Source organism: Aquarana catesbeiana, linkage group LG04 (assembly GCF_042186555.1).
Source record: "Aquarana catesbeiana isolate 2022-GZ linkage group LG04, ASM4218655v1, whole genome shotgun sequence".
NCBI lineage: Eukaryota > Metazoa > Chordata > Amphibia > Anura > Ranidae > Aquarana > Aquarana catesbeiana.
Genome location: NC_133327.1, coordinates 153,728,896 through 153,800,984, shown reverse-complemented (window position 1 = coordinate 153,800,984; position 72,089 = coordinate 153,728,896).

Here is a 72,089-nt window from a genome sequence, read left to right as displayed (position 1 = left end):
ACACTGCTCACACACCACTGCAATGCAGAAATATGAACTGGGCACAGGAAACAAGACATTTTCCTTGTCATGTTGTGAGACCGCACTGGAATAGCCATCCAATGCAGCCCCACTGCATCTGCTGTGAATGACCCTCAACCAGTTGTCGACCGGGCCATAGCCGAATGATGGCTACAGCGAGGTCGGATAACTCTGGGAGGCCGTCATATGACATCTTCCCAGAATCGCGCTCCCGGGAATGTCCATGACCGTCAGGTCTTCCAGACCCGGCACTTCCGTCCAATGATGGTATGATCACTTGTCAACAAACCGGCGCATTTCCAGTTCAGCTCTTCCCTCTACTCGCACCTATTGGTACAGTGTGCGAAGAGAGGAGGGAGCCGGGTGCAGCAGCGCTTGTGGGATGGATGTGAAGTGCCCACAGCACTGATCTGTACCCCTTCTGGCTCATCCATCCAACCATGGCCCGGCCATGCTCATCTGTGCCCAGTCATGCTCATCCGTGCCCAGCCATGCTTATCCATGCTCAGCCATGCCCAGCCATGCTCATGTGTCCAGCCATGCTCATCCCTGCCCAGCCATGTTTAGCCATGCTCATCCGTGCTCATCCATGCCCATCAGTGCTCAGCAGTGCCCAGCCCTGCTCAGCCATGCTCATCCATGCTCAACCATGCTCAACCATGCTCATCCATGCCCAGCCATGCCTCATCCATGCCCAGCCATGCTTCATTGATGCTCATCCATGCCCAGCCATGCCACATCAGTGCTCTTCTGTTTCACATCAGTACACATCCGTGCCACATCAGTACACATCTGTGCCACATCAGTGCTCATTCATGCCACATCAGTTCTCATCCATGCCACATCCATGCCACATCAGTTCTCATCCATGCCACATCCATGCCACATCAGTGCTCATATGTGCCACATCCATGCCACATAAGTGCTCATCCATGTCACACACATCCACACCACTACAGTGCCCATCAGCGCCTCACAAAAGTGTAATAGGTAGTCAAATTAGATTTTAAATTTATGTCCCTAGAATGCCTGATGGTGCTCCCTGCATGTTGGGCCTCTATGTGGCCTGGCTGTGGAAAAGTCTCACACATGTGGCATCGCCATACTCAAGAGGAGTAGCATAATATATTTTGGTGTGTAATTTTTACTATGTACATGCTATGTGTTAGAAATATCTTATACATGGACAACTTTGTGTAAAAAATGCATTTTCATTTTCTTTCCAAAAACTTGTGGAAAAAAAATACAGGTTCAAAAGACTCATTATGCCTGATTATAGGTTGGGGTGTTTACTTTCCAAAATGGGGTAATTTTTTGGGCGTTTCCATTGTCCTGGTGCTCCAGGGCCTTTCAAAAGTGTAAGAGGTAGTCAAGAAATTAAATGTGTAATTTATGCTCCTAGAACGTCAGATGGTGCTCCCTGTATGTTGGGCCTCTGTATGTGGCCAGGCTGTGAAAAAGTCTCACACATGTGGTATCACCATACTCAGGAGGTATGTATATGTTGTGTGTGAGAAATAACTTGTTATGACCATTTAGTGAAAAAAAATAAAATAAAAAAGAATCTTAATTTTGCAAAGAATTGCGGGGAAAAAAATACAAACTTAAAAAAACTCACCATGCCTCTTACTAAATACCTTAGAATGTCTACTTTCCAAAAAGGGGTGATTTGGGGGGTATTTTTACTGTCCTGACATTTCAAGGCCTCAAGAAATGAAATGAGGCCGTCAGTACATCAGGTGTGATCAATTCTCAGTGATTGGCACCATAGCTTGTAAACTCTATAACTTTTACATGAACCAAATAATATATACTGATTTAGGTTGATTTTACCAAAGATATGTAGCAGTATAAATTTTGGGCAAAATTTATGAAGAAAAATTGCTAATTTGCTAAATTTTATAACAGAAACAAAGAAACTGCATTTTTTTACAAAGTTATAAGGTCTTTCTTCATTTATAACGCAAAAAATAAAAAAACTCAGTGCTGATTAAATACCACCAAAAGAAAGCTCTATTTGTGTGAAAAAAAGACAAACATTTCGTATGGGTACAGTGTTCTATGACTGAGTAATTGTCATTCAAAATGTGAGTGCACTGAAAGCTAAAAATTGGTCTGGTTAGGAAAGGGGTTTAAGTGCCCAGTGGGCAAGTGGTTAAGCATCAACATTTTTGTTTATATGAATGATTGTAACAAATTTTCTTTCACTGCTCTCAATATGAGGTATTATGGCAACTAAATATAAATGTTTAAAATGCCACAGAAAGATTATATAGGTCTAATATTGCATGCAGGTACAAATGAATGTCATGCAAAGAATACAGCACACTACATCCAAAACAGCCTTTCTTTAAAGGTCAGTTCTTTCTTACAGTTCATGATAATCAGAATGATCTTCACCCAAAGAAGCCTCTTTGACCTTCTCATTCTACATTGATTTCATACTATAGTATCATGGTGAGAAAAGAATATCATCCAATTACATCCGAGAAAAAAAATAAACCAGAAACTTGTTAAGACATAAAAAATCTTTATTGGGCTCCTGCTGCATTTGATCAATTAATTTGCACAATGTTATTTCCTAACATCTTTCATGTCAAACTTTTTCTAAAAGATATTTTAGTAAATTCTCCGTATAGATGGCCAATGCAGTATTATAATTACTAGTGATGAGAAAATATATCCATGTGACTAATAGTTTTAAGTAAATTTCTTAAACTCATATCTGAGTTTCGTAATTTATTATAATTCTTCTGTATTTTTAGTATTATTTTTTATAGACAGTTCTTTACAGTGAACATGGGGCTATCTTGGTCCATATCAGCATATCCAATAAGTAATACCTAGAAGTACTTTAAAGCTACAATGGTTTTCAACATCATCAGGTTCTCCTTTTAATAATTAAATGATTTGATCTACAATGCAAAAAATCCCTGATGTAACTTAACAGGACAGTGGTTCTTCAAAACCATTCTCCCTAATCCCTAATAAAAAAATGTCCCTAACTATGATTACATTAAGAAAGGAAAACACATTGGGAATGGGATCTCATCACTTCCTTTTGACAAGCCCAAAAGGAAAGAATCCTTCACTTCTCCCACAAGGTCTGCCTGGCAAGCAAATACCAGGAAGGTGGATATAAGATCCTTGCACAGAGGTACAGAACTCGTTAGTTCCCCCAGATACCGAACATCTGCTGGCACCAACAGGAATCTGAAGGGACTCTTATTCACATCTTCTGGGAATGCCCGAAATTCAAAGACTTTTGGGATGAACTAGAAAACATGATCAAGACCTCAACAGGAGTGACCCTTAACAAAAACCCAGCTGCTTACCTCTTGAATTAACTCCATTATCCAACAAGAAATGTAAAAGTTCCTTATTCAAACATTTGCTCACAGCAGCAAAGGCTTGTATTCCAACATTATGGAAAAGTACAAGCCCCCCAACAATAGCTCATTGTTGGGCGAGGAAGGAGGAAATCCAGGAAAAGGAAAAGTCTAACCATGATTCTGAAGGAACAGGACAAATATTGGAAGATTTGGTCTCCCTATTTCTTTTATAGAGACTAGACTCCTCTTACTTCTCAGTCATAATTTGTTCTTTTGGCAAATAACCAGTTCCTTTCACCTTGGGAATGGAATTATCCAAGAGGGAGAGGGGGAGTCTTTTTAATCTAACCACCCTGCTCCTTTCCCACCCTTTTCTTCTCTTCTCCCCTTCCTACTCTGCCTACCCTACCTCCTACCTTCCTATCTCCCCCTTCCCCTCATTATCCCCCACTTTCTTTTTCCTCTTCTAGTTCTTATCTTACTGTTACTCTTTATATGTAGCTCGCTGCTGATTACCTACTATAGTGATTATCTCTCTGTTTGAAAAATGTATCAAATTCAACCTTTATTGTTAACTGCTGACAGCTTATTGACATGTCACGCAGCTTATGTATGTGCTGTGAAACATGCTCTCCTTATATTTGTATGTTCTGCATTGCTAGTTTAACTGTACATAACTTTATTGTCTGTCTGTCCATCTGGGCATTGTCATAATGTGCTGTTATGTATCTATCCTGTCTGTATTGCATTGCCAAATTCCCTGAAAAATAAAATAAATAATAATTAAAAAAAGGAAACAAAACCCATTAAAATCAAGTATGTGGGCATTTGCTGGAAGTTAAACCTGGGATATAGCACTTTGAGGTGTATTGTTTTGCTTCTGCACTGGGTAGGCAGCCTGGAAGCTTGTTATTTGTTTAGTATTTTCTCTTGCTTGTTTAACAATTTGTACTGATCTCCTTCACACCCGATCACAGCACTCTCCTCCCTACTTCAACTCCTTCCTTCTTCCAGTTCCAGCCCAAGCCTGGCGTTGTATCAATGCTTTCTGTTGATTTTATTTATCTGTGTACTGACTTTGGCCTGTGACCTTGATCCTGAACATTTTCTGTCCATCCTGACCTTGACCCTCAACCTCAAGGCAAGACACTGTTTCACCTTCATTCTCAGTCCCTGTGTCTACTTCCTGTTTTTTAAGGTTTTGCTACACAGACAAATTATTAGTCTATGCACTCACTGCTTGTGGGGAAGGAAGGCAAAATGATCTAGTGATAGAAAATGAAAGTGAAGGTTTTTTCTTAGACATTTAAGGATGAATTACTTCATGGTGCCTTCACCTAGACAGGCAAGTAAGGGCTTATTTTTTAAACAATTCTACTGCATGTTCACATTACATAAGTAGGTGAATATCCATATCCTGGCTGCAACGAGTTTAATAATTTTTTGGAGCATCAGTTATTTACAGTAAAAAAATTATTAATGGCACCTTTAACTCCGTCCACCAGATGCATCTATGAAAAGCCTCATTTCCCATGCCCATTGATCTTAAATCATTTGCTTCAATTTTCTAATAAAGGTTTAGAAAAATGAAGAGGATTATTTTAAAAAATGTGTTTCTTTGCACTTCTTAACCTTTTCATAGCAGATATCTCAGCATTTTATATCACATAGGCCATAACACACACCTATAATTTTATATGAAATGGGCTTGAGAAAATCTGAATCTTATATTAGGTGCGGAAGTTACAAGTAATTTGAGTATCCTCCATGGGTGCAATGTGTGTATGGCACATAGGTTCCAAGGAGGGTGGTTATCGTTACAAATAAACATGACTATTGTGTTCATGTAAAAGTTCAAAATGCAGCAGTCTCTGAAAAGCAATCCACATGAAGTGTGGCTAAGCAACAACTTTCCCATTATTCAGGGGGTGGCCCTGCTGCCTCTTGAATGACCTAATGTTTTGCCTAATGTTGTCTTTAAATGGAATAAAACATTTGGTCCTTGGATGCAGTGGGATCTTATCGACTTGAATTGGCAAGTTTAATGAATGGCATAACCAAAAAACACTACAGCACTGACACTGTGCCCATCCTATAGTGGTAAAATGTCATATACCAGGTAAAAAAGAGGTAATGACAGATACTTATTCCTGGAGGTATAGGAATAAAAATGGCAATTAGTAGAAAATGGCTGACACTGTGGTGCTGGCAAGCCTGCTTTCATTTGTGGGCTGGAAATCCACAATCTGTAAAATAGGAACACATCAGACTGATGAAGGAGGCGAGGTTAAGCTTCTGAAATGCATCATGATTGGCTCACACAGGGGTTGGACTGACAGCTCCTCTCACTACTCAAGCTGGACACACACATCGTCTTTGGGTGGACATCCGAATTCTGGATATACCATCACGACCACAAAGGGCAGCGCTGGTCTTCCTGCACGGACTCCAGGCTCTTCTTGCTCCCCACCACAACCGGCTTTCTTCTCCACCAAGGACTACCACACAGCTCCCAGCTCATTACAATCCACTGTGGACTGTCATCCTCTCTCTCCCCCTCACCCGCTTGAGAGCTCTGTTTGTTTTATATGATATTTTACTTAATAAATTGTGCTACACTATGCCAGTTTGGCGCTTTTTTCTCTTCCCTTCCGAGTTTAATGGATGGCGCTTAGAAGTAAGTGTAATGTGAAAAAATTAGATGCACAACCCAAACAAAGGAAAGAAAATCAATTGTGTGCAAAAGCAAGGGAACACACATTGGTGCAATAAATGCCCGGGGCGTAGCTAGAAGATCTGACGTCACTGCGTACCAGCCAACTGGCGTGAGCCGCGGCTGTGTTGTCCTTTCGCTTTGAAGTGTCTGCTTGTTTTGTGCATGTCAGTATTTTTAAAAAATCCCTAATTTAAACGGACTGCACTATGAAGCCCTCTTCTTTGTTCCTATGACACATCTTTTGGAAGCCCATTCCCACTCACTAACGTGGGTCCCACGGAGGTTAGGTCAGGTCTTACCGTTGGAGGAGAGGAGTCGGACGGACGTTTGAATCTATCGCCCTCGTCTGAGTGTTTCCTCCTGCCTGTGCCCATTAGACCTCCGTAACAGAGGTCCTTCGGTTCCGGTAAGCGGCCATCTTTTATTGGACTTTATAGAACACTTTATGGACTTTTTTCCGTGTTTTTGCTAGTACATATATTTTTTATTTATCTTTATTTTAATTCAGATCATTCCTTTTGATATTAGTTTGCTGGTGTATGTTCTTATTTGGTTGATTTGTTTTAATGGGACATTTATTGCACCAATGTGTGTTCCCTTGTTTATGCAAACAATTGATTTTCTTTCCTTTGTTTGGGGTGCACATCTAATCTTTTCACATTACACTTACTTCTAAGCTGAATATTCCAGTTTTTTTAGATTGCAGCACCATCACATAATACTAACACCTACTGCATTTTTATATATATAATATTGTTTTTTTCATTAATATCCACTGGGGGTAGCGCGGATTGCCTATGTTACACATAATGGATGGCGCTGCCTGTCAATTCAACAAGGCATATTAAATTTGCTTTAGCTGGGACTCAAAATATCATGGCCACGGCATTTGTACAAATGTGTTAAGCATGTTAGTTTTTTTTTTTTTTTAACAGAGACGTTTATCAGGTTTTCAGATAGAGAAAACAATACAGAACATTAACAATGATTTACCCACAAACATGCTGGCAACAAATGGGAGTACAGAGGGGATGTCACAGTAAAATAGACAGCAAAATACAAGCAGTATGTGTCAGTATAATATGAATCACAGATCATACTGTGCAAAATCTAAGCAATCATTAGCGCAACCAGAGAGTGTATTTACTGGAGTTACATGATACACACATTACAGTCATATCGCAGAAATAACTAAGGCATCTTTGAAGCTATTGCAACTTTACATATGGACTGATACATGACAGGTCATTACTTCAGGAACCACCAGGTCCTTAGTGTGGAACAGGAGATGGGGGGAGTATTCAAATTGTAAGGTATGTGCCCTAACCCATGCAGCCCAGATTTTATTAAATGTTTTGTGACAGTCGCGGCTAAGGCAAGTAAGTTTATATAATGGAAGGATAAGTGGATCCATAGGTATTGTCACTTCACTCTCATTTCCCACTTCAAAAGCCACCCCATTCCAGAAATCCTGAAGGGAGCAAGACCAAACCATGTGAATGAATGTACCCACAGAAGCCCAGCATTCAGGACCGGTAGGATCAGTGGTGGCATATATACACAATAATCCTTGGGGAGAGTAAGAAACCCTGTGTAGGAATTTCAGTTGGCTTCATTTATCTCTAGCTAATATCATGAGAGGGAGATACTGCTGGATACCTTCCTCCCAGTCCCCATCAGTCAAGGTAGGTAGATCCCCATGCCAAGTCTCATATAAGCGGGACACTTTGGATGTATCAAGCTGAGCAATACATTGATAGAGGGATGAATGATGGTTTGTCTAGCTGTTCTGTCAACAAGAACGACTCCACTGGGTGGGACGCCAGTCTTAGGGGAAATTCAAATTGAGACCGAGCAGCATGCCTAAGTTGAAGATACCTAAAAACATTTTGTTAGGCAAACGGTAGGTGGCTTTAAGGTTGTCAAAGCACCATAAACATACATTTGAGATAATATTTTTCAGGGTTAATACCCTGTATTTTGCCCACAGAACAGGGTACAGTGTAAATTGGAAATGTGATAATTTGGGGTTACCGCAAAGGGGAGTATGTGTAGACTAATTGTCCGTAGCCCCCAGTGAGACCTCCAGTTGGTTCCATACCTTTAAAGTAGTTTTCATGGGTATAGTAACATTGGGGTTGGAGCGGGGGCCCCTGAAGATTAGGTTACTCAACTCAGAGTAAGAGCCAAAAAACATACTAGTTTTAGGTGAGTGGTTGGGAGCATGTAAAACTGAGCCTCAGCCAACTGTTTCTACTGCCTCCTGGCCATCCATGTGAAAGAAGCATAACTGGTGGTTAATTTCGCTATCAGTTATACATGCCCACAATAGGTATGTTTATATAGCCATCAATAAGGCTCCAGTCACACCTTGCGATCCCCGCTATTTTAAATGGCATCAAATTGCAGAGGGATTTTGCCGTGATTGTCGCCCAACGAGTTCTTTTGGGCGTCGGGAGTTCCGCGATTCTGCTTGCACACTTGTACCGTGATTTTACTGCGATCCGTTAGGCGCAATTATGGCAAAAGTGCGCCGCGATTTGGTGCCATTCAAAATAGCAGGGATCGCAAGGCGTCCCACGATTTACGGCGTTTATGAATCGCGGGCAAAATCGCAACGATTCCACCCGCAAAATGGGACGCTAAGGGCATGAAGGGAGGCTAAGGGTGGTTCACACTGCTGCGTGGTGCTAGATCACATGTGATTCGCACCGCATTGCAGTGCAAGTCACATGCGATGTTCGTGTGATGCGAATTCAGCCATACAAATAGTATTCAGACCAAACTCGCACAGGACCCTTTCTTGGTCCGCAACAGAATCGCATCGCATGGGTGTTCACACCCATGCGATCCGATTCCTGTCTGAATTTGCAGATCCTACTGCGATATACAAACTGATTTGGGAGTGTCATTAACTTTTAATTGACACTCCCAGCAGTTTGCATAGGGCAGTGTGAACTGCCACTGGGAGACATGCGATCCAGAAACCAGCAGTGGATTCGCAGGGATCCCGCATCGCAGCAGTGTGAACCGGCCCTAAAAATTTATTCATGAAGACTCTGTATGGTGCATAAACCATTTAACATTATTGGTCAGACCACTCTGCACAATGCACTCCTTGTACCACCCCTTATTATCCCGTACAATCGCCTTTTCCCACTGCCTAATCCTGTACACTGTGTTGTACATTCCCTAGTCCATACTGCCAATTCCATACACTGTGCTGTACATTCTCTATTCCACACTGTAACATTCTATACTATGCAAATTGTCTCGGACTCTATTAATCAAACCCCGTAAAGCCATGTCCCAATATTTAGTGCAAGGCAGCCAATGCTGACTTTTTGCTGCATTTCCTATTTCTGGATGAAGAGGGCCCAAATAATGATCTTGGACACAGGCCCACTGCATTCAGAAGATGCCCCTAAGACAGGAAAAAAATATGAATTTGCTGTGGAATTGGAAATGAGCAAAACTATTTAGATATTGGAAAGAGATGGTGGCTAAGCTAAGTAGAATTTTTCAGCCTAATGATCAGTATGGTCCAAAAAATGTATTACATAGGATAAGGAGTGTACACAACTGACACTTGTTTGAACATCTGTTTTGCTAAAAAAAACAAAAAACTAATGCCCACTATAGTAAATGACTGGGTTTAAAATGTAAACTATATGTTAAGACTGGAATAAGCAATATATTTATAAACGGACTATTCATAAAAATTTGGAAAAATTAAGAGCAAAAAGCTAAATACTCCTGAGTTTGTTCTGTTGAATATCCAGCTGTCTGTGTGATCTTCAGCAAGAAGCAAGCATAACTGTCTGAAGCGCGATATGCTTTCAGATCGCTTTTCTGACAGCAATAGACTGTTTTATCCCCCTTATTACCAGACAACTGTGCCGCACCACACACATTGGACGCGGTTGTGGAACAGTTGCAGCCAGGTCCCATTTACTTGAATGCACGACACAGAGAATAATTCCTGACCCAGGGATGAACCAAGGTATTGTGGGTGCAGCAACAGGGGGAGTGGTTAAGGAACAGTAAAAGCACACCTGAACCGCTGGGTTTTACCACCCCCTCAACGCAAATGTAGACGAGGCCTATGATAGTGTTCCCTAACCGCACTTGCAGCTGTTGAGGGGCACTTATTCAACATTAGCTGTGCTTTGGGTTCACATCCAGACTGATGTGTTTAGTGTGGGACAGAAGGAAAATGAGCTAGGACCAAAGCAAAGAACAAGCAGGGAACTGAGTGCCAGATAATGTAGAGTGGGAGATGAGATCAGCAGAGCAGGAGATGAGCAGAATGGAGGATCAGCAAGTTGGGGGTAGGTAGTTTGGGCAGGGGGATTACAGCTGAATTAGGGAGACATGTTACTACCTAGCGAGGAAGAAGGTGCTACTGAAAGGGGGTAAATATACTACTGAGTGGGGATTCTACTGAGCAGGGGGGCGGCATGAAATGTACTATTATTCACTTGCCACCAAATCACGTACCTGTACTTCATTGGCTTCAAGTGGTTGTACCGGGGTGATGCCTGCAGCGGCAGGCATCACCCTGGTAGTGTTTTTTAGAGCCACCGGTCAGCTTTCTTGTAATGACAACTGATGCAGCTAAGCAGCCACTCGGCTTCCTCCCTCCACCTTCTGCGGCTTGCCTGGGCTCTGTCGTCCCACCGGAAGACTCAAGCCACCAGTCGGCACGTCCGTCACAACGTCATTTCCAGTTTACTCAGCAGCCAACAGCAACATTTTTTAAAAATCCAAAGTATTTAAAAATGCCAATCTTGGCATTTTGAATACTTTCAAGTGCAGAGGAGGGCTTTGGGGTCTTTTAGACCCCAGATCCCTCCATAAAGAGTACCTGTCACTGCCTATTACTGTCACATGGGATGTTTATATTCCTTGAGACAGCAAAAAATGTGATAAAAAAAATACATTTTAACCACTTTCCGCCCGCCCACCGTCATATGACAGCTGGGCAGTGTGGCTCTCATTCTGGGTGGATGTCATACGATGGCCCCCCAGAACGACCACTCTCACGCACCCCCAGGGCCACGCAGCACGGCGATTGTGGCCGCGCCATGTCACTAGGACATGGAGCGACCCCGATCCAATCACAGCCGGTCACATGTTAACACAGAAATGCTGGTAATCGGCGCTCCTCACCTCACACTGATAGAGTGTGAAGAGAGGAGAGCAGATCATCAGTGCCCTGATTACAATTAAGTGCCCACCAGTGCCAGCAATCAGTGCCAACCAGTGTCCACAATTGCCACCAATCTGTGCCCACAAGTGCCAGCAATCAGTGTCCACAAGTGCCAGCAATCAGTGGCCATTAGTGATGCCAGTCAGTGCTGGCTATCAGTGTTGCCCATCAACGCCCATCACTGCTGCCCATCATTGCTCATCACTGCTGCCCATTAATGCTCATCACTGCTGCCCATAAATGCCGCCCATCAGTGCCGCCTATCCATGCTGCCTACCTGTGCCCACCAGTGCTGCCTATCTGTGCCCACCAGTGCCGCATATCTGTGCCCACCAATGCCGTCTATCTGTTCCCAATGCCCACCAGTGCCACCCATCAGTGCCGCCTATCAGTGCTCATCGGTGCCACCTATTAGTGCCCATAAGTGCTGTATATCCGTGCCTCCTTATCAGTGCCACCTAATTAGTGCCCATAAGTGCCGCCTCATCAGTGCCCATAAGTGCCACCTCATCAGTGCCCATGAGTGCAGCCTATCAGTGCCCATCAGTGCTGCCTCACCAGCGTCCATCAGCAAAGGAGAAAAATTACTTATTTACAAAATTTAATGACAGAAACTAAGAAAAACTCTTATTTTTTTCAAAATTTTTGGCCCTTTTTTTTTTTTTTTTAGGAAAAAATAAAAAACCCAGGAGTGATTAAATACCATCAAAAGAAAGCTCTATTTGTGTGAAGAAAATGATAAAAAAAAATGTCACATGGTTACAGTATAGCATGACCACGCAATTCTCATTCAAAGTGTGACAGCGCTGAAAGCTGAAAAATGGCCTGGGCAGGAAGGGGGAGTAAGTGCCCTGTATTTAAGTGGTTAAAGGGACAGTGTAAAAATAAATAAATAAATAAATTAATTAATTAATAAATAAAAGAAGTTTAAAGCTCCCCATTGCTCCATGCTCGTGCGCCAAAGCAAGCGCATATGTAAGTCGCGCCTGCAAATGTAAACGGTGTTTAAACCACACATGTGAGGTATCACAAGATCGTGAGAAAAATTTCTAGTGCATGATCTCCTCTGTAACTCTAAACAAGTAACCGTTAACATTTTTTATATAAAGTAATAAACCACAAGGAGAAAAAATTAAATTCTCCAAATTGTTGCCAACATCCCAAATTATATTATATTTGTGGAAGGAACCTTCACAGAGAAAAAAGACACTTGTACCCCCCCGGTACATAGGGACTTTAAGGGCGAACAGTCACGATATTATAAAAACATATTTATTTAGAAAAATTGCTTAAAAAGCATAATGCTAAAAACATAATGATAATCTGTACAAAACATTAATATACATCACAATTTACCTAACATGTTTCAGGACGAAGTCCCTTCTTCAGAGGCGTTTTATAGGAGAAGGAGATGGATGTATTCAGTATTGATGTTTACAGATGTATGTAATATAGCAGTATGCAGGGCCGGTACAAGGGGTGGGCGAGAGGGGGCGGGTGCCCTGGGCGGAGTGTGAGAGTGTCATTGTCAGGGAGGAGAGCGACTTCAGAGGGATTGAACCAGCAGGGGGAGAGGTGGACAAGCCTCCCATTATCTTGGTAACTGTGAGGAAACAGACTGATTTCTCCCATCCGTAGGATAGGAGAATCAGTCTGTAATATTGTGAGACTGGTGGCTGCAGCTGTGTAAGAGTGTCTGACTGTGACACTTACACAGCCCAGTGAACACATCACCTCCCCCCCATAACTGACGGGAGATCAGGGAGGAATACAGCTCTCCTTCTCCTCCTCCCACCTCTGCTCCTTCAGTGACTTCCCGCCCCGCCCACACTATTCCCGACGTGCAGATGTATCTGAAGAGAGGGGATGTGTGGGCGGGAGATATGAAAACAGCAGCTGCAGATCCTGTGTGCCAAAGATGCCTGAGCTTCCAGCCTGGACCAGGGTGAGTGAGCAACTGTGTACACTACAGTGCAATGTGTTCACTGAACTGTCCTTATCTCCATCTGTCTCCCCCCCCCTCATGTTCTTTCAAGATATTCACTAACTTTCACTTTCAGTTAGACAATAGATGGTACAAATTTCTTTCCAGTAACCACAGATTGCAGGAAAGAAATTTACATGATTCCCCTGTCAGCACAGTCAGTGCTGACAGGGGAATCCCTTCTGCTGAGCAATTGTATTGTCCCCACAAACAGTGATTATCACTAGCAGATATAGCAAGCGCTAGTGATAATCAGAAGAATCCGGCAGGCTGGTTGTACCCAATTTGATCGATCAACTTGGTACATTCAGCCTGCCCAAACAAACAGCCGAGATTTAACCACTTGCTTACTGAGCACTTAAACCCCCCTCCTATCCAGACCAATTCTCAGCTTTCAGCGCTGATGCACTTTGAATGACAATTAGGCGGTCATACAACACTGTACGCAAATGAAATTTTTATAATGTTTTCCCCACAAATAGAGCTTTCTTTTGGTGGTATTTGATCACCTCTGCGGTTTTTATTTATTGTTAAAAAAAAATGGAAAAAGACCGAATGAAAAAAAAAAAGAAATGTTATTATATTTTGTTATAAAATTTTAAAACAGGTAACTTTTCTCCTTCATTGATGTACGCTGATGAGGCGGCACTGATGGGCACTGATCAGTTACACTGATAGGTGGCATTGATAGGTGGCACTTGTGGGCATTGATAGGTGGCACTCATGGGCATAGGTAGGTGGCAATGGCAAGTGACACAGATGAGGCATAATTGCCTCTTCCTCTTCAGGACCAATGTCCCTTGCAGATGAGCCAGTGATCAGCTTTTTTTCTCCTCGCGCTGTCAGCGTGAGGAGAAAAAAAAAAACGATCACAGAGCTTTTGTTTTGATCATGTGATCAGCTGTTATTGGCTGACAGCTGATCACATTGTAAGGGGCCGGGACTCAGTGACTCGGTGATCACAGCGCGCACAGGGCACGTGCACTCCCGGAAATTCAGGTCCGCGCTATGGCCGTCATTCAGCTATAGCGTGGATGTCAAGAGGTTAAACTATCTTAGTCTTCGCTCTTGGGCAGCCCATACATTGATCACTTTTTTCATTCAACTATTAGGTTGAATGAAAAAATAAAAGAATGTTCCAATTCCCCCATCTACACATTCCAGGTGGAAGGGGGAATCCTCCCACTGTGGACCAGTGGTGGAATCCATTGTGGTGGTGTATAGAGCCAAAAAGATTAGAATTGTGTCAATGTCCCAATATTTATGGACCTGACTGTACATATAATTAAAAGGTGTGAGTGAACTCTGTTTCTATCACATTAAACCTAATTGAATTTGTATTGTTTTAAGTATATCCTTGTTTTGAAATGACATTGATTCTTTCTTAAAAATGGGGGGGGGGGGCACAGTTTGCCATCTTTGCCCTGGGCACCAAATGGCCTTGTCCCAGCACTGGCAGTATGTGTACAAAAATATATTTTTTCTTTACAAACCTGGAGTAGACCTCTGCCGTCTCATGTCCATCAAAAAGATGATGGATCCCATCTGTACCCAGGGAAACCCAAACAAAGGTCCCATAGAAGGACGACCACCACGGCAAGACCAAGGGAAACCTTTTAAGATGAATCAGTGTGGTAAGGGCATTGCTCCTTAGGTTGGGCGTCAATCTGCCAGATAATGCCCTTACCACACTGATTCATCTTAAAAGGTTTCCCTTGGTCTGCCCTTTGTCCTCTGACTCTCGTACAGCCCCTCTGCCTGTGTGCACTCAAAGCTGCAACTGGATGCAAGAGACCTGCCCTCTCTGCCTTCCTGGATTCAGGAGTCGCCTCTGTCACTTCTGGCCCTTCACCTGTTCCTGGATGCTCCCTGAAGTCACCAATGTGAGTAGTCTTCTCTGATGCTCTGTATTCCCTGCCCTGTGATTGTGAACCATGTGCCTTAAATTGCTGACTTGTGAATGGCTGCCCGGTGACTGTTTTTTGTTGCTTACTGCCCTGTAGATTATCACACCCTGCTGTGTCATGCTGCCCTGTGGACTATATCTTCTTGATGTGCCAGATTACTGCCCTTTTGCCTATTTCTCCTTGATATGCCATAATGCTACCCTGCTTGCTGTGCTCTATTGCTGCCCCCTCCTGTATATACAGGTTCCCCAACAAGCACCTACACATTGGGTTCAGTGTGATTTGCCTACATGTGCTCTTTCTCTGTGCTCCTAGTTTGTCACAGAAGGTATTAATAAGCTACTAAACTGATGAGTGGGAGTACTAATGAGCCAGCAAAAACACCAAAATAAAAAATAAAAAAAACATCAAATACCACACCAATACCTAACCTTGTCTCAAATCTGGTCACTTCTTCATCACCACTTATCATTTGACATCACTTCCCCTTTAAGACAAATAGAAAACAAACACACAGAGGGCATTTGCCAAGCTTCATTGAAGCTTCAAAAAAGCATCACAAAAACATTAAAAACACATCAAAAATGCATGTAAAAATCATGCCCCAGTTGAAGGCTTTTCAGTCGAAACGCGTAGGGCGTTTGCTTCCCACGTTGCCATTATTTTATGTAGTGATCACTTTTTTATCTTGTAAGGTTTTTTTATACAATAAAACCCTTTTACTTTTTGACCTATGCCATGTGGAGCCCCCTTTTTTCTTTTTTCTCCATGATTCCACATACGATCTGATTGCCTCTGACCTTTTTGAATCCATCCGATGTGGGAGAGTGTGACGGTGAGGGGATAGTTGCCATCTGGGACCATCCGGGCTGTCGGTGACTGCGACCCTAAGGACACATCCTGCCCATCCAAGACCAGGATCGAAGGGATAATCTGCTGGATACCACGGGAGACCATCTCCACAGGCTTTGTCAGACGTACTGCCATATGGCAGATATGTCCCACTACATCTGGTAAGAGTGTCCAACTTTAGATGTTTATGACGCATTACCTGTGGTTCCTGTGTGGTTCGGGTTCAAGTCAACATCCTTGTGTCCAAAGAACTCTCATTGTTCAAGGAGACTCTTTTCATCTTTATTTATGGACTCTGATTACAGAGTTTAACATATGCTATTACAGACACTTATACTCACTTCAGTAATCTCTGTGACATTTCACTTTATTATTATTATATCACGTATGTTGATTCACTTTACTGTTAATTACCATATCACGCACAATTTCATATGTGTTTTTTTTTTTTTTTTGGTTTTTATATGGTCTATGGTTGTGGTTTAGCGCTGCACTTATTTTATATATGTAAAAGCGGTAGACTTTTTAATGAATGTTATTAATCAACGCAAGTGTAAATGAGGCCTCAAAGTACATTTAAAGGGTAACTCCACTTTCATGGGGATAAAAAAACAGCAAATAAAGAAAATATAATATAGCTTATACAGTTGTGGCGTCATCACACATGTGACTTCACTTGGGACTGCAGCCCGCGGGCATTTGCAGATGGTGAGGTGATGGCTGTCTGCTATCCAAAGCAGGGACACTGACATTGGACGGTGAAGCGAGACGTGGGGCACGGAGTGACATTGTACACCCAACAAAGTGGGAGCGGTAGAGCTACAGCAGTGGTGGGATTCCCCAATGCACTATTGTCATGTCTATACCAGCACTCCAGTCTTGAGTGTGACATATCCCCCTATTCTGCACCCAGAGGCCAATTGGCCAGTTATCAGCCTTAACACAAATCCCAATTACATGAGCATCAGCCCTTGTCTTACTATAACGAAAACATTACCAGTGATGGACTGAAGTCTAAATCCTGCAAATCGACTAAATTATAGGGCTGCTCGGAAAATCCCTGTCATCTGCCTGCCTGCAACTGACACATTGTTTTACCGCACACTTGATTTCTGCTTGGACACAGGATCATCATGTTTGAAGTTTGCTGAGGATGGACCACTCAAGGTCTTACTGTCCCTTCTCAGTCTAGGACTTGTGCAACTTCATTCTCTGCAAATCCCATATTTTTGAGTGTGATTGGCAATGTGTATGGGTGAATGCGCAGCTGCTTATCCCCATTTTAGACAAAGTTGTCATTTTAATATTGGTTGGGGAAGGTCATTCACTGGTATTATTTGTATAGTGCTATTTTCTACAATAAAGCTGTTTTTCATTATAACCGTAGTGTTCCACTTATGTGACTTGCTTGGAAGGTCCTCTCCCCTCCCCTTTTTTCATATACCTGCTTCGGTCATGTGGACAGCACCAGATACGTTTATGTATTATACAGTGAAAAGGTTACACAGCGAGGACAGCATCAGTAAATAACTACCTGTCATTTATCTAAGCGGTTAATCCAGGTTGTGCATATACCTTTCATTTTTTCATGTCTAAAGGGATGCAGGCCCAGCAGCTTTCCTCATTAGTGCCCTGCAGCTGCTACAGCTGGTTGATAATTAGATCCATTAGATTCACATGGGCACAGAGGAACAAACAGTGATTTCTTCAGAATAACTAAAGGTAGGAATCTTCAACAAAGTTTGTTAAAAGTCTTGCAGTGTACATTGATCACCCAGAGGGGAATGTTTTTTTTTCTCAACAAAAGTGGAGTTAGGCTTTAAAACCAAAATCTTTTTTGTCACTTGGATTGAGCCTGGAGGGGTTATATGTGTGCCTATGGATGTGTTTGTATCTGTTAAAATATAATAAAACATGAATCAGAATATAATACAAATCTAATCATTAAATAGCAGAGGAAAGGGAAATTCAGGATACATTAAACTTCGATTTTTTCCATTTTATTTAACATGTCCTGCTGGCTTTTCATCTGCAGAATCTTTTTCCAAATAAACCAAACATCAGTCCCTGCTTTCTTACAATTTAAATTCAAAATGGACCTAAAATGTCAGCAATCATCAGGTCGTCCTATTCAGGAAATGGGTGAAGGCTCTGTTATCTGTGTATCTCCAAGTCTCTATTCATCTGTTTCTTAGCAATTCAAAGGAGGATTTCCATCTCCCTCCAAACAACTTCAAGCAGTAAACTGAGAATTCAAGTGTCTGGAAATTGGCTGCTGTTTTCTGACAAGTCTAAGCTAGCATGGGCTGAATTTAAATTATAACTCTTGTTTTTATTGTAATTTGATAAATCGCTAGTCAGAGGAAAACCACAAATCAGCTACTAGTGCTGTTATATTTCAGTTTGCCAGGTTCTAGAGTCCAGAAGGCACATAAAACCTCTCCTTTATTGTAGAAGACTCGCAGTACAGGCTTGCTTCACTGCCAAATAAAAGGATGGTTTAACCCTCACCCATGCATGACATGGCAATGCAAATAGAATTTCATTCAAATGTCCTTCTAAACTTATAGTTTATTAAAACTCCAGAAAATGTGTGTGTATATACAGGGGTTGATTTACTAAAACTGGAGAGTGCAAAATCTACTGTAGCGCTGCATAGAGACCAATCAGCTTTCAGGTTTTTTGTCAAAGCCTAATTAAACAAGCTGAAGTTAGAAGCTGATTAGCTACCGTTCAGAGCTGCACCAGATTTTGCACTCTCTGTTCCTTCCCTATTGGCCATAACTGAGGGCCAATCAAAGGAGTCTAGGAGAGGAGAGCATCATGGGACGTGTAGTCCCAAAGATTGGCGGCCCCATTTTCCACAGGGAGAAGGCTACCGCTCGATCAAGAGAGGCATTGAGAGACTGCAGCCTGGAAAAAAGCTGAGGGAGAGAGTGCTACAGGACAAAGAACAAGGAGTGTGCTGGGCAGAGAGCCACGCTGCCCAGCGCCACCAGAGAGAGAGCCACGCTGCCCAGCACCACCAGAGAGAGCCACGCTGCCCAACCCCACCAGTGAGAGAAAGACTGAGCCACTACCAGGGTACAGACATGCTACACTACTGACCAGAGTCACCCCCGGGGAACCCAGAGTGAGCAATCATCAAGCCAGAGGGATCACTGCTGTAGTTTCTCTGGGTCTGGTAAGAGGGCCTGTTGGCCATTATCCATTACTTATCCTAGGGACTGTACTGCGTCTGCAGTCTCTGACCATGCTAATGTGATAATGACATTGTCGAAAAGGGGCGGTGCATGGGTGACCCTAAAATGATGCCCCCTCTGAAAAAAGTTCTGCGGGCGCCCATGTACACATGCCCTTTAAGTGTGTCTGAAGCCAGAATAGTTAAAATGGTTTTAAAGGCACAAGGCATTTTATGCATGAAAGTAAAAAACCCTCTGTGTGCAGCAGCCCCCCTAATATTTACCCAAGCCCCTTCTCAAGCCAGCAATGTCCATGAAAGCCTTGTCTCTCCGGGAACTCGCATTCCTGATTGGCTACTGGCAGCAGCGGGAACCATTGTCAATCACAGCCAGTGAGCCAATCAGGAAACAGAGGGGGTGGGGCCGGACCGCCGCTCCGTGCGTGAATGGACACACAGAGCAAAGGCTCAGCTTGGGTGTCCCCATAGCCAACTGCTTGCTGTGGGGGCACCCGGCAGGAGGGAGGAGCCAGGAGCGCTGGCGTGGGACCCAAGAAGAGGAGGATCCAGGCCACTCTGTGCAAAACCACTGCACATAGCAGGTAAGTACAACATGTTTATTACTTTAATAAAAAAAAATTTAAGCTTATAACCACTTTAAATGCTCTGTCAGGTTTTTGTGCTATAATATTATTATTATTATTATAATACAGGATTTATATAGCGCCAACAGTTTACGCAGCGCTTTACAATATAAAAGGGAGACAATACACTTATAATACAATAAAATACAAGAGGATTAAGAGGGCCCTGCTCAGAAGAGCTTACAATCTTATACTGTATGTCCCATTTGGGAGATTTTCCATCACTTTCTGTCCACTCTACGTTCTGTAGCAGGAAATGAGAGAAAAATTCTTCAAAGTAAGGTAAATTCTTTTCTAAACAGTTACCACCAGAACAAACGTCCTCATATAAAAGTAGTGAAGCCGCACACCTCTAATCCCTTTATTCCAGCAATAACTGAGACTCTCCACACACACTCAGTCTAATGCATTTTTTCCCCTAATAGTATGAAGGCAAAGTGCATCAGAGGGAGAACATTGGTAAAGTGTGTCTGTTACTGATGGAATAATAAAGTTCTATATGTAAGGAATCAGTGATGTGCAGCTTTACTAGACAGTCTAGGGAGGTGACAGAAACCAGAGATTGCTAGCACCTGGGGTTGGAGAGAGGGGCATGGAATCTGAGAGCAATGAAGATATGTGAGGAACAAACATCAGCATTGCAAGATTAACCTTCTCTTTCTGTTTGATGAGACATTAAAATTTACGATTTTCCCTCACTTTCATTATTGGTGACTAGGCATGAGCCGAACACCCCCCGGTTCCGTTCACACCAGAACCTGCAAACGGACTGAAAATTCGCACGAACGTTAGAACCCCATTGACGTCTATGGGACTCGAACGTTCAAAATCAAAAGTGCTCATTTTAAAGGCTAATTTGCATGGTATTGTCCTAAAATGGTTTGGGGACCTGGGTCCTGCCCCAAGGGACATGTATCAATGCAAAAAAAAGTTTTAAAAATGGGCATTTTTTCGGGAGCAGTGATTTTAATGATGCTTAAAGTAAAAAAAAAAAAAAAAAAAAGTGATATATTCCTTTAAATATCGTACCTGGGGGGTGTCTATAGTATGCCTGTAAAGTGGCGCGTGTTTCCCGTGCTTAGAACAGTCCCTGCACCAAATGTCATTTTTAACCACTTGCCGACCACCTCACGCATATATACGTGAGCAGAATGGCACGGGCGGGCAAAATCACGTACCTGGTACGTGATTGCCTTCCCGCGGGTGGGGGGTCCGATCGGACCCCCCCCGGTGCCAGCGGCGGTCGGCATTTGTCTGGGAGCGTTTAGAGATGAGGGGGAGGCCATCCGATCGTGGCCCCCCCCTCGCGATCGCTCCCAGCCAATGTTAAACATCCCCTGTCTCTGTATAGTACACAGAGGCAGAGGATGTGATGTCATCTCTCCTCGGCTCGGCAGTTTCCGTTCACACACACGTACACGTACACGTACACACACACACAGTAGAACATGCCAGGCATACTTTACACCCCCGATCCCCCCCAATCACCCCTCCCCCTCCCTGTCACACTGACACCAAGCAGTGTTTTTTTTTTTTTCTGATTACTGCATGGTGTCAGTTTGTGACAGTTAGAAGTGGTAGGGCAGTTACTGTTAGCCCCCGTAGGTCTAGGGTACCCCCCTAACCCCCCCTAATAAAGTTTTAACCCCTTGATCACCCCCTGTCGCCAGTGTCACTAAGCGATCATTTTTCTGATCGCTGTATTAGTGTCACTGGTTCCGCTAGATAGGGACGTAAATATTTAGGTTCGCTGTCAGCGTTTTATAGCGCCAGGGACCCCCATATACTAGCTAATAAATGTTTTAACCCCTTGATTGCCCCCTAGTTAACCCTTTCACCACTGATCACCGTATAACCGTTACGGGTGACGCTGGTTAGTTTGTTTATTTTTTATAGTGTCAGGGCACCCGCCTGACACTATACCGAATTAATATTACCGAATAAAGGTTTAGCCCCCTGATTGCCCGGCGGTGATATGCGTCGCCCCAGGCAGCGTCAGATTAGCGCCAGTACCTCTAAAACCCACGCACGCAGCATACGCCTACCTTAGTGGTATAGTATCTGAACGCATCAATATCTGATCCGATCAGATCTATACTAGTGTCCCCAGCAGTTTAGGGTTCCCAAAAACGCAGTGTTAGCGGGATCAGCCCAGATACCTGCTAGCACCTGCGTTTTGCCCCTCTGCCTGGCCCAGCCCAGCCCACCCAAGTGCAGTATCGATCAATCACTGTCACTTACAAAACACTAAACGCATAACTGCAGCGTTCGCAGAGTCAGGCCTGATCCCTGCGATTGCTAACAGTTTTTTTGGTAGCGTTTTGTTGAACTGGCAAGCACCAGCCCCAGGCAGCGTCAGGTTAGTGCCAGTACCGCTAACACCCACGCACGCACCGTACACCTCCCTTAGTGGTATAGTATCTGAACGGATCAATATCTGATCAGATCTATACTGGTGTCCCCAGCAGTTTAGGGTTCCCAAAAACGCAGTGTTAGCGGGATCAGCCCAGATACCTGCTAGCACCTGCGTTTTGCCCCTCCACCCGGCCCAGCCCAGCCCACCCAAGTGCAGTATCGATCGATCACTGTCACTTACAAAACACTAAACGCATAACTGCAGTGTTCGCAGAGTCAGGCCTAATCCCTGCGATCGCTAACAGTTTTTTTGGTAGCGTTTTGGTGAACTGGCAAGCACCAGCGGCCTAGTACACCCCGGTCGTAGTCAAACCAGCACTGCAGTAACACTTGGTGACGTGGCGAGTCCCATAAGTGCAGTTCAAGCTGGTGAGGTGGCAAGCACAAGTAGTGTCCCACTGCCACCAAGAAGAAGGCAAACAGGCCCGTCGTGCCCATAGTGCCCTTCCTGCTGCATTCGCCAATCCTAATAATTGGGAACCCGCCACTTCTGCAGCGCCCGTACTTCCCCCATTCACATCCCCAACCAAATGCAGTCGGCTGCATGAGAGGCATTTTCTTTATGTCCTCCCGAGTACCCCTACCCAACAAACCCCCCCAAAAAAGATGTTGTGTCTGCAGCAAGCGCGGATATAGGCGTGACACCCGCTATTATTGTCCCTCCTGTCCTGACAATCCTGGTCTTTGCATTGGTGAATGTTTTGAACGCTACCATTCACTAATTGAGTATTAGCGTAGGGTACAGCATTGCACAGACTAGGCACACTTTCACAGGGTCTCCCAAGATGCCATCGCATTTTGGGAGACCTGAACCTGGAACTGGTTACAGTTATAAAAGTTACAGTTACAAAAAAAAGTGTAAAAAAAAAAAACACAAAAAAATATATAAAATAAAAAAAAATAGTTGTAGTTTTATTGTTCTCTCTCTCTCTATTCTCTATTGTTCTACTCTTTTTTACTGTATTCTATTCTGCAATGTTTTATTGTTATTATGTTTTATCATGTTTGCTTTTCAGGTATGCAATTTTTTATACTTTACCGTTTACTGTGCTTTATTGTTAACCATTTTTTTGTCTTCAGGTACGCCATTCACGACTTTGAGTGGTTATACCAGAATGATGCCTGCAGGTTTAGGTATCATCTTGGTATCATTCTTTTCAGCCAGCGGTTGGCTTTCATGTAAAAGCAATCCTAGCGGCTAATTAGCCTCTAGACTGCTTTTACAAGCAGTGGGAGGGAATGCCCCCCCCCCACCGTCTTCCGTGTTTTTCTCTGGCTCTCCTGTCTCAACAGGGAACCTGAGAATGCAGCCGGTGATTCAGCCAGCTGACCATAGAGCTGATCAGAGACCAGAGTGGCTCCAAACATCTCTATGGCCTAAGAAACCGGAAGCTACGAGCATTTTATGACTTAGATTTCGCCGGATGTAAACAGCGCCATCGGGAAATTGGGAAAGCATTTTATCACACTGATCTTGGTGTGGTCAGATGCTTTGAGGGCAGAGGAGAAATCTAGGGTCTAATAGACCCCAATTTTTTCAAAAAAGAGTACCTGTCACTACCTATTGCTATCATAGGGGATATTTACATTCCCTGAGATAACAATAAAAATGATTTTAAAAAAAAAATGAAAGGAACAGTTTAAAAATAAGATAAAAAAGTAAAAAAATAATAAAGAAAAAAAAAAAAAAAAAAAAAAAGCACCCCTGTCCCCCCTGCTCTTGCGCTAAGGCGAACGCAAGCGTCGGTCTGGCGTCAAATGTAAACAGCAATTGCACCATGCATGTGAGGCATCACCGCGAAGGTCAGATCGAGAGCAGTAATTTTAGCAGTAGACCTCCTCTGTAAATCTAAAGTGGTAACCTGTAAAGGCTTTTAAAGGCTTTTAAAAATGTATTAATTTGTTGCCACTGCACGTTTGTGCGCAATTTTAAAGCATGTCATGTTTGGTATCCATGTACTCGGCCTAAGATCATCTTTTTTATTTCATCAAACATTTGGGCAATATAGTGTGTTTTAGTGCATTAAAATTTTAAAAAGTGTGTTTTTTCCCCAAAAAATGCGTTTGAAAAATCGCTGCACAAATACAGTGTAAAAAAAAAAAATGAAACACCCACCATTTTAATCTGTAGGGCATTTGCTTTAAAAAAATATATAATGTGTGGGGGTTCAAAGTAATTTTCTTGCAAAAAAAAATATTTTTTTCATGTAATCAAAAAGTGTCAGAAAGGGCTTTGTCTTCAAGTGGTTAGAAGAGTGGGTGATGTGTGACATAAGCTTCTAAATGTTGTGCATAAAATGCCAGGACAGTTCAAACCCCCCCCAAATTACCCCATTTTGGAAAGTAGACACCCCAAGCTATTTGCTGAGAGACATGTCGAGTCTATGGAATATTTTATATTGTGACACAAGTTGCGGGAAAGAGACAATTTTTTTTTTTTTTTTGCACAAAGTTGTCACTAAATGATATATTGCTCAAACATGCCATGGGAATATGTGAAATGACACCCCAAAATACATTCTGTTGCTTCTCCTGAGTTAGGGGATACCACATGTGTGAGAATTTTTGGGAGCCTAGCCGCGTACGGGACCCCGAAAACCAAGCACCGCCTTCAGGCTTTCTAAGGGCGTAAATTTTTGATTTCACTCTTCACTGCCTATCACAGTTTCGGAGGCCATTGGAATGCCCAGGTGGCAAAAAACCCCCCCAAATGACCCCATTTTGGAAAGTAGACACCCCAAGCTATTTGCTGAGCGGTATAGTGAGTATTTTGCAGACCTCACTTTTTGTCACAAAGTTTTGAAAATTTAAAAAAAATTGAAAATTGTCTTTCTTCATTTTCAAAAACAAATGAGAGCTGCAAAATACTCACCATGCCTCTCAGCAAATAGCTTGGGGTGTCTACTTTCCAAAATGGGGTCATTTGGGGGGGTTTGTGCCACCTGGGCATTCCATGGCCTCCGAAACTGTGATAGGCAGTGAAGCGTGAAATCAAAAATTTACACCCTTAGAAATCCTGAAGGCAGTGATTGGTTTTCGGGGTCCCGTACGCGGCAAGGCTCCTAGAAAGTCCCACACATGTGGTATCCCCATACTCAGGAGAAGCAGCTAAATGTATTTTGGGGTGCAATTCCACATATGCCCATGGCCTGTGTGAGCAATATATCATTTAGTGACAACTTTGTGCAAAAAAAAAAATGTCACTTTCCCGCAACTTGTGTCAAAATATAAAATATTCCATGGACTCAACATGCCTCAAAGCAAATAGCTTTGGGTGTCTACTTTCCAAAATGGGGTCATTTGGGGGGGTTTTATGCCATCTGGGCATTTTATGGCCTTCAAAACTGTGATAGGTAGTGAGGAGTAAAATCAAAAATTTACGCCCTTAGAAATCCTGAAGGCAGTGATTGGTTTTCGGGGCCCTGTACGCGGCTAGGCTCCCAAAAAGTCCCACACATGTGGTATCCCCATACTCAGGAGAAGCAGCTAAATGTATTTTGGGGTGCAATTCCACATATGCCCATGGCCTGTGTGAACAATATATCATTTAGTGACAACTTTTTGTAATTTTTTTTTTTTTTTTTGTCATTATTCAATCACTTGGGACAAAAAAAATTAATATTCAATGGGCTCAACATGCCTCTCAGCAATTTCCTTAGGGTGTCTACTTTCCAAAATGGGGTCACTTGTGGGGGTTTTGTACTGCCCTGCCATTTTAGCACCTCAAGAAACGACATAGGCAGTCATAAATTAAAGGCTGTGTAAATTCCAGAAAATGTACCCTAGTTTGTAGGCGCTATAACTTTTGCTCAAACCAATAAATATACACTTATTGACATTTTTTTTACCAAAGACATGTGGCCAAATACATTTTGGCCTAAATGTATGACTAAAATTGAGTTTATTGGATTTTTTTTTAGAACAAAGTAGAAAATATCATTTTTTTTCAAAATTTTCGGTCTTTTTCCGTGTATAGCGCAAAAAATAAAAACGGCAGAGGTGATCAAATACCATCAAAAGAAAGCTCTATTTGTGGGAAGAAAAGGACGCAAATTTTGTTTGGGTACAGCATTGCATGACCGCGCAATTAGCAGTTAAAGCGACGCAGTGCCAAATTGTAAAAAGTGCTCTGGTCAGGAAGGGGGTAAATCCTTCTGGGGCTGAAGTGGTTAAAGGAATAACAGTCATTTAAAACTGCTTGCGGCTTTAATGTAATGTCGGGTCCTGGCAATATGGATGAAAATCAGTGAGACAAACGGCAGGGGTACCCCCCAGTCCATTACCAGGTCCTTTGGGTCTTGTATGGATATTAAGGGGAACCCCGCACCCAAATTAAAAAAGGAAAGGTGCGGGGCCCCCGGGCCCTATATACTCTGAACAGCAGTAAACAGGCGGTGCAAACAAGACAGGGACTGTAGGTTTGTTGTTAAGTAGAATCTGTTTGTAATTTTGAACTGGTACATTTTTACCGTGTTTAGCTCCAGCCAAAAAATCTATTTTAAGCTTTTTGGAATCACTCCTGTGACATTTGTTTTGCAGTCTGTGCTCCTCTTCAGAAGATTTCACCTCACTTTTTGTCCCAATGACAAATGTTTTTTGAAAATTTGGGGTTTTTAGTGAAACAAGGATTGGTGATAAAGCATCAGTGTAAAGGAGAAAAGTTTTTCTCATATTAACTCTTACAGGAGAGAATTTCCCTTCCTAGGGGTAGATTTCATCTCACTTCCTGTTGTCTCCTTCCGTTTGCAAGTAGGAGTCGTTTGTAAGTTGGATGTTTGAAAGTAGGGGCCTGCCCTATATACTCAGCAGAAATGTGGGCCTTAGGTGTTGTTGTGGTCACAACACTGCAAAACCTCACAGGGCCCTGCTGTCAAATATTAAACAGCAGTATAAAAATTGGGCCTTAGACACTGGTGCTGGTGCCACAACACTGCAACCCCTCACAGATACTCTAGTTGGAGCGCAGGAACTAGCCCTGCTGCAAAGAATTGCATCAAAAACTGTAATTACACGCCACTGTTAAACAGGGGCTGATAAATTGGCCCTTAGGCACTGGTGCTGGTGCCACAACACTGCAACCCCTCACAGATACTCTAGTTGGAGCACAGGAACTAGCCCTGCTGCAAAGAATTGCATCAAAAATTGTAATTACACTCCCCTGTTAAACAGGGACTGAAAAATTGGGCCTTAGGCACTGGTGCTGGTGCCACAACACTGCAACCCCTCACAGATACTCTAGTTGGAGCGCAGGAACTAGCCCTGCTGCAAAGAATTGCATCAAAAATTGTAATTACAAGCCCCTGTAAAACAGAGGCTGAAAAATTGGGCCTTAGGCACTGGTGGCGGCGCCCAGAACCAAAAATGTTCTTACAAGCTATCAGCATGATCATTGAGGAGGAAGAGGATAATTACTCAGCATAACAGGATAGTCACTCAGCATCAGCATAGGCAGTCTTTGAAGGGATCTGATATTTCAAAAAAAATTATTTGGTTACATCAGCATCAGGTGCTTGGTAGCTGGCGGTGATCCAAGACTGATTCATTTTTATGAAGGTCAGTCGATCGACCGAGTAGGTGGACAGACGCACCCTGTGATCGGTTACAAAGCCTCCAGCAGCAATGAATGTGCATTCCGAAAGAACGCTGGATGCAGGACAGGCCAGGAGCTCAATTGCATACTGTGCAAGCTCTGGCCAGTGATCCATCCTCAAGACTCAGTAACGCAGAGGATTTTCGGTGGGAAAGGTGTTCAAGTCAGATCTTGCCCCTAGGTATTCCTGCACCATGTAAAACAGATGCTGGCGATGGTTGCTGCTCCTTCTTTGACTGACTGAAGCCTCAGCAACACGTTGTCCAGAAACAGGAGTTTGTAACCTCCCAGTCTCTGGGAACGCGTTGCACAGACCTTTCTGCAAGGCCTCCCGAAGATATTTCATCCTCTGCTCCCTCTGCGATGGCAAGATAAGGTCCGCAACCTTACCCTTGTAACGTGGATCAAGGAGGGTTGCCAGCCAGTATTGTTCCTTCTCCTTGATACCACGAATACGAGGATCCTTCCGCAGGCTTTGCAGGATCAGGGAGGCCATGTAGTGTAGGTTTGCTAAGGCATTCGGTCCAGAGTCCTCTGGGTCACTAAGGACGACATGATCTGCAGCCACTTCCTCCCAGCCACGTACAAGTCCATGTGTTTCTTGGGACTGTAAATGATCCCTTAAAGACTGCTGCTGATGATGAGTGCCAGGCTCCACCTCCATACTGACACAATCCTCCTCCTCCTCGTCCTCTTCCTGTGTGATCGGCGGGCACGCAGGAACACTGTCTGGATAAAGGGGCATTGAGAGCTAAGGAAGTCCTCCTCTTCCTGCCTCTGTTCTGCCTCAAGTGCCCTGTCCATTATTCCACGCAGCGTGTGCTCCAACAGGTGGACAAGAGGGACAGTGTCACTGATGCATGCACTGTCACTGCACACCATCCTTGTGGCCTCCTCAAATGGTGACAGGACAGTGCATGCTTCCCTGATCATGGCCCACTGGCGTGGGGAAAAAAAAAAGCTCCCCTGACCCTGTCCTGGTGCCATAGTCGCACAGGTACTCATTGATGGCCCTCTGCTGCATGTGCAGCCACTGCAGCATGGCCAACATTGAGTTCCACCTGGTGGGCATGTCACAGATTAGGCGGTTCTTGGGCAGAAATGCACACAGACTTTCCTGGCCTGCCTCAGGACATCCTGTAAGCACGGGTACCTGCCCAAGAACTGCTGCACCACCAAGTTAAGGACGTGAGCCAAACGGGGCACATGGGTCATTTGTCCCTGTCGGAGGGCAGAGAGGAGGTTGGTGCCATTGTCGCAAACCACCATTCCTGCCTTAAGTTGGCGTGGTGTCAACCACTTCTGAACGTGCCCTTGCAGAGCTGACAGAACCTCTGCCCCAGTGTGGCTCCTGTCCCCCAAGCATACCAGCTCAAGCACCGCATGGCATCTTTTGGCCTGCGTACTTGCGTAGCCCCTTGAATGCCTACGGAGCACCGCCGGTTCCGAGGACAAAGCACAGGAAGAGGCCATGGAGGAAGAAGAAGAGGAGGGGGTGGAGGAGAGAGGTGTGTCAGAATCACTAGTAGTGGCATTTTGGAGGCGTGGTGGCGGAACAACCTCCAACACTACTGCACCTTGTCCTGCATCCTTCCCAGCTGCCAGAAGAGTCACCCAATGCGCCATGAAACTTAGGTAACGTCCCTGTCCATGCCTGCTGGACCATGAGTCAGCGGTAATATGCACCTTACCGCTGACCGCTCTGTCCAGCGAGGCATGGACATTGCCTTCCACATGCCGGTAGAGAGCCAGAATCGCCTTCCATGAGAAAAAGTGGCGTTTGGTAACCTGCCACTGAGGAACCGCACATTCCACAAACTCACGGAAAGGGGCAGAGTCTACCAACTGAAAAGGTAGCAGTTGAAGTGCTAGCAATTTTGCCAAGCTAGCATTCAACCGCTGGTCATGTGGATGGCTGGGAGCGAACTTCTTTTTGCGGTGCAGCAGCTGGGGCAGGGAAATTTGCCTGGTACAATCTGACGTCGGTGTACTAATAGCAGATTGCCCGCAAGTACTTGGCTGAGACACATCTAATTCTACACCTTCATTCCTCTCAGTGCAGGTCTCAGAGAGGACTGAAGGTATAGTGGGGTAGGAGATCCCAGCTGATGAGGAGTAAGGAGAGGTCCTCTTTGTTTTTTGGTGTGGGTCTTTTAGGTATGCTTGCCAACGAACTGCATGGCAGGTCAACATATGTCTGGTCAAGCATGTGGTGCCCAAGCGGGAGATGTTTTGGCCACGCGAGATACGCTTGAGACATATGTTGCAAATAGCAGCGGTGCCATCTGATGCACTCGTCTCAAAAAAGGCCCACAGCAAAGAACTTTTGGAATAACATGCAGAGACAGCAGCGCCCTGCACATGCAGAGCTCTGAGGTGTAATGCAGTCAGTGTGCTGCCCTTAGGCTGGCCCCTGGAGGGCATCCTGCCTCGTCGGTGATGTGCCTCCTCCTCCTCTTCCTCTCTCCTATCAGGCACCCACGTTGAGTCAGTGACCTCATCATCCCCTCCCTCCTCATCACTGGAGCAAACCTGGCAGTATGCTGCAGCAGGGGGAGCATGACTGCCAGATTGCTCTCCTTCTTGGGCACCCCCTCTGTCCGTGCTCACGTTACTGCCTTCATCTAGCTCAGTATCATCATCAGAGCCTTCTAAACGCTGGGTATCCTCCTGGAGCATGTACCCAACACTGTGGTCAAACAGTTCGAGGGACTCCTCAGGAGGACATGGTGGGGCTAGGGAAGGAGTTACTGATGCCATTGAGCCGAGGGAAGAGGCCGCGTTGGCAGCTGCTTTGCCAGAAAAAGTACCCTGAGCATGGGTGAGAGAGGATGAGGAAGATGATGACGGCTTGGTCATCCACTCGACCAAGTCTTCCACATGTTGCGGCTCAACATGGCCAGCTGCCGAAAAAAAGGCCAAGCAAGTCCCATGGCCACGTGCTGATGAGGATGCACCGTGTCCACGACCAGCACTATTGCCTCTAGACACAGAGCCTGCTTGCTCTTGTAGCTTTAGCTGAACACTGTGCAGAGGTCACACTACACTAACTTGCAGCTTTATCTGAACACTGTGCAGAGGTCGCACTACACTAACTTGGAGCTTTAGCTGAACACTGTGCAGAGGTCGCACTACACTAACTTGTAGCTTTAGCTAAACACTGTGCAGAGGTCGCACTACACTAACTTGTAGCTTTAGCTGAACACTGTGCAAAGGTCGCACTACACTAACTTGGAGCTTTAGCTGAACACTGTGCAGAGGTCGCACTACACTAACATGGAGCTTTAGCTGAACACTGTGCAGAGGTCGCACTACACTAACTTGGAGCTTTAGCTGAACACTGTGCAGAGGTTGCACTACACTAACTTGTAGCTTTAGCCGAACACTGTGCAGAGGTCGCACTACACTAACTTGTAGCTTTAGCTGAACACTGTGCAGAGGTCGCACTACACTAACTTGTAGCTTTAGCTGAACACTGTGCAGAGGTCCTACTACACTAACTTGTAGCTTTAGCTGAACACTGTGCAGAGGTCGCACTACACTAACTTGTAGCTTTAGCTGAACACTGTGCAGAGGTCACACTACACTAACTTGTAGCTTTAGCTGAACACTGTGCAGAGGTCGCACTACACTAACTTGTAGCTTTAGCTGAACACTGTGCAGAGGTTGCACTACACTAAAAAATAATGTAGCTGCCTGCGGTAGTGATAGGTTCAGAAAAAAACACCCAATCTTCTACAGGTAGCATTAGGTGCACACTGTGCAGAGGACGCACTACACTAACTGTAAATACTGTAGCTAATAGGACTAATAGGATCAGAAGAACACCAGCAATTTTCTTCACATACTGTAACAACATCTGCCTGCCTGTCAGTAGGAAGATAATAACAGGAACGGATCTAGCTAAACTGAATACAGTGTATGTATATATATATATATATATTTATATATATATATATATATATATATATATATATATATATATACATACAACACCTGGGATGCATATATATATACACAATACACTGTAAGTGCAGCTAAATGATTGACTGTCCTGCCTAATCTATCTAACTTAAATCAAATGACACTGTCTCTCTGTCTCTGTCTCTCAAAGCCGGAACACACTACACAGGGACGACGTGTAGGCGGCCTTATATAGTGTGGGGCGTGTACTAAACCCCCTGAGCCATAATTGGCCAAAGCCACCCTGGCTTTGGCCAATTACATCTCTCTGTACAGACGGCGCTGTGATTGGCCAAGCATGCGGGTCATAGTGCATGCTTGGCCAATCATCAGCTAGCAATGCACTGCGATGCCCCAGTGAATTATGGGCCATGACGCGCCACTCGAATTTGGCTCGAGCAGCCCATATCGTTCGCAATTTGGCGAACGATCGAACAGACGATGTTCGAGTCGAACATGGGTTCAACTCGAACACGAAGCTCATCCCTATTGGTGACAAGGCTCACAAAGATAAATACAGAGGTTGTTTTACTAAAACTGGAAAGTGCAAAATCTGGTGCAGCTGTGCATAGTAGGCAATAGATTTCTAATAAAAGCTTGTTCCATTAAACTTTGACAAAAAAAGCTTTTGCACTCTCCAGTTGTATTAAATCAACTCCAATGTGTATCTTCCATAGGAGGACACAAACAGAAATAGTGTTATGACCCTTCTCTTCTCTAAACTTTAGATGTAGGTTAAAGAAGTGTTATTCAGTTATGTTTGAAATTGTGTTACATCACATTATATTATGCTTTATAAAAAGAATCCATTGGCACCAACCCAAACCAGATATAGGTCTCTGTAACATTCCCCAGTGTATAGACCTGGGGTCTCATGCAATGCTTTTTATTACTAGCATAGCTTTGAAACCTTTGAGGAACACATCTTTAAGAATTTGTGGGTCACCTTTAGCAGAAGTTCAAATAACAGTATAATACATGGTCCATCTGACCTACTTCAATTTCCATCAAAACACCCAGGATTTTCCTTTTTATAGTTTAAAAGAATACAATTTAGATAATTCTAAGTAATCAGTCCTTGTTACCTTTATGAATGAAATGCCTAATAAAGTCAAAAGTGAAAATCAACCACTGAATACACAAGCCAATCTATCTTAGCCTACCTAAACCTAGCCCACCCTACTTTATGTAAAGAGGAAATACATCATTATGAGGTAATCTTCTCCCATAAAGAAATACTGATCCTAAAGGAAGTGGGCAATGTGATAGCACTTTCTGTAGGAACTGTAACGTTGCTCCATTTTCCCAATGTATCATCCACAGTGTTGTGATGTAGAATAATACATTATTTTCTTATTTACCACTTATCGCAAAAGTACATAATACTACTGCATTCAAAAATAGTGTCTGATACAGTTGCACATTGTGGCCCATCAGAACTGTTTGTTTAATGATTCCCAAAAAAAAAATAAGACAGAACCTGATTGGTTGCAACTGACAATTACAAATCTGTACTTGTAATTTCAGTAAATCGGTTCTTGTGGTATTTTTGTTTACTAGTAGCAATTAGCAATTCTCAAGAGTTTATGCAATCAGTAATATCAAGCTCTTCTCCGGTTATCCTCTTCATGAAAGCCTGTGATGTCCCGGTAGTTCACAATAGTCTTGTTTTGTTAAAACACACAAATATATATAAAAAAAACAAAAACACACACATATCTATCTATCTATCTATCTATCTATCTATCTATCTATCTATCTATCTATCTATCTATCTATCTATCTATCTATCTATCTATCTATCTATCTATCTATCTATCTATCTATCTATCTATATATATACACAGTGTATATGTTTAAAATATTAATCTTTTTTTTTTTAAATCTCTTGCAATCAATTTCTCAGTCTTTAATAAGCAAAATCTTGAACAATGAATTCCTGGGGTAAGCATGTAAACAACAGAAAAAAATGACTCATTGGCCTGGCCTTCGACACTTCCAAGAGACACAGGTAACATCCCCATGCCTCGTCACTGTCTCCTGGCATAGTTGGGTGCTTGAAGTCTCTGGACTATAGTGGATTTTTGATGGATTTAAAGCTGCCAGCTCTACAGGAAGGCACAGTAAAACCACCCATGTCTCCAGGAAGCATTATAGGCCAGGGCCAAGCTAAGCATATTATTTTTCAGGCAATCTGTTTAATTACAATTTATTTTTTTAAGCCATTTGTGTTAGAGAGGCAGGGAACCTGCAAAAAAGAGAACCTTCCATTTGGCATGATTTTAGGAATGTATTACTGAAAATAATGTTTTTATCTGGGCATACATCTAAGGTTGTCTAGCACCCTCTACTTAGGTAGGTGCTAGAGTTGAGATTTTTGTCAGTGCAGGTAAATTTAGCTGAAAGCTAGGCCTGTTTGTTTTGATCTGTGGCTGGGAGTGGCTTAAAGTGGGCTGGTGACTCACAGCTAATTTAATCTTTGGGTTAACGGAGCTGTACAAGAACCCCATACCCCAAGGGGTGTCCTGAACAGGCGCAGGAGAGGACAGCGGGGAATACTGCTGGTCAAGTCTTCAGTAGGGATCCATCAGGTGTCGGTGAGTGGCAGGCACAGTCAGGAGAGCTAGGAAAGGCATGCCAGAGAGGACTGGGAATGTGCAGTCAGAGATGAATGTAGAGCCAACGGGAGAGACTGTGATGTTACTGGCAAAGTCGGGCTGCTGCAGCTTGCAGAGCTGCCAGGGTCTGCAAAGGGGTGACTGGGATCAGTAGTCCACCAAAAAGGTCAGCTAGCACTGAGGACTTTTCCTATTTTTGTTGCTACACTAAAGGGGCCCGCGGTCCCTGCCTGTAATAAGGAACTTTGATAAGCTCTGGCTGAAACCAGAGTTAGGCATAACCATGTGCTAGCTGAGCCTGAAGAACTTGACTGGAGGAAGAAGGAGAGGTAGTCTGCAGCAAGTTTTCTGCAGAAGGGGGATATCTGAATTGTCCCAAGCTATGCAAGAATCATTTTCTGTGCACCCCGTGAATTCCTTAACCCCATCCAAGTTCGAATCTCTCAATAAAATACAATAAAAAAAAGCTAATGGACTTGCTCCTTGTCTCAGAGTGTCTGGAAGTGAATGCCGGGCTGGGCAGGGTGACAGGCGGGCCACATCACTCAGCAGCCCCTACGGGGGTACCGCTACAGTTGCATTCACACCTAGACGTTCCAGGAATGTGGACAGAAATGCTCGCTTCTGCCCACATTTCTGGAAATGTGTGAAAAATGCTGCAGACTGTGCAGCACACTTGCACTGCCACTATTTCCTAATGGCAACCCAAACACGGGTAGCAGTTCCATGTTTCTTGTGCATTTGTTGCACGAAAATTGCATGAAAAACATGTAAAGTCACGCATCACAAAATGTTCTTCTCAAAAAAAGGTACATGAGCTACTTTGATGCATTTGTCCTGAGTAGGGAAGCCCATTCAAGTGAATGAGCTGCCCTATGCTGTCGCATGACAAACGCACCAAGAAATGCAGCAGAAAAAATGTAATGCATCATGTCGTTTAGGTGTGAACGCGGCCTTAATATAATTGCATCCTTTATTTAAATCTTGGAAAATGTTTCAGAAAGCCACACAGGTTGGTGCTCTCAGCACTGTCCAGCTCAGAGACACCAAAATATTTTAGTTACTTTGAATAAATTATTGTATTACATTTTAACATTAATGTGGATGCTAACAGACAGAATAAAAATCTGTAATCTCAGTAAAAATCAATGGCTTAATAATAGATTTGGTTTAATATGCAAGTACAGGTTACTATTCGCCAGTTCCACTTCATACAAAATATAACGTGTGATAGCACATTCCCTTGCCAGTTTAACTTTCTTTCATATCGCAATGAATTGTGACTTTTTTTTTGACAGGTATAAAAAAAAAAAAATCTACACAGAGGATTTTGGTATACAGTTTGCTACATTTACATGAAGTATAGCCGACCACCTGTACTGTTTGTGCAAACATAATTCAGACACAAAAATTTAAGTATCACACATATAAACAAAAAATCTAGTAACATAACTCCTGACCTTAAGCCTGAAATGAACCTTTTTAACTTAATCTTTAACCTCACCCTAATCCATACTCTTAACTCTTAAGCTGATCTTACCTTCAAGCATAAGCCTAAACTTGACCTAACCTTTAAACCTAATACTTAATTTATACATAACCCTTAACTTAAAGCCCAATTTTTTTGTAGGTGGCAACGTTGAATAGTGTGTTGAAAGCCTAAATTTAAGACCCTATTCACACCGCCGAGGCCCATGCTCAATGAATCGTCCATTTATGCTACATGCAGGTAGCCCATGAAAGTCTATGCGCATGCAGCGCCTGTATAGACACGACTGCTTGTCCTAAATTGACATTCTTGTGTTTCAGGGACACTTATCAGCATGCCTGTCAAATTAGGACATTCACAGAGTATGAGCTCTAGCTCTCCTGTGAATGAGGCCTTAATATTTCATTGTATGATATGTAGTGGAATGCTCACATAATTACCTTGCTCAGATGCAGGATCTGCTCCTTTAACTCCACTTCCTACATCTTCCTGGATTCCTGAACAAACCTAGGGAAGATACGTTTCTCAGTTTCCCTCCCTCAGCAGCTCAGAGAGACCACACTTAATGAGACTGAGGTAGCTGGATAAGTGATCTGCAGCGAGGTGAGAGGCCATCCACTGTCAGAACCAGCATGCAAGCAACTGGGCCAGAGCCTAACAGAATGAAGTCTCTCCAAAAAAAAAAAAACACCTGCTATGCAGTCATTGTAATAGCATGCACAGTCTTTATCTGGTATCTGCAGCTTGCATTAACGTAGTTTTTCACCTTGTTTGAAAAATAATAAAAGTCAGCAGCTGAAAATTCATGTCTTTGGGTCCCCGACACTGACATGTTTACTGCTGGCAGTCAACTGTGATTCCTTGTGGCTTCACAGCTGCCCAATGCACGTACATGTGTCCCAGAAGGTTGCAGGTGGGGGCCTCCAGTGGATCGCCGCGGCACTTCAACCAGAAGTGGAGGCAGGTACCTGTCAAAACCAGGTACCCCGTTCCTTCCTCAAAAAGTTCCAAAAATAGAAGAGGATGGGGAGGAGGGCAAAAAGCGGAACTTCCCCTTTAGGGTAAAGTTACACTTCAAGCTTCTTGGTTGGCATAAAATATAATGTGCATGGAAAGAAAGGCAGTGTGAACTGTACATCTCACTGGGCACAAGAATGTATTGAGCTTTCTTGTTGCTGATGAGACAATCTGTCAGTTGTGTTGTGCTACACCTAGATTACAGTTTGCCTTTTTTATGGAAATAATTCCAGACAGTAGACCTAAGTAAACTTGTGTTTATTGGCAGAAATGCGAGACAGAATTAAGTGTTTGTAAAGATTTACACATTTTGCCCACCTGCAAGCCTAGGCCATTAACTTTTTGTAGCCCTTTTATATAAGAGGTTAATTTTACCTTTAGACATAACTAAGTTGTATTTGTTAGTTTACAAATGTAGTAGCTGTTACCCAATGAAGCATTTTCTCTGTGCCTTGATGATATAAGTACTCATAAATGTGAAATGACAATTTGAAGGTCAAACTGTCGAATGATCATCTCACAGCATGATTGTGGCATAGACATGCACTTTGGATCAGCTGAACTGCCTGTTAATCCACTGACCAGACATTCCAAATCCAAAAATCTATCCAGGAGATCAATTATTTTACAGGTGATTAGGAGGCCAAGTAAGGCAGATATATAAACTACAATTATAAATATGCGATAATTTCCTAATGTAACTCTAATTGGCAGGCAATGATGATTTTATGCCTATATCAAACTTGTCAAAGTAGAAGCATATAATGACACAATGGGGTTATTTTACTAAAGAAGTTTAGGCTTAGCAAAGTGATTTTTTACTTAGCTTAGTAAATAAGACGAGAGTGCTGGCTTCAATCATCCAATCATGTGCAAGCAAAAATCCTGAGTTTTAATTTTTCCTTGCACATGATTGGGTATTCAAAGGAGAATACAGCTTCCTTCTTTTTCCAAAACTAGGTGAAAGTTTACTTTGTAAAGTGAACATCCTCTAGTCTTTTAGTAAATCAACACCAATGCACACTTAAAGTGAAGTCTGAACAATTCTACTTTATTGAGAAACAAATGAAAGTGAGCACCAGCTCTTTCAATCTGGTTCATTTACAAAAAATGGAGAATGCAAAATATAGTCCAGTTGCGCATAGAAAGCAATCAGCTTTCAGTTGTTTTTTTGTTTTTTTGGGTCAATATTTAACTGAAAAAGCTGAAGTTAGAAGCTGATTTGCTACCATGCACAGCTGCACCAGACTTTCCACTCTCCAGTTTTAGTAAATCAACCCCAATGTGTTTTTTTTTTCACAAGAAAACCACTGCTAGTACATGTGGTCAAATGTATATTGAAAAAATAATTAGACAGGCTTCCACCTCATTAAGACACAGATCAATTCACTCGGATTAGGAAGAGGTTATTGTAAGAGAATTTGACTCGATCTTAGATTCCCCTCCATTTTACATGAAGTAGAAATGAACTTTTTTGTTTGTATGCGCTTTGCCATAATCAGCTTAACTAGCAAGTTTGCATAGAACCACACCCTATGAGATACTATGGTTAAGCCAATTCCTGGTGCAACATCTTGTGTCAGCAAGTCATCAGCTATTTCTTGTTATCTAGTCAGTAGTCTAACTCTTGATAAGAAAGTACTGAGTGTAAGTTTGTATAATCCTTAGACACATATTTTTTCCTGTATATAAGCTACTGTTTTACTCAATAAAACTAGACACCTTGTGAAAACACTCAAGCTTGTTTCCCATGTCTCATGTGGTGTCTCACGGATCCGAGGGTCCTGGTGGTCTGCCTGCATAACCAGGGTGGTTGTCAAGGTGTATAATTCATTTCAGTTAAAATTTATGAACATTCACACATCTCCTATTTAAAACAGCCAAAAGCTCTTTCCCACCTTTGCTCTTTGCTGTGTGCTTTGAATGTTTCTACATTTCTACATTTCTCAGCAACTGTATATCTAGTTTTAGAACTACTAGACTGGCAAACACATAGTAAAGTGCAAGTAGGGTTCTGTATAGGGACACGATTGATCTTCCTAACATAAGAGCTCACAATGTTGATACAACATTTAAAAAGTACCTTTTTGTTAGATGTATTGCTTTAATTTTCAAACAGGCATTTCTTCTAGTAGCTTAACATCAAAGTAGTTCACACAGCCACAACTCTACATAAATGAATATTGTAAACACTTGTATTTCCTCTGTGACTTTGCTCTGCTGCTTTACAGCTGACATGTAGCTACAACACTTCATCGCTTTCCTCTTAATGTCAGATCTCCAGAACACAAGATTTAGCATTTATTAACACATGGTGTAACCATTCGGAAACAGTTACAGTTCCCAGAGATGGCCTCCAAGGAATGAACTACAGACAGTCTGTCATATATAAAGATGAGTGAATGAGCCTAAAACTCAGGCAGGACAATGGGATTGTACACCCCATTAATGCCCATCATACCATAAGAACATACCTAAAATAATAAAATAAGCACACAACAAAGATTGTGGAAAAGTTTAGGCTGCAGCCTTATTGGGTTTAAAACAATTTTAATTATGAAATGAACCTTAATACCAAACAGAACCACTGTTAACCATTAACAGACCAATATGCTTAGTCACTAAGACTCAAGCAGCAATATCTTATATCAACCAAATAACAGCCTACCAACCACTGTCCACCTACAAAGTGGGTGAAATTACCCACATAAAGAGGGACAGCGATGAGGGGAAATAACAAAGGGGAAGGAGGGAGAGCAGGTCAAAAGATCCAGAAGGAAGGCTGAGGGGAATCCAGAGGTGAGTCCAGCTGACAGACCTGAGATAAATGCTGACTCCACCCAGTGACAGGAGAGGATATAAGTAAGTAAGAGGTTACACTCATTAGCTAGATGTTTCCCTCCAAAAGATTTGTCACCAATCAAGTGCTCAGCAGCTGAAGTAAATCTTCCTAGCAACTTAGCAACAGCAGGCACCTTATCACCTGAAACACAAAACAGAAAGAACCAGCAAAGCAGCCATCTAGAGGCATGTACTTAACAATTATCAATTTGCAATTTTGGCAAGATCAGCATGTAATTTATGTACTTGCCAAAAATGTTCTTAGCCTGAAAAAAGAAAACAAATGCAGCCACCACATCTAAGGACTGGGAGGCTGCAATATATTACATTTTTGTTCTTTGATTTATTTATCCATTAAGTAGTTTGCACAGTAAGTTTGTAACAGGTGTTCTAACACATATCAAAAATATCTGTGTTTTTCCTTTAGTATGTTGACTGATATACCTGCTCACAGAAGTAAGCTTGATTATTTTCTTCCAACCATCAGTCTCATGTGACATGGAGCACAACAGGAGTGCTGATGCACAACTGAGAGTGCTGATGCACTATGGTGTAGTGTGTAAGCTAAATAGAACTGTTAAACAGAACACATGTGGCCAACACTTATAGTCAGTGGTATATCATAGTTTTAATCAAAAATTAAGTACTGCCCATGATACTTTTTATTTATTTGCATTTATGGTGGCATGGGACCAGACGTGTGGCAGCCAGGGCCATCTTTAATATTGACTGGACCCTGGGCAAAACCTTGGCCCCCCCTCCATGCAGTTTCGCTCTCTACCTGCTCTGAGACATACAATAAATAGCAGCTAGACTAAAAATCTGTATACTGAATCAGATCAGGCAGCAATTGGTTGCCAGAGGTTACAGTGTATCATTACTGCCGACTGACTGGTTGCTAGAGGTTACAGCACACATTACGACTCACTGATTAGTTGCTAGAAGTTACAGCACATCATTTCTGCTTACTGATTGGTTGCTAGAGGTTACAGCCCATCATCTCCTCACTGCCTGCACACCATGGACTAGGGAGGTGAGGGGACTCATTAATAGACAGAAAACCCCTAGGGATCCTAGGACTCCTTGGATCAATGGCAATGCTGTTTTTTTTTTTTTTTTTTTTTTTTTTTTACTTACTACCAATATAAAGAGGAGTTTCAACACTGGCCACCAATGTAATAGGGGTTTACACTGACCACTAATGTAATAGAAGCATTCACAGTAACCACCAATGTAAGGAGGGATTTACACTGACCACCAATGAAGGGGGACATTCACACTGGCCACTAGTGTGAATGTAAGGATTCTACACCAAGCACCAATGCAATGATAAGATTTACACTGACCACCAATGTAACTGAGACATTTAGCCTGCGTTCACATTTGTGTGTGTTGGGAACGCATAAAAACTTGCTTTCCTGACACCACAGAAACGTGCTGCCCTTTAGCAGATAAACAGCAGTGCCATTAATTGTTTTTGTGTGATTTTGAAAAAGGGTTTTGGACTTTCTTATGCATTTGTAGCGCATTGAGCAGTCCATTGAAATGAATGGGCTGCTCTACACGTGACCTACATCTTTATCCACTCTGTCAGTACACATTTGCATCCTTAAACCCCTGCTAACCTCTGCACCAGTGGCGGTGCGTCCATAAAGGGCGCAGGAGCCCCGTCCCCTCTCTCCTGTCACCTTTTTCTCACCATAGATAGATTCATGCATTGCATGAATCTATCTATGGTCGCTGCTGCTGCCCTCTATTCAGGTGTCTGACCCCTTGTCGGGCTCCGGGCACCTGAATTACAGCGGCGGGGTATTTTTTGGAAGTGCCTGATTAGAGCCATGGGCTCCAATAGGCCTCCTGATTAGAGCCATAAGCGCTAATAGGCTTCCAAAATAAATTTCTTTCCTAACACTGACCCGCCTTTCAGCTAATCAGGTGCTCAGGTTTGGTTACCTGTCACCTGATTGGCTTAAACAACAGGCGCTGTGATTGGAGGAGCATGGACGCGGAGGACGCCACCGTGACCCGCTGCAAGACAGGTAAGTCCCGACTCCTGGGTGATGCACACTGGCAGCATTTGATGGGGCACAGTAGCGGCAATTGATGGGCACACTGACAGCAATTGATGGGGCACACTAGCGGCAATTGATGGGCATCCTGGCAGCAATTGATGGGCACACTGGCAGCAATTGATGGGGCACACTGGCAGCAATTGATGGGCACATTGGCAGCAATTGATGGGGTACAGTAGCGGCAATTGATGGGGCACAGTAGCGGAAATTGATGGGCACACTGGCAGCAATTGATGGGGCACAGTAGAGGAAATTGATGGGCACAGTGGCAGCAATTGATGGGCACACTGGCAGCAATTGATGGGTACAGTGGCTGTGTTTGATGGCACAGTGGCTGCGTTTGATGGGCACAGTGGGTGCGTTTGATGGGCACAGTAGCTGCATTTGATGGGCACTGTGGCTGCAATTGATGGTTTTTTTTTCAGTTTGTTTGTGCCCCCCAAAAATTGTGAGCACCAGCCGCCACTGCTCTGCACCCCAAACCATCCCCATCCTCTCCACTCCAATCCCCCTCCCCTTTAACTTTACCTGCCTCCTCTGCTCATCTTTGCACCCAGCTTCCTTACCTCCATACATCCCCTCCTTGCTCACCTGTGCACCCCAAACTGCAATTCCTTCTTTGCCCACCTCTGCACATCCCTCACGACCTTTCATCTCACTAATTTGCTTACCTTTGCAGAACAGGCTGATGGTAGGCTTAATGACCACAGTTGTAGGCAGGACTTTCAAGCATGCCCCTTTATCTCCCCAGTGGGCAGCATTCAGTATAGGTGATGGTGGATTTGACTTCAGAGGGCATGATATACATATGAATACTGCCTCTATTTACATATGAATTCTGCTGGTCCGCCACTATTTACATATGAATGCCAGTATTTACATGTAAACACAGGGTCTGCAGGTGAGTCATCTGTACACAACAATAGGGCAGAGCTGGGCAGCAATAGTAACAGAACTTCACACTGAGATATCAGGACACAGCACAGGACTAAAACCTCAAGGGACAAGGGAATTTAAACTGGGATAGTTGGCAAGTATGAGGCAGCTGCTTTGAGCCCCAACAATAACATGGCCCAGGGCAGCTGCCCCTTTTGCCCTGCCTTAAAGACGGCCCTGGTGGAGTGGGAGTGTTGCAGAAGAAAAACACAGGATTTGCTGGGCACGTAAGTTAATTGTCATTAACCCAGTACATAAGGTAAAAGGAAAAATGCCATAAGAGGTGAAGTTCCATTTTAAAGTTAAAATGTTGACCTTGACACCATATTACACAGTACTACACCTGACAGGCTTATTTTGCAATCTAATTGTTTATGTAAATCAAATTTTCTGTGCAGCCATGAGCTGCTACAATCCTGTGTTTGACCCTAAAGATCTTAGTAAATCAACATTAAACCATCCAGCACTTGACTAAAGTACAGAGACATAATTATACATGCATATTTTGGCTGCAAATATTTTGATATGTAATTATCTAGCGACGGTTGCCGAGACACTCTTCTGAAACAATCTGCTGGAGAAGTATTTGTCTGGATTAAATCAATGTCAGTGCATATCCTGTGGAGAAATTTCCAGTATGGCTTAGTGTCTGTGGATAATGTTACTGTTGACATTGCTTTACTGATTATATCAATAAAGCTCTGCACACTGGACATAAAGACTTGTCATTCCAAGAATTCATCAAGCCAGGCTATGTTACCTTTTTGGATCCTGAAGGCTAATGTCTTGAAGCCAAAGCAATACAGGAAAGAGTCCTTCAACAAAACACAGTTGACAGTTTTTGACTTCTTTTGCAAGAATGATGTCATTTTGGAAGGCTTTAGAATGAGCAGAGCATTCTAGGAACTGTGCTTTGCTTTTTTCTGATCTACTGAAGTGTATGCATGCATTAGCATGGTTTCTTTTTGAAGCATTCATTATGCAGTGACCTCAAATCAGTATGCAGTTTGTCACTTCTTTTTGGAGACCGCGTGATCCTTTCCCATCCATGTAGTCCATGTTCTTGGCTGACTGAATGAGAACATATAGTTTCTATTAAAAAATGAGTGTGAAAAAGCAGTTTTGGATGGAAGCTAGAGTGACAAATCATCATTTTGCATGTCTCTCAGGGATACTGGTGATAATATTTTTGTGCTCCCATTATCAAGTCAACACACCAGTCTTGGCAATAGGGAAGAGGTTTCATTCTTTGTTGGTGAATCAGCTCAACAGACTCCAGCTATAACTGAAAAACACTTTGGCAAATGACTTATTTTACTTAACAATGCTTGAAGTAGTTGCCTATCCATCATGCCAAGGTATAAGAGGAAACCTGAGAAATAGATACTTAGGGATGATTTGCATATATAGAAAAGTCCTTGTGAGACTTTATGTAAGCAAATCCACGCATCATGTCGCCTCAGCTCCCGTGGAGAGGCTGTATTCCTGGCCCACCGTGCGCCCACCATGACGCATTGCATTCCCTGTCTGAATTGGTGAGTGTAGTTGGTTAATCACTCATATACACTAAAAATTTATATATATATATATATATATATATATATATATATATATATATATATATATATATATATATATATGTTTTACTCTTTTTACAACAACAGTATGATTCATTAATTTATACATATACTCCATAGGAAATTTGGCTGCATCAGCTCCTGATGAGTGGAGAAGCATCCACGAAACGTGTCGAGCTTTTTGTTTTTTGATGCCCCAATTACATTCTACATGGAATCATATTCACTGAACCAACTCATGTGCTCTAATATAATAACTCTTTTCATCTAGTGGATACAATTTTACTGTGTGGTTGCACTTATCGATGCCAGGCATAAGTGCAATCTACCACAAATATTATGTGCTGCTCTGTGTGAACTTTTTTACCATACTCATGCCATGTACACGCTTCTTATATGTATATCAACTGGTACTTTTTATTTTTTATTTATTGTCTGTATATCTGTGTTAACAATTAAATATTCCATGGTGAAAATTAACCACTTCCCACCGTCATATGACGTCCTGGGCTTTGAGTGGGTATATCTGAATGATGATCAGATATTGCCGGTTTCAGCCGGCGAATCTCTACACCATAGGAATGATCATAGCGGCCCCTCTCGCCGCCACTTGATCGTTCCTATGGGAGGCGAGAGGGGACGTCCCCCCCTCCCGCCGCCCTCCGGTGCTTGTTCCGACTCACCGTTACGATCGTTGAGGCGGAGAGTGGATCCGCCGGCGCCGGATGTAGATCATAGAGATTTCCGGCGGACCAGATGGTCGCCGGAGTCTCTATGATCATCGGAGGCCGGGCGCGATGCTATCACGTCACGCCCAGCCTCTCCATTCAAAAAAACGGCGCCGCTTTGGCTGGGAAGCGGTGATCGTTTTATTTTTTTTTTATTTCAGGCTTCCCAGCCTAGTGGTGAGATATGGGGTCTTATTGATATTTATTATCTCACTATTAAGAGGACCTGTCTTGTCATATTCCTATTACAAGGGATGTTTACATTCCTTGTAATAGGAATAAAAGTGATCAATTTTTTTTTTTCAAAAAAGTGTCAAAATAATAAAAAGAAAATATAATTAACAATGAAAAAAAAAAATTTTTACAGTGCCGCTGTCCCCGTTTGCTCGCACGCTGAAGCACACGTAAGTCCCGCCCACATATGAAAATGGTGTTCAAACCATACAAGTGAGGTATCGCCATGAATGTTGGAGCGAGAGCAATCATTTTGTCCCTAGACCTCCTCTGTAACTCAAAACATGTAACCAGTAAAAAAATTTCAAGCGTCACCTATGGGGATTTTTAAGTACCGAATATTGGCGCCATTCCACGAGCGTGTGCAATTTTGAAGCGTGACATGTTAGGTATCTATTTACTCGGCGTAACTTCATCTTTCACAATATGCAAAAACATTGGGCTAACTTTACTGTTTTGTTTTTTTTAAAACACAAAACAGTATTTTTCCCAAAAAAAACACGTTCGAAAAATTCCTGCGCAAATACTGTGTGAGATAAAAAGTTGCAACAACCGCCATTGTATTCTTTAGGGTCTTTGCTAAAAAAACATATATAATGTTTGGGGGTTCTATGTAATTTTCTAGCAAAAAATGATTATTTTTACATGTAGGAGAGAAATGTCAGAATTGTCCTGGTAGGGAAGTGGTTAAACATGGTGTTATTTACCTCCACTATCTAATCGCTTCATATAAAGTCCCAATCTCCCTTTATGTTTATTCATTACCGGGATGGAGGCACTTAATTGTGCTTCATTTAAAGTCCCAATTCCCCTATATATTTATTATCAAATACTTTGACATTATCACACAAAAGCATCCCATATCCATTTAAGGGTCTCACTGGGGTTGATTTAGTAAAGGCAAGTACTGTAGACTGCGCACTTTGCAAGTGCAGTTGCTCCAGAGCTTAGTAAATGAGGGAAAGCTCTGCTGACTTCCATTTTCCAATCATGTGCAAAAAATACCGTCTTTTTATATTCCTTGCATGTGATTGAACATTATTTTTAAAGTGAAGCTTTACCTCATTTACTAAGCTATGGGGCAACTGCACTTGCAGAGTGCACAGTCTTTTTGTCTTTAGTAAATCAACCCTGCTGCAACTTTCTTTATGTGCACCAGTAAGTATAGTGGGTGGAAGGGTATAGGTTCCTGAAATAACTTCAACCAAAGCAGCCTTATTGAACAGTGATGATTTTAGGATGCATAAAGAAAACAATAAATAATATTTAAAGAATCCATGTCACTAGTGGTAAGCCCTGCTCCTTCCGGTCAAAATGTCTAATAAATTACACTCTCAGGTCAAAATCCTCTGGGCTCTACTTTCTGGCATCGGATAATGAGCTGAAAGCTTACCCAAAGATAGTACTGTCTTTAACCAGGAATTTAATCGATACACACCCAAAGGTCAGGGCAGGTGGCATTCTAGCACAGTTGTAACCTTTAGGAAGTGTTCGGGCAGTGTCAAAACACACACCTCCCAACTTTTTGAGATGGGAACAAGGGATACCTATTAGCAAATATATATCGCATAGGACACACACCCTGTCGCTCCCCCTTAAAGGAGAATTAAACTAAATTATTTATTAGTTAAACCCACAAGTGTTTCTTTTTACCACTACTATTTCTTTATACTGACTTTTGAAATTTACAAATGTAGCGCTGGTAGATTTACAATCTACCGCAGGTTAGGTAAATTTAGTAAATTGTGCGTTAGGAAGGTTAAAATCTGCCTCTATTCCAGCTTGGCTGAAATTTTGTGTGTTTCCGTGCTGAACGGTGGGTGTTGCTGTTACCACTGGTCGGTGTTGGAAAGGCAACGTGTCGAAGTGTATAGATGCTCCTCTGTCTCAGTGGCAAGCTCGGTGGAGGTGGTCCTCCGGGTTGCATTCTGGGAAGAGGGTATTTATGGGACAGATGCCATGTTCTAGGGTCGTTTTTACAGCCACCTGCGGCCCTCCTGGCCGACAGGTATGCGTTAAGAAGCTACCTCGTGGTCCTCCGATCGGGGGGCCCACGATGCTGCAGCGCAGGGGTGGGTCCAGAGGCTTGTCTGGGGCCTACCACCGCGGCCGAGGAATGGTCCTGAGCTGTCGGTCCTGTGTGACGAAACTGGACAACCGAGGAGATCCCAGGGGAGGACCCGTCTTGGAGAGATCACGCGGTGAGCTGGTCTATAGAGGGGCCTGGTGACTTGGTTGGAGGACGTATCAAAAAGAAGTAGCCATACAGGATAGTGTTGCCGGTTCGGCTTAAAGTTTCAGGCACTGTGACTGACTTTCATTGCAGAAAATCTGATACATCCTGTGGCAGAGGATCGTACGGATTTATCCCCCAAACAAGTCTGTGGCAGAGACTTTTGATTCGTGCTGCGTACTGGCTGCTAGACCGGTGAGAGAGGCCTATCCAGACGAGCAAGGAGTGTGTCCCACGAGGGGAGCGCATGCCACATAATTATCTGAATTCTACCAGGACATTTGTCGCTAAGATTCTATAAGAAGATATTTGAGTTTCTCCTGAAAGTTTCCTTTTCCGCCTCTTTCCTGCTACTTCCTAAAGTTTGTCTGTTTAATAAACCATTGAAAACGGAAACAGAGGGAAGCAAAGTGAAGGTAACAGACCCGCTTAAACTAGCAGCTCCACCGTGAGTTAGTGCTACACAAATGTAAATTGGATGAAAGGTTTAGCACTGTGAAACACTTTTTTGGAAGATAAAAAGTGCATTTTATATACAACTATATAGATCATACCAAAATGAGGGACAAATAATGAGGAAAGAAGGACAGAGGTACTTTGTTCCAGAACAGGGACAGTTGGGAGCTATGAATACAGGAGCAGCAAGTCAAGCCAGGAGAATGACAACAAGCAGCAGAAAACAGGCCAAGAACATGGCCAGGGTATCATACAGGTAGATACAAGATACAAAAAGTATAGCACATTAATAAGGACTAACAGGAACCTTTTGCCGAGGCACTAACACAGTTGACTAAACACATTTTTTTACCTGGTGATTTCAGTGAAAAAGACTTCATCCAAACAAAATATAAAGTATTTAGCAGTTTATATTTACTAAATTAATTGCATTTCTGTGTTCTGTGTACTGTGGGAGACCAGATATAATGAATGCAGGGTCCTGGGTTTAGTAACACTTTAACCTACCAAAAGAAAATAAGCTGCTCAGCTTACCTCCCTCAGCAGCTCAGGCAGAAGTAGTTGGGCAAGTGATTTACAGTCTAGTAAGAGGCCCTCCAATGTCAGAACTTTTGTCTTGGCAACTGGGTCAGTACCTAGTAGCACACAGCTTCTCTGGAGGCCCAGCTACTGTAGGACAGAAGATGCATGAAGGTGCACTTAGATGACTTACCCAAAGCGCAAGAATTAGATGTCAGAGCCTATTGGATTAAAAGGAGAAAAGTGGTTTTCTGTATGAAAAGAAACCACCAGTTCATCACTTTTTAGCATACTGGGCTGAGATCTACATCGATCAGCCATAGCTTTATGACCACCCGCCCAATATTGAGTAGATCCCCCTTTTGCCACCAAAAGAGTCCTTTTTGCTGCCAAAACAGCCCCAACCCATCAAGACATTTAGACCTCTAAAGGCATGCTGTGGCATCTGGCACCAAGCCATCAGTAGCAAATCCTTTGTGTCCTGTAAGTTGCGAGGTAGGCCTCCATGGATCGGACTTGTTTTCCTAGCACATCCCACAGATGCTCAATTGGATTGAGATCTGGATAATTTGTAAGTCAACACCTGAAACTGGTTGTTGTGTTCCTGAAACCATTCTTTAACCATTTTTGCAGTGTGGCAGGGCATATTATCTTGCTGAAATAAGCCACCGTCATCAGAGAATACCGTTTCCATGAAGAGGTATACTTGGTCTGCAACAATGTTTATGTAGGTGACATGTGTCAAAGTAACATCAATATGAATGGTAGGACTCAGGATTTCCCAGCAGAACATTGTCCAAAGCAAAACACTGCATCTTCTGGCTTTCCTTCTTCCCATCCTGGTTCCACCTCTTTTCCAAGTAAGCAACACACACCCAGCCATCCACATGATGTAAAATAAAATGTGATTCATCAGACCAGGCCACCTTCTTCCATTCCTCCGTGGTCCAGTTCTGGTGCTCACCTGCCCATCGTGGGTCTGATTGGTCTGTAGCTATACAGTCCCATACACAACAAACAATGTATATATGTAATGTTAAATTGTCCATTTATAGATTACATTTGTTGAGAACACACATACAGTCAGGTCCATAAATATTGGGACATCGACACAATTCTAATCTTTTTGGTTCTGTACACCACTACAATCGATTTGAAATGAAACAAACAAGATGTGCTTTAACTGCAGACTTTCAGATTTAATTTGAGGTTATTTACATCCAAATCAGGTGAACAGTGTAGGAATTACAACAGTTTGTATATGTGCCTCCCACTTTTTAAGGGACCAAAAGTAATGGGACAGATTAACAATCATCCATCAAACTTTCACTTTTTAATACTTTGTTGCAAATCCTTTGCAGTCAATTACAGCCTGAAGTCTGGAACACATAGACATCACCAGACTCTGGGTTTCATCCCTGGTGATGCTCTGCCAGGCCTCTATTGCAACTGTCTTCAGTTCCTGCTTGTTCTTGGGGTATTTTCCCTTCAGTTTTGTCTTCAGCAAGTGAATTGCATGCTCAATCGGATTCAGGTCAGGTTATTGACTTGGCCATTGCATAACATTCCACTTCTTTCCCTTAAAAAATCCTTTGGTTGCTTTCGCAGTATGCTTCGGGTCATTGTCCATCTGCACTGTGAAGCACCGTCCAATGAGTTCTGAAGCATTTTGCTGAATATGAGCAGATAATATTGCCCAAAACTTTCCAGAATTCATCCTGCTGCTTTTGTCAGCAGTCACATCAATAAATACAAGAGAACCAGTTCCATTGGCAGCCATACATGCCCACGCCATGACACTACCACCACCATGCTTCACTGATGAGGTGGTATGCTTTGGATCATGAGCAGTTCCTTTCCTTCTCCACACTCTTCTTTTCCCATCACTCTGGTACAATTTGATCTTGGCCTCATCTGTCCATAGGATATTGTTCCAGAACTGTGAAGGCTTTTTTAGATGTTGTTTGGCAAACTGTAATCTGGCCTTCCTGTTTTTGAGGCTCACCAATGGTTTACATCTTGTGGTGAACCCTCTGTATTCACTCTGGTGAAGTCTTCTCTTGATTGTTGACTTTGACACACATACACCTACCTCCTGAAACGTGTTCTTGATCTGGCCAACTGTTGTGAAGGGTGTTTTCTTCACCAGGGAAAGAATTCTTCGGTCATCCACCACAGTTGTTTTCCGTGGTCTTCTGGGTCTTTTGGTGTTGCTGAGCTCACCAGCGTGTTCTTTCTTTTTAAGGATGTTCCAAACAGTTGATTTGGCCACACCACAGTTGTTTTCCGTGGTCTTCTGGGTCTTTTCTTGTTGCTGAGCTCACCAGTGCGTTCTTTCTTTTTAAGGATGTTCCAAACAGTTGATTTGGCCACACCTAATGTTTTTACTATTTCTCTGATGGGTTTGTTTTGTTTTTTTCAGCCTAATTATATTATCACATATGAGATTCCAGCTTCCTAACTCCGACCTGAGTCAGCACGATTTGTTCATTTCCACATACACATGAATATGACTCACGATTGCACACGACCATGGCTCATCCCCACATGCTCCAGTTTCTCTGCTGTCCTTGTTTTCACCTCCCTGATGAGGCTACTTTCTTGCAAACATTGCAAGCACGTCCCCAGTGGCACACCATATGGCCACTCATTATCTCCAGTAGCACACAATTCGGCCACTCATCATCTCCAGTGGCATACAACCCAGCCACTCACGCTTTTCTGTTGTTTCTCCATTAGGTCAGCCGAGTTCAGGTTGTTCCATCCTGCACCAGGTTGGACATAATTTTCTCAAAAAAAAAGTTCTTAAAAAAAACAAAAAACATGCACAACAAGCGTAGGGTAGGCATCTTCATGCAGGGGGCTCAGTCACATGTGAGGGGGTGGGTCAGGATGCATTCCATGCCAGGTTAAAACCTGGACTCTTATGTCACCTTTTCTACAGGTTCTCATTAAACTAGGTTTCTCGGCCTCAACCAGTACCTCACAACTAGGGCGTTGAGTCAGGTGTGTAGTACACATGTTCCACCCTCACATCACTCTGCAGCACCCTTTTCACCATGTTCACTTCACGTACATGATTTTAGTGCATATGTTCCACCCTCACATCACTCTGCAGCACCCTTTTCACCACGTTCACTTCACATACACGATTTGAGCTGCTCATCAAGCATTAGCTACTGTCACATGTTTCTTTGCACAACATTCTGTTTTCGAAGGGTGACCCTTCACCTACGCAGACAAGGCCGCTAAACATTGGGCTTGTAGACAGTGCAAGCGTTGGCAAGCCGAACATACATCATAAACTACAGAACGCAACATTCCTACTTAGGCTGTACCAGACTTCAGCTTCTCATCCCAGTATGCCCTGGGGCTCTGATCCACAGGTTTGTGCTTAGCATAGACTGGCACCTGAGCATGGTTACCTGGCCAGTCACCTCCTGGCTCACCTCAGTTGCCACACATTCTTTTGAGTTTTCTAAATTTCCACTCAACAGCGTTCGATGCTTTAGATTCCTTTTGCTATCTTTCTTTTTCCTTCTTACCCATTCTTGTGTACCCAACTCTTCTCTTCTGTTCTTATCTTTACGACTCTTATTAACACATACTTCCGCCCCCCTCTCACCCTCTGCAGGCTCAGAGCATGGCTGCGCTCACACCCTGAGGGGATCGACCATTCCCAAACTTGCTGCGGAACTGCGACGTAGAAGGCCTCATCACAGTCAGCGGGTCAATTCCACTCACCCACCATAGCCTTATTTGAATCCCGGTCATATCTGCCACACAGCTATTGGAATCCTCGGCATGATTCGACACATCCTGTCTTACACATACACCACAAGCTTCCCAGCTTGGCCTCCCCCTCAAGGCACTTGCCACAAGCACCCAGCCGCTACTCATACCACTCATTCTTATGTTCGTGCTCACTCGCAACTCATACAATGCTTTGGTTAGCAGTACTGACACAACTTGGAACATTCCATTCTCATTTTACAAACATACGATCAAGACAAACAACTAGCATCCATAGGCACTCTGCTACAGACCGAACCAGACCGGGGGTTCATCATTGGCCCCTTTTCTGTGTCACCATTCAGCACCTGCAGTGTCAGCTCTATCGGGCTTGTTAAAGCCAAGTTCTCCAATGATCGTTCACGATTTGTCCGCACCTCATTCTTCCCACATTCCTAGGTAAAATTCATTGCCATCTGAAGACTTCTCCCTTACTTAAGTACGCATCCGTTGACCTAGTCATACAGGCCATCATTAGCAGGCACAAGAGGCGCATGGCTGTCCAAGGCGGACATTTCAAACGCCTTTAAACAGTTACCCGTCAAGCCATCCTCGTGACAGTGACATGGCACCTCACTCTCGACACTTGATCCATGCAGGCCAGCCTACCTCCTGACATATTTGCCCGGATTAGGTCGGTCATTCATGCCTTCACTCCTTTCACAAGGTTGTACCAAGAGACAGCTACAGTCCCTGTTTGGGATGATTATTTTTGCTATGAGGATTGTCCCTCAGGGGCGTTCCTTCATTTCACACCTCTTGGTTTTTCTCTCTCAGGCACAGGACCCCGATCAAGTCCTCAAGCTGGACCAATTGCTGATCTGACAACGTGGGACAAGTTCCTCGAAAACTGGAACGGTGTGCCCATGATTATCCCAGTAGCATAGGCTTCGTCACCTCATGTAGTCACAGGCACAGCAGCCTCCACAGGCTTGGCTGCAATTTTTGGCCCTCATTGGTTTGCAGGTCCATCGCCACAAGAGATTCATCATGTCCTTCCTATGCAGGCTGGTGCAGATATCCCTTCAGTACAAATTCAATGTGCACTGTACCTACATTCCTGGCAATGCAACCTTGCAGCGGAAGCACTGTCCCACCTTAACATCCCGTTGTTTCCTGCAGAAACCCGAGGGCTGACCCGACCACTTCTCCTATCCCATTTGGTCACAGCTGACAATGGGCTGAAGGACCACCTTTGCAACGCAACCCAACAATAAAACAATTATGGTCTTGCAACACACTGAAGGTCTACCACACCGCCTGGAACTGCAGGTTTCTAGCCTCATGCCTCGGGTCGGGGACAGGTAACATCAAGCACATCCTGGCCTTCATGTTGTATTGTCACACGCAGCTGACTTTGTCCCACAACACCCTCAGGCTGTCCTTGGCTGGCATCCAACATTTCCTGTTCTTACAGGACCCTGAAAAGCCTTTGTTGTCCATGGCCCACGCTGTCAATGCCACCCTACGCGCAAACAGAAACATCAGCCAATAGCCGATAGCAAACGCTTACCCAGCTCAACTGCCGCGTTCTGGGACATGTCGACTATCCTGTCGCGGTCCCCCTTTGGCTTACTGCCCAGCCTGGTCATCCAAGTGGCTATCTACCTGGCCTTCTATGGGTTCCTGTGGCTAGATTAGAAGGTTGGGCAGGTGGAAGTCCGCCTGCTTTGCCTGGTACATTCCGAACCCTCGGGTTGAAATGTCACAAGCCTTTACCAAGCTTGCTCAATAAATGTCACATGTCCAATAAAACATTTTATCCCTATCCTGGTATTTTGCCCCCTTTTTTGGCATACCGACCAGCTGACCAGGGCACACCTCATTTCTGTGTTATGTTGTGAGTATTGTGGCGTCTTTATGAGGTTCCATGTCTGTCTTGCTTGGAGGGCTCCGACAATAAATAAGAAGGCCGGTATGGTGGCCCAAATTTATGGGAGGAGCCTGGGGGGTATTTAAGCAGCCCACTCACCTGTATTCTTGTCGGTTCCGGTGCACGATACCCTCCCACCCATTCCCTTTTCAGGGCACTTCCTTGCACATCACTCTTCTTCAATCATCGCTTACGTAACTTGGGTATGCCCCCTTTTTTGGCATACCGACCAGATGACCAGGGCACACCTCAGGTCTGTGTTATGTAGTGAGTCTTGTGGCATCTTTATGTGGTTCCATGTCTGTCTCGGTTGGAGGGCTCCGACCATAAATGCTATATATGCTTTATGAAACCATAGCTGTTGAATGTTAGGTTGGAGTCATTACCTTTCTTTTTATTGCTTTTTGTCCATTCGTGTTACTGAGAAATGAAAAACAAAAAATGCAATGCATTGTTTCCATTGAGACCATTGGAATCAATCTTATGCTTAGCAATGCCGTACTCGTATATACTGGCTGTTTACTGATTTATCTGTTACAACAGTGTACGTACACCTGTTATTGCTATAATAAAAACGAATTAAAAGAAAAAGTTTCATGATCCAACTACGGATTTAGCTTCATTAGACCTTTAAATTGTTTAGTGCATTGTCACCATTTGATTGTATTAAGTTATACGTCTGCTTTATGTAACACTTTTATGCTGTAGGCAGTGCTTGGTATCCTGGATACCTTAGCTGCTGAAGAATTTCATCTGGGGCATGATGGGTCATGAAGTCCCACAACAGCTGGAGGCCTGCAAATTGTTTGCATGTGCCTTAAGGCAGTGCTTCACAGGGATGGTAACATCTATGACTGTGCAGAAAACTGACATTTTAGGCCTTTCCTTAAATAGATGTGAAATGCCATAATTAAGTATTAACTGGTCTTATTGCTGTTTATAGAATTTGTCCTAGATTGCAAAAATAAGTATACATCAAGACTAAATTAAATATTTATTGCAAAAAAGCTGGTAATATGATGTACTGTCTAAACTCATCTCATTTACAGTCCAACGTTCAGATCAGATAACACTGAACCAACTATAGCTTGTTTTATCTCCCAACACTTCTGATTACATTTCCTCCATCTATGGCTACCTTTAACATTACACGTATTTTTTTTCTATAAACAATGTTCAGCTAAAAAAAAAGGAGGTCATTCTTGATTGGAGTGAATTGCACGTAAACTTACAATAGCAAGAGTAGGAAGTTAAAACATTCCTTTTAGTAACTGCCTTACTTGTGCAAAATCTCCTCATATGTCTTAACAAGTCTTCCTGCAATTATTTGTTCCTTGGAGAGATAATGTATATCAGTCTAGCTCCCTGTGTCTTCTCTTAGGTCAGCAGGGGACTTCATCCTTCTAGCTGTAATTAACCCACAGAGATTCTGCAAGGAGGAGGTTGAAAATTTATTGACATCATCTCTCAACTGGAAGCCATGTCCCAGCTCTCCCACATCTATTTGAACATCTCAGCTTATATTTCAGATACGTAAATGGTTTTATTTACTTAGTTTTGGTACTAATACTTATCTTTCAATTACTGTAAACAGAAATGGTATATACAATAATGATAAACTATTTATTTTCAGGTAACTGTTTTATTACTGAATTGCTGATTATTAAGGCTGTTCACATGTTACGATCATTACACCAACAGAAAAAGAAAAAAACATATTTTGGCCATACTAAAGAGTTCCTTCTTCTTAATTTAACCCCCACAGCATCCATTTAGCATAATCTACCCCCCAGATGCAGCATGCTTCCATTTAAAGAAATCTACCCAATAATGTAGTGCAGAAGCCAGAGGTTGTGTTATGAGGCGTAGACACGGTCGGACTTTTCGACCGGACTGGTCTGACGGACGCCGACGGACCAAATCCGGCGGACAATCGTGTGTGGGCTTCACCGGATCTTCAGCAAACTTTTCCAGTCGCAAATCTGTCGAACTTTAGATTTGGAACATGCTTCAAATCTTTACGTCGTAACTCCGCCGGACCCATAAATCCGCTCGTCTGTATGCTAGTCCGACGGACAAAAACTGATGCTAGGGCAGCTATTGGATACTGGCTATCAACTTCCTTATTCTAGTCTGGTGTACGAATCCGTCGGACTTTCGTGTGATCGTGTGTAGGCAAGTCTGTTCGTTAAAAAGTCAGTTGGAAGTCCGTCAAAAGTCTGTCGAAAGTCCGCTGGAAAGTCTGTCGAACTAGTCCGGTCGAAAAGTCCGCCCGTGTGTACACGGCATTACCGATTATCCATGTATACCTCTTGATTAGAAAATTGGACCATATTTGCATTCATTTTACACAGGTTAGCAAAGTTGCTTACTTATTACCCCCCTCTTTGAAGTGCACAGTGCACTTTCACCCCTTTCCTGCCCAGGCCATTTTTCAGCTTTCAGTGCTGTCACACTTTGAATGACAATTACGCGGTCATGCAACACTGTACCCAAATGAAATTTTTATTATTTTTTCCCCACAAATAGAGCTTTCTTTTGGTGGTATTTGATCACCTCTGCAGTTTTTATTTTTTGCGCTATAAACAAAAGCAGAGCAACAATTTTGAAAAAAAACACAATATTTTTTACTTTTTGCTATAATAAATATCCAATTTTTTTTTTTTTTTAAACAAATTTTTTCCTCAGTTTAGGCCGATATGTATTCTTCTACATATTTTTGGTAAAAAAAAATCGCAATAAGCGTATATTGATTGGTTTGCGCAAAAGTTATAGCGTCTACAAAATAGGGGATAGATTTATAGCATTTTTATTTTATTTTTTTTTTTTTTGCTAGTAATGGTGGCGATCTGCGATTTTTATCGTGACTGCGATATTGTGGCGGACATATCGGACACTTTTGACACATTCTTGGGACCATTCACATTTATACAGCGATCCGTGCTATAAAAATGCACTGATTACTGTATAAATGTGACTGGCAGGGAAGGGGTTAACAATATGGAGTGATCGAGGGGTTAATTATGTTGCTAGGGAGTGTTTCTAACTGAAGGGGGGGGACTCACAAGGGGAGGAGGCCGATCGGTGTTGCTCTATACTGAGAACACACATCGGTCTCCTCTCCTCTCTGACAAGACGTGGATCTGTGTGTTTACATACACAGATCTACGGTCCTCCCATGTTACCGGGCAATCGCGGGTGTCCGGCGGACATCGCGGCCGCCGGGCACGCGCATCGGGTGCCCAGTGACAGGGAAGGCGAGGGCGTCATTAGACGCCCACCCAGAAAGACAGCCACTCTGCCTGGCCGTCATATGACAGCCGGCGGGTGGCAAGCGGGTAAATATCGTGCCTGGGGGGGTGTCTATAGTATGCCTGTAAAGTAGCACATTTTTCCTATGTTTAGAACAGTACCAAAGCAAAATGACATTTCTAAAGGAAAAATTGTCATGTAAGACTGATCGCGGCTGTAATGAATTGTCGGGTCTCGGCAATATAGATAAAACTCATTGAAAAAAAGGGCATGGGTCCCCCCCCCCAGTCCATAACCAGGCCCTTTGGGTCTGGCATGGATATTAAGGGGAACCCCCGAACCAAATTTTTTTTTTTAAATTGCGTGGGGTCCCCCCAAAATTCATACCAGGCCTTTCAGGTCTGGAATGGAAATTAAGGGGAACCCTGCACCAAATTTTAAAAAATGGCGTAGGGGTCCCCCCAATATCCATACCAGACCCTTATCCAAGCACGTAACCTGACAGGCTGCAGGAAAAGAGGGGGGATGAGAGAGCGCCCCACCTCCTGAACCGAACCAGGCCACATGCCCTCAACATGAGGAGGGTGCTTTGGGGTCTGACCCCATAGCACCTTGTCCCCATGTTGATGGGGACAAGGGCCTGATCCCCACAACCCTTGCCCGGTGGTTGTGGAGGTATGCGGGTGGGGGGCTTATGGGAATCTGGAAGCCCCCTTTAACAAGGGGACCCCAGATTCCGGCCCCCCATGTGAATTGGTAACAGGGTACATTGTGCCCCTTCCATTTCACAAAAAAAGTGACGCTTCTAGGTGACAGTCCTTATATAGCTGAGGGCCGGGCCACCCGGTGACGTAAATGGCTTTCCTGTGGCTTCCCCGTGGCGTCAGAGGGGGGCGGGGTCACCCGTTAATGACACCAGGTGGCCCGACCCTCAGCTATATAAGAACTGTCACCCAGAAGAAGCGTCAGTCGGCGGGAGCCTCCCATGGAGGCAAAACAGTTGCGGCTTTTTTTTCTTTTTCTTTTTTGGTCCATCAGGCAGCATGAATTTACATCACTGGACATTTTTATTTTTTTATTTTCTAATAAAGGACTTGTCCCAAACTGTCGCTTGTCTTTTTTACAGTTTTTTACACTTTTTTGTGAAATGGTAGGGGTACAATGTACCCCGTTACCAATTCACATGGGGAGGGCCGGCATCTGGGGTTCCCCTTGTTAAAGGGGACTTACAGATTCCGATAAGCCCCCGCCCGCATACCCCCACAACCACCAGGCAAGGGTTGTGGGGATGAGGGGAAGGTGCTTTGGGGGGCTACTCCAAAGCACCCTCCCCATGTTGAGGGCATGTGGCATGATACAGTTCAGGAGGGGGCCCCCCCTTTTCCTGCATCCTGCAAGGTTGCGTGCTCGGATAAGGGTCTGGTATGCATTTTGGAGGGACCCCTACGCCATTTTTTTTTTACTTTTGGCGCAGGGTTCCCCTTAACCACATCAATACTGGGCACTTTCGCCCCCTTCCTTCCCAGACCAATTTTCAGCTTTCAGCGCTCTCACACTTTCAATGACAATTGCGCGGTCATGCACGCTGTAACCAAATGAAATTTTTATAATTTTGTTCGCACAAACAGAGCTTTCTTTTGGTGGTATTTATTCATGACCCCGTTTTTTAATACTTGTGCTATAAGCGGAAAAAGAGCGGAAATTTGGAAAAAAACAATATTTTCTTCTTTATGTTTTAAAAGAAATCCAATAAAATCGAATTTTGTCATAAATTTAAACCAAAATGTATTCTGCTACGTTAAGTGTATAATAATTGGTTTGTGTGATCACAGACAGATGTACGCAAATGATCAAGTACAGATGTGCGCAGGTGATCACGGACATATGTGTGCAGATAATCAGTGGGACATGTGATTTTAGTGGGACATATGTGGGGGACAGGTGTTTTGATTATTTGGGGACATGTGTTTTGGGGATATGTGTTTTGGGGACATGTGTTTTGGGGACATGTGCTTTGGGGACATTGTGTGGGGACATGTGTGTTTTACATTGTGTGGTGACACTAGGTTAGTGATCAGTGAGTAAAAAGCTGTAAAAAAACAGCTCATACTCACTGATCACCAGCCGGCTGCAGCGATCCCCTCTCTTCTCCTCACCGACAACTTCTGTGTGAGGAGAGGAGAGCCGTTTGCCTAGCAACCGGCTCTGTGTTTACATCACATGACGGCTGTGATTGGACAAGGCCGTCATGTGATCAGGAGGGCCAATCACAGAGCCCTCCTGCCGATCGGAGAGGTGCCATGTCCGGGTGACACGAGCGCATTGGGATCGCGGCACTGCACGGGCACGAGCGCGCAATCCTTCTGAGGAATATTCCTGATAGTCCACTCAGAAGGAGAGAGCGCCCACCCGGCCGTTTATGTACATTGGCCAGGTGGGAAGTAGTTAAAATCCATACCACACTTGAAGGGTGTGGTATGGATTTTGGGGGGACCCCTACGCCATTTTTTAACCACTTCAGCCCCGGAAGGATTTTCCCCTTTCCTGACCAGAGCACTTTTTGCGATTCAGCACTGCATCACTTTAACTGACATTGCACCCAAACAAAATTGACGTCCTTTTTTTCCCACAAATAGAGCTTCCTTTTGGTGGTATTTGATCACCTCTGCGGTTTTTATTTTTTGCACTATAAACAAAAAAAGAGCGACAATTTTGAAGAAAAAGCAATTTTTTTTACTTTTTGCTATAATAAATATTCCCCGAAAATATATAAAAAAAACATTTTTTTTCCTCCGTTTAGGCCAATATGTATTCTTCTACATAATTTTAGTAAAAAAAATCGCAATAAGCTTATATTGATTGGTTTGCACAAAAGTTATAGCGTCTACAAAATAGGGGATAGTTTTATGGCAATTTTTTTATGAATTTTTTTTTTTTTAATAGTAATGGCGACGAGCTGCAATTTTTTTGTTTCGGCGTTCCCCTTAATATTCATACCAGACCCAAAGGGCCTGGTAATGGACTGGGGGGGGGGGGGGGAACCCATGCCCTTTTTTTCAATGAGTTTTATCTAAATTGCCGAGACCCCACAATTCATTACAGCCGTGATCAGTTTTAAATGACAATTTTTCCTTTAGAAATGTCATTTTGCTTTGGTACTTTTCTAAACACGAGGAAAATGTGCCACTTTACAGACATACTATAGACACCCCCCAGGCATGATATTTAAAGGAATATTTCATTTTTGTTTCACTTTAAGCATTAAAAAAATCACTGCTCCCGAAAAAACGTCCATTTTAAAAAAAAATGTTTGCATTGATACATGTCCCCTGGAGCAGGACCTGGGTCCCCAAACACTTTTTATGACAATAACTTGCCTATAAGCCTTTAAAATGAGCACTTTTGATTTTTCATGTTCGTGTCCCTTAGACTTTAATGGTGTTCGTGTGTTCTTCCAAAATTTTTTGCCTGTTCAGTATGTTCTGGTGCAAACCGAACCGGGGAGTGTTCTGCTCATCCTTATTCTTAACTCCTAATATGAAAATTAAAACAATAAAAATTTTAGAATGAGTTAAAACGTACAGTAGGTATAGCCAAAACATATTGTTTTGAGTTATAGTAGGGAATGGTTCATAGTTACAGTTAGTCAGGTTAAAAAAAAAAAAAATCTATTTCCAATATTTTTCCTATTTTTATATCCAATAAAAAAAAAGGATACACAAATAGAAAAGCTCCATATACTCTATCCTATACCCACAGTTGATCCAAAGGAAGACAAAAAAACAATAAATCATAATCCAATTTGCTCCAGTGGGGGAACAATTCCTTTCTGATCCCCCATGAGGGAATTAGATATTCCCTGGATCATTTACCCCTGGCGTTATTGCCTCTAAAGATTATTATCCAGTTATATTTTGTACATTTAGGAATGCATCCAGCTCTAGAAAACAATCTACTGAGCTGGCCAGAACTAGTTCTTAGGGGAGTCTATTACACATTTTCAAAGCTCTTATGCCCTGTACACACGGTCGGATTTTCCGACGGAAAATGTGTGATAGGACCTTGTTGTCGGAAATTCCGACCGTGTGTAGGCTCCATCACACATTTTCCATAGGAATTTCCGACACACAAAGTTTGAGAGCATGCTATAAAATTTTCCGACAACAAAAACCGTTGTCGTAAATTACGATCGCGTGTACACAAATCCGACGCACAAAGTGCCACGCATGCTCAGAATAAATTAAGAGATGAAAGCTATTGGCTACTGCCCCGTTTGTAGTCCCGACGTACATGTTTTACGTCACCGCGTTCAGAACGATCAGATTTTCCGACAACTTTGTGTGACCGTGTGTATGCAAGACAAGTTTGACCCAACATCCGTCGGAAAAAAATCCATGGATTTTGTTGTTGAAATGTCTAATCAATGTCCGAATGTGTGTACAGGGCATTACTGTGTAGAAGCATTTCCCTATGTAGAGGTTAAAACTCTTTTCCTCCAGATGGAAAGAGTGTCTCCTTATCCTCTGTAATGACCTGAAAATGAATAACTCTACACCAAGTTCACTAATCACATTATAGACTACTTATGTATTTATATGTAGCGCCCTGGGGTTTAGCCAGGGAGCTCCTCACCAAATTCCTTGTCAGGAGTAGCTACTGTAGTTGGTTGTTAGAGATCCATTGATTTTCTCCCTAAGTTTGGCCTTGCTGTACTTTTTTCTTCTGCTACTAGGTGGCCAAGCACATCTTTCCTTATAACTGAGCTCCTCCAGGCCTCTTACCAGTTTGGTTGCCCTTCTCTGCACTTTCTCCAGTCCCCCAATATCCTTTTTGCCCAAAACTGAACTGCATTTTCCAGATGAGGTCTTACTAATGATTTGTACAGGGGAAAAATTATCATTCTCTCTCTCTCTCTCTCTCTCTCCTCCAAGTGTATATGATGCATGCCAGCTTCCAGTTTTTTTTTGTCAAAGTTTAATTGAACAAGCTGAAGTTAGAAGCTGGTGGGCTACCATGCACAGCTGCACCAGATTTTGCACTCTTCAGTTTTGGTAAATCAACCCCACTATGTCCACAACCATTGATTTGTCTAAGTTTTTGCTTACCGCCTCATAAAAAAAAAAAAAATCTGATTTGCTTGACAACTTTAAACACTTTTCAAGCTTATATTTCTGTTTATGTCCCTGCTCAGTAGATTTACTCTTGGTATTTGTGCTGTTGACCATTGCCACCATAGCAGAAGATGACATTAAGCCAAAAACTGTCACCAGAAGAAGAGGTGAGGGTACATATTTAATGGAGACATCTCTTTTGGGACAACTATCTGAATTTTCCCCACTATGTAGAGATTTTCTTTAGCACAGGAAGTGAAGTAAAATCTCTCCAAAGGACAAAGACAAAAAAATAAATAAACTGCCAGGGGTTTCTCTATTCCTTGTCAAAAGAAGTTTATTGAGTATACAATGTTATAAAGATACATAAAGTAAGTTTACAAGGATCTATAAAGTAAGCTCATTGTTTAACAGTAGGGTTTATATAGGTAAATATCATGAAATTTCAAATATTAAACATTGGGTTCACGTAAACCTAAATTAAAGATATATATCATTTCCTTAGTTACTTTTGTAGGTATTTAAATGATTTATACCTACTATACATATTGTTTACAAGTAGAGTGTATATAGGTCAAATAAATTCTGATAATGAGCTTTAATCGTAAGGTGGAGAAAAGGAAAGAGAAAGAAGAAAAAGGGTTGAAAGGTAGAGGTATGGTCCACAAGGTTGTCCCGCTCGTCAGTTTATTATTCTTTTTAGTTCTCTTTGAAGCCTTAGAATGGGTATCTCTGTAAGTCATTTAATCTGTTACCATGGCAACAGGACAGAGTCATTGAAGTTTGACAGAAACTGTTGTTTTATCCAAGGATGCCAAAGTTTTTCAAATTTTGGAATTTGATTTTGATCGATGGCTACCATCTTAGCATGGGACATTGTATTATTCATTCTGTGAATTGTTTCTGCTAGTACCAATGTAGGAGATTTCCATGCCTTGGCCACTGTTTGTTTTGCAGCCGTTATTAGTTGGATCATAAGTTTGAATTGAGAGAGTGTTAACCATTCCGGTTTTAGATTAAGTAAAGTTAAATATGGATCTGGTTGTATTATTTTTTTAAATATTTTAGATGCAATCACGAAGACTTCCTTCCAGAAGGTTTGGATTACTGGGCACGTCCACCATATGTGTAAATATGTGCCTATTTCTGGGCATCCTCGAAAACAAAGAGCTGAGGTATTAGGTGAATATTTTGCCACTCTAGCGGGTACAAGGTACCAGTGAGTTAGGACTTTATAATTTGTCTCCAGTGCTAAGGGTGTTGGGTTGAAGATGACTTAGATGTGAGCCATATGTTAGACCAGTCCGTGTCTTCTAAAGTTCGTCCCAGGTCCTCCTCCCACCTCTGAACGTAAGAGGGTCTATTAAGATTTGCTACTCCATATAATTGATTATAAAGTGATGAAATTGTACCTTTAGCAAATGGATCTTTTGTACAGATTGATTCAAAAATGGATAATTGGGATAATGGTGTATCCCCCTTTAGGAATGGTGTATAGAAATTTTTGATTTGGAGATATCTAAATATCTCAGAGTTTGGTAGATCATATTTTTCTCTAAGCGATGGGAATGAAAGGAATGATTTAGATGCTATGAAGTCATTTAGTGTCTGAATGCCTGATGTTGTCCAAGCTTTAAAAGAATTTGGGTAGATCCATGCCGGATAAAAGGCCGGATTTCTGATAAAAGAAAGGAGAGGATTGTGTGGAGATTGTAACTGATATTTGGTTTTTAGTTTATCCCAGAGAGATAAGAAGTGTTTAGTTATGGGATTATGAATTTTAAAGCGGTCTTTAGGATCAAGCCATAATAAATTTGATATTAATAGAGGGTCATTTTCTGAAGCCTCTATAAATACCCATAATGGGATTTCCTGTTTTGCATGGTATTTGGACAGACTGGCCAAATGTGCTGCTCTGTAGTAGTTAGTAAAATTAGGGTATCCCAGGCCTCCTTTATTTTTGGGAAGATGTAGTGTGTGTATAGGTATACGTGGTTTAGAAGAGCCCCATATAAATGAAGTTGCTCTTTTTTGTACTATTCTCAAAAAATAGGAAGGAATTGGAATAGGGAGGACTCTGAATAGATAAAGCAATTTGGGTAGAATAGTCATTTTGATTGCATTAATCTTCCCTATCCAGGATAAAGGAAGTTGCGACCATTGTTTTATTAGATTTGTGATCTGTCTTAATACAGGAGGATAATTGGTTGAGAATAAGTCAGAATGAGATGCTGTTAAATTAATTCCAAGATATGGGATTGATTTTTCTGCCCATGTGAATGGGAGTGCAGCCCTAGCCGGGATCAATTCCATGTTTGTGAGTGAAATATTAAGCACTAAGCATTTCTTAGGATTAATCATAAGGCCGGATAGGGCTGCAAATCCATCAAGAGCTGGTATTAAGTTAGGACCAGAGACCTGTGGTGATGATAGAAAAAGTAATATATCGTCTGCAAATATACATAGTTTGTGTGTAATACCTCCTACTTCAATGCCAGTTATAGTTTGGTTTGTTCTGATGTTTTGGGCCATGGGTTCGAGTATAAGGGCAAATAATAAGGGAGATAATGGGCAACCCTGTCGGGTACCTCTTTCGATATTAAAGGCTTCAGATTTGTATCCAGCATATTTTATATAGGCTTTGGGTTTATTATATAATGCTTTGATCCATGTTAAAAAGTGGGGTCCAAAACCCCATTTTTGTAATGAATATTGCATATATTGCCAGGATACTGTGTCAAATGCCCTCTTATTATCGAGAGATAGAAAACATAAAGGGATTTTCCGTTTTTTAGCAATATGTGCCAATAACACTGCCCTGCGTATATTATCACCTGCCTGTCTATTTGGCATGAAGCCTACTTGATCTCTATGTATTAATTTTCCTATAATGCTATTGAGGCGTTTTGCTATTATTTTTGCTAATAATTTAATATCAAGGTTTAACAGAGAGATAGGCCGATAATTCACACAGGAAGTATCATCAGAAAGGGGTTTTGGGATCATACAAACAATTGCCATTAGTGTTTCTTGCCGAAAAGAATGTCCATCTAGAAGTTTGTTAAAAGTTTCAGTGAGAATGGGAGAGAGTATTTCTGAGAATGTTTTATAGTATAAAGCCGAGTAGCCGTCTGGGCCTGGTCTTTTGTTAAGTTTTAGGTCTTTTATGGCGTTAGCAACTTCATCTATAGTTATAGGCTCATCCAAACTGCTTTTTTGATTCTGAGATAACTCAGGTAAGGTTATTTTTGAGAAGAAGGATTCAGCCTCTGTAGGATTAAATTCATTGTTTGTCTTGTATAAAGTTGCGAGATGTGAGTGAAATTTATGGACTATTTTAACTGGATTACAAGTATAAACATTTTTTGATAATTTCAAACGTATTGGTTTGAAAGATTTGTTAGTTGAATTTAATGCCCGAGCCAAATATGTACCTGGTTTGTTTGTATTCATGTAGAAATTGTGTTTGGAGCGTTTGAGGGATTTATCAACTGACTCAGTGAGAAATAGATCGTATTCCAATCTAGATTTTTCCAGATGAGATTTTGTACTCTGAGATGGATTATCTTGAAATGATATGTAGGCTGCATTAAAATTGAGTTCTAGTTTTTTTGCTAGATTTTTGCGTTCCCGTTTAAATAGTGCCATTTGTCTTTGTATTGTACTACGCAAGACAGGCTTATGAGCTTCCCACAGTGTTATTGGGGAGATGTCTGTTGTATTATTAATTGATATGTATTCCTTTAAAGCTTGTTCAATGGCCATCTGATGTAGTGGGTGTTTGAGCATTATGTCCGGTAAGTACCACGTTGGGTCATGCGCTTTTGGTATGGCTGAGGCTATAGTAGTGTATACTGCATTATGGTCAGACCACGGAATCGGAATTATATCTGATGCAATAATTTCTGGTATCATTCCTATTGTTAGAAAAATATGATCTATTCTGGTGAAGGTTTGATGAGGGTGCGAGAAATAAGTGAATTTCTTTTTCATTGGGTTACTTTCTCTCCACGAATCTACCAGATTGTATTTGGAAAGAAGTTGAGAAAAAGGTAATCTAGAGGTTATTTTGGATGGTGTAAAAGGTGATTTATCTAGAAATGGGAGGAGGACCTGGTTCGAATCCCCGCACATTATCACTGTTCCTATTTTGTGTGTATTAATCACTTGTAATATACGTGAGAGGAATGGTGTAGGTTGTTTGTTAGGAGCGTAGTAGGAAATCACCGTGATTGCTGTATCCATTATATAACCCATGAGTATCAGGTATCTACCTTCTGGGTCTTTCATTTCTGATGATAAGGTGAATAGTGTGGATCGGTGAAATGCAATTAGAGTTCCCCTTTGCTTGGTACAGGCAGAAGCCGTGTAAATTTGTTGATAAAAAGGAGAAATATATTTTGGAGTAGAATCTTTGGTGAAGTGTGTTTCTTGGAGGCATACTATGTGAGCCTTCTTGTTATGGAAAGTACGGAAGGCTTTGGTCCTTTTTTGAGGGACATTTATTCCCTGAACATTCAGGGAAAGTATATTCAGTGGTGCCATGGCAATAGATCAAATAGTTTTGACTTACTTTTTGTTATGCAGAGCTGACTGCGCAGATCAACCTGTGTGGACTGAAGAGATGAATAGATAGAAAAGAAACCAGTGAATTCTGGAGTAAAGAGTAAACAAAAAACATATGAGATTAGATGATACATTGTATAAATTATTTTTTGCAAGTAATCACAATTTACCCGTGAAAGAGAATAAATATCTCTCTCAGGGGAATAAGTGCCTTCGTCACACTCCCACATAATATGGTTGGGAGAATGAGGAGGGCTAATGGGGGTACACGGATCTTCCGCTTACAGGAGAGAAGTGCTATGTCAAAAGACATCAAAATGATGTTTCATTAATTGGAGTGCAGAATATAGTTTTTGTTGAAATTATTTATTCCAGGGTGGTTGTATATGGTTACTCTTGCCCTAGGCTAAATAATTCAGTTAGAAAGGTACTGTTAATAACTTTGGTATTGATGAAGAGAGTTTGAATTATTTTGGGATTTTAACCCTTTTAGAGTAAACAATTACATATTTTATTCATATGTAACTGTTTAGATATGTTAACTCATAAAATTGAGGTTGTATTGCTTCAGATTAGAATAAACAAAAACATAATTCTATGAACTAGTTAGGTAATAATATATTTGTTTTAAGAAAAGAAAGAAAAAGCTTCCATTACTTCTGGATTATTGAACATATTTGTCCTAAAAAGTAATAAATCTATTGTTATTACCTGATAATATATAACTGAACAAGAATTTCCTTATTTCACTTATATATTCTAAGGCTATATGAATCAGAAGTAATAAGAAATATAACTGGAATGTAACTTGATCCCACACAGTGTGTGACTATCAGAATGCAGTTACATTCAGTTATAAATACAGGTTTTTTATAGAGAACCATCTCTTAGTATAATAAATGAAGAGATATCAGGAATTAGGATGTCAGTCCATTGAATCTTCTTGGTCCATGGATGATGTGGTATAACGGCCTCTTTTGTGAGAATGATGATTCCCATTTTGTTCTGAAATTTTCTGGATGCTGCCTGAAGGTGAAGATGATGCCATTCTTCTGCGTGTGGGAGTGTTGCTGCTTGTGGGTTCTGTCAGATTTAATTTTAAAAGGGTTTGTTGTAGTTCATCTGCTGATCTGCTTCTGTAAATTGTACCTTGGTAGTTAAATCTGACTGAAAAGGGGAAGCCCCATTGATACATAATGTTGTGGCGTTGCAGTTCCATTAGTTGGGGTTTCATGGATCGTCTTTTAGTAATAGTAAGTTGGGATAGGTCAGCAAAAATTTGATAATTGTGTCCTTGAAAATTAAGTTCCTTTTTTTCTCTTGCAGCAATTAGTATTTGTTCTTTTGTTCTGTAATAATGAAATTTTGTGATTATATTACGTGGGGGTCCATCTTTCTTTTTGGCTGTGAGGGCTCTGTGTACTCTGTCCAGTTCTAAACGTTCAATAGGGATATCTGGCTTTAGTTCTTGTAATAGAGCAGTAATAGTAGATTGCAGGTCTGTCACAGTTTCAGGTATTCCCCTTATGCGCAAGTTTGAACATCTGGCTCTATTTTCGTAATCTTCGAGCTTAGTTTGAAGTATTAAATTCTCTTTTTTTAATTGTTCCAATTCTGTTATATTTTCTTGGGTTGTAATTTCAATTTCATCCATTTTTATTTCTAAGGCTGTGGTGCGGTTTCCCAGCTCTCTTATTACTTTGGTTAGGCTTTTTGTTATTTGGTCTGAGGTTTGTTTTAAAGCCTTATGAAGCATCTTTTCAAATTGTAATAATATTACTGGGGATACTGAGGAGGCTTGTGGAGAAGTTTGTGAGAGGATTTGTTCTGTATCTGACTCAAATGGAGAGTCTTGCTGTGACATTTTCTGTCTGTGAGAGCGCCCTGATGCTGTATCTTGTGAGGTGACTGGAGCTGCTTCAGCTGCAGTGAGTGCCTGTGAGCTCTTTGTGAGGTGATTTTTATTTCTGCCACGGTTTCCTCCCAGTACCATATTTCCTGCCCAAACTTTCACAGTTTGTTCCCTGGGGCAAAAAGGTTCAAATGGATACCTTTGAGCCTGCAGGCTCCGCTTTGTCCTTCTCTTCTCTCCTCAGCGGTGTGGAGCTCTAACAATGCATGTCTGCTCCGCTAGGCTCCGCCTCCTGCCCCCAGGGGGTTTCTCTATTCAAAGCTATGAAAAAATAAATACATTGACTATACATGCATGTATACATACTAAGTTCACCAGTCTACGTCACAGAAAGATGCTAATGTTTTGTATGTTCAGTGTATTTTTGTTCATTGTTGGCTTCTTCTTTGGCCAGAAATAAAGCGAATACATTTTTACAGTACAATAACCTAGCAAAATTAGTCTTTCTCCAATTTAGAGTAACCACTAAGAATAATCTTTATTAAGCCCCCCCAAAAAAACCCTTTCCGCACTACAGACTCAGAGCTTTCCTGCTGTTGCATCAATAAATTAAGTTTGAACTTCTCTGACTACTGCCCTTAGTTGGTCCTTATGGGGTGTTACACGGGGGAAAGGAACTGTATGGAGTCCTTAAGGGTGTGTATACATCATAGCAAGTCCATAGGTGGTTAATAAACAGTGAGCAGCAAAGTGCAGCAACCCACTGAAACAATCAGAAATCATCTTTATTGTTCTGGTTAGTAACCAGAACAATAAAATAAAGCTCTGAGTCTGTAGTGAGGAAAAAGGTTTTTTTGGGGTTTTTTTGGCTTAATAAAGATTATTCTTATTGATTGTGTTCATGCTTGTTAACCCTAAACAGCATCTTCCCCTTCTCTCCTTAACCAATTTGCATTTCTTTACCACTTGCATGGCTTTTGTTGACTTTGCTTATAGCGGTGGTTAATCAAACCCTTGTTCAATTTGGAAATCACTTTACCAAGAATTTTACCAGAAACATAATTTTAAGGTTGATGTTTTTACTGAAATAGATCACAAAACATTTTTTTTCTATTTAGGTTGCCTTTAAAATACATTAGGTTCAATAACCAAAGTTATAACATACAACGTACATGTTATTTGCCATCATTATCAATATTTTTAACCTTGTTACTGTTATTTTCAGCTATCATTGGCTCTTGTTGTTTAAATTAACAGCCAATACGAAAAATTGTGTTTGCTATGGAGCTTAGTGAATAAAGCCTATACACAGTTAAAACTGAAGTTGAATCTGCTTATATTTTGCCCCCCCCCCCCCCCAAAACAACATGCAAAAGGAATTTTTAAATAAAACTTTTCCATTTTCAATACATGCCTTATTTTGGACCCATCTATATCATCACTAGGTCATTGTGCTTCACTATACAATGTAGGGCAGATAATGGTGATAGGGAAGGGCCAGCAGGGTGTTGTGAATTTCTTTCTGAAAACATCACAGCACCTTGCCTCAGCACTCCTTTAACCTCTTCAATACAAGGCACTTTTACACCCTTCTAGCCCAGGCCAATTTTCAGCTTTCAGACTTTGAATGACGATTGCGTGGTCATGCAACACTGTACCCAAATGAAATTTGTATTATTTTTTTTTCACACAAAGAGAGTTTTCTTGTGGAGATATTTTTTATTTTTTACTAAAAGAAAATGAAAAAAGAAAAAAGTTTTTCTTAGTTTCTTTCAGAAAATGTTGTAAATAACTCATTTTTCTCCTTCACTGATGTGCGCTGATGAGGCTACGCTGATGGGCACTGATGAGGAGGCATTGTTTGGCACTGATGAGGCAGCACCGATGGGCACTGATGAGGTGGCACTAACATAACGCACTGATGGGCACCGATAGGTGGCACTGATATGCGGCACTTATGAGCACTGATAGGTGGCACTGATGGGCACTGATAGGCGGCACTTATGGGCAATGATAGGCAGCACTGATGGGCAGTACTGATGGGCACTGATGAGCGGGCACTGGTGGGCACTGAAAGGCAGCACTGACTTGCATCACTAATGGGCACATATTGTCATCACTAATGGGCACAAATTGGCATAACTTCTAGGCACAGATTGGTATCACTGCTGGGCACTATTGGGGCTGCTCTGTTTATCAGGGCACTGATGATCAGTGCCCTGACTACTTGTATAGTCTTCCCTGTGAGGAGATGCCGCTGATTGGCTTTCCTCTGCTCACATTCTGTCAGTGTGAGGCGAGGAGAGACAATTACCGGCACTTCCATGTTTATATGTGATTAGCTGTGATTGGACACAGCTGATCACATGGGTAAAGAGCCGCACCATTGGCTCTTTACTGAGATTGGGGTCATGCAAGCACTGTGAGACTGGGGCGATGTCATATGATGTTGTTCCAGAAAGGGAGAGGATCCCGTTATTTGTCTATACGGCAGGTGGGAGGTAGTTAAAGAACCTTCAGCTCTGAATCAAGCAGTGGGATGGCTCTTGGGTGGAGTTATGCAAATATTAAAATACATTACATAAAGATGCCAGTCTGGAGAAGTGGGCATTCCTAGACAGACTGCATTTTCATTCAGACTGCGTGAGAACTATAATCCAATGAATGAAAGGGGCAGGCCACGGACAGTAAGACTGGGGAGGAAAGAGCTGAATTATGCTTTCGCCAGGAAATGAGGCGGGCTCTATCTGACTTACTGCAGCTTCAAATTCACAAGCTCACAGTGTATAGTGAAATCAGAGTAAGCAATTTCAGTAAAGGAGAGGTTCCTGCACAACTGTGCAAGACTGATCGTAAGACTGGATTGTAAATAGTTATTGGAAGACAATACTGCCACAATAAAGCTTTGCTTGTACCTAAATACATATGTATCCTAAGTAAAGAAAAAGTTATTGCAAATCAAATGGTCCATAGCTGAATTGTAAACTTTGCTCCAGTGCAACGGATAAAACAACGGATTCTCTTGAAGTAGATAAAAGGCTTGCCAGTCTGCACAAACACTTAGTATTCACCGTATTCATAATAAAAATTGAAATTGCTGCAAAGC